A 72,089-nucleotide genomic window follows, 5' to 3' on the forward strand; every position below is an offset into this window, starting at 1 on the left:
CACCCACATGCAAGATTGCCTGCCAGTTATGTTCCTACATCTCCACTACCAATGATTTGTGTGCATAAGATTTTCACACACCACACAGAGACTATATGCGTACAAGTGTATGATATTCCTCACCTCTTTCGCAACTCTGGACTGCTCATGGCTATCCTGTCTTGCCATCTTCTCCTTGGCCTCTGCTTCATTTCGCCTCGCGAGGGCCTCCTTCAGCTCCTCCTGCAGCTTGCCGATGTTATTCCTCAGTTCAGACGTCTGTAAGAGGGGCCACAGGAAGATTTCAAATTTTACACGCAGCGCAATTATAGCATCATAGATCAAACTATCATTTCAAATTTCTACAATGCCAAACATTGAAACACTCTGATGATAAACAGCTGGAGGCTGGTCTATATTATAATAATATGGGTCCCAGACAAGTAACACATACGACAATTAGTTAACATGTATGCATTCCTGGAACTTAAGAAAAACTAAGAAGCAAGCGCTAAATCACTACAAATTTTGTTATCATATCCATGATTACAATCATAAACTGAATCATGCCTATCAATGCATGTCAGAATAAAGGTGAGGGTTGCACTTTTTCAGAGACAGACCCAATGAAAGTTTGGAAAAGGAAAAACAAAGACAAGGTTTTAATAAGTGCTGTCCATTGGTGGTCCATACTCCCAAACTCCTTAACTGTTCCCTGTATCAGTTATCATCATAATCACCACAACATCATCATCATCTCCAATTTCATCATTAATATCATCACTGTCATCATCACAGCTTTCATCATCCCCATTTGTATTATTAATATCATCACCACCATCCTCTCCATACTAATCACCATAGTGACATGGTAATTCTTGTCACTGATAGCTTCCTGTCATCCACATCACCATCTTATTCTCTATTATCACTTTCATCATCATCACCAGCATCAGCATCAGCACCATATTCATCACCCTCAAAAAAAATTGTCATTCATAATCATATTCTCTTCATTGCTACCTCATTCGTCATCATCACTTTCATCATTGTTATTATCACCTTCATCACCATCATCACCATCACCGCCATCACCGCCATCACCGCCATCACCGCCATCACCATCACCACCATCACCACCATCACCACCATCACCACCATCACCACCATCATCACCATCACCATCACCATCATCATCATCATCATCATCATCATCATCATTATCATCATCATCATCATCATCATCACCATCACCATCACCATCACCATCACCATCACCATCACCATCACCATCACCATCACCATCATCATCATCATCATCATCATCATCATCATCATCATCATCTTTCTGTTGGCTTCATTCATAACCCGTACCAGGACAATTACCAATTACGGATTGGGATTATAGTTAGAGTCAGGGGAAGGTACTGGGGTAATTGTCCTAGTACCTTCATTACCATCACAGTCATTATTATCGTTGGTACATCATTACTACTACCAGCATCTCATTACCTGGCTCTGGACGACTTCGTGAAGTTCCTTGTTCTCCGACTCTTTCTCCTCCCTTTCCTTCCTCAACTCGGTCACCTCCTTGTCCAGGGCATCACGCTCTGGAAACGGCAAAACAAGGAACAACACAGTCCTATGATATAATCTATGTCAGCCTACATCTACGACAAATACTGCAATGACATTGGTGAGGCACTAGGATGGCTAGCTTTAAAGAGAAGACAAAAGGGCACTTGGCACCAAATGCCATGCTGTTCTTGGATACAACTTCACATCATGTAATAGCAATGGTTGGAAACACACCCCATCCACACAAAATCCAACAGCCCTCCTCTTCCCATTCTTTACTATTGGTCTATTTGTTCTTCCAAGGGAAAATTAGGGAGCAAAGAAAGGAAATATCTGTCAAGATGCCTATCACATTTTTGTTGGCTTTGCATAGGTTTTCTTGTGCACTTAATCTGTAGCCTAAAAGCACCATTCTTCTACAGTTTGCCTCATTTTTCACTCGAAAATTATTGCACTACTATTCAAAGAAAAGCAGCTGATCAGAGTGTCATTAGGTGAATTACAGTAGTCAAAACTATGTATTATCACAATCCCACAGGTCTACAAACAGATCTCTTCCTATCAGAGGGAACAAGGGTAGAAACTTGTTCCTCTGACAAGTCTGAAGCATTTAATAGTCAACTTTATAGCATATTCAATAGCCCAAAATTTATCAAACTAAAGACCTGCCAGTGACTGAAACAAGACTACAGAGTGAGCAAACTTGCAGACTTGCCTTGTAGGGCCTCTTGGAGGCGCTTCTCCATTGTGGTCTTGAAGGTTTCACTGGCTGCATTCTGCTCCTTCATGCTCTGCTCCACAGACTTGCTGATGGACTGGTAGTGGGTCCTCTGCTCCTCAAGCTTCTTCAATTGCTCCCTCAGGACTAAATGTGATGGGAATGTCAGAGATATGATACCAGTCTCCCTTTCAGACCAACCGGTCTGCTTTTCTCTTTTCTTTCAATTTTATCAGCTTCGTAATCCACATGTATGTTTTGCATTCTTACAAAGGTTCTTACAACAATAAATTCTTCATTGATACCTGTTCCTTACTATCTCACAGTAGCTCCAGTGGCCTACACTGTCTGCCAGCATGATTCACACAATACATAGAGGAATATTAGTATACTAAATTACATTGGCACAGCTAAATTGAATTTGTCTTGTAGCATCACAACTATTACAGATTTTCTTTACTCACCTAGAAAAGGAATTAGCAAATACAACGTACTAAGTAACTAGGACTGATGGTGTAACTAGAAATGTCTCATTTCACACAATTACATAATTAAAAAGGAGCTCCCAATTATATTCATCTTATTATGTTTTCAAAATTTGGAAGGATATTCATTAGTTTCTACTAATGTGACTAGGAAACTTATCCTTCATACCACTATGTAATTGACCACCAACTCACTCTTTATCTGGCTCTCGGACATCCTGAGCTTGTTGCTGACCTCTTTCAGCTCGGTCTGGCTGACCGTCGTGGCACCTCCGTCCGTCTTCTCCAGAGCGGCCACAGCTAAGGGAAGCAACGGCAAAGGAGAGGAAAGTGTTTGTTTGTCCCTCGAGCAGACAGTCCAAATCATACATGTATTTGCAGAACAAAGTGGTTATCACAGTTACTGATATTAATCCTTCCTGTAAGAATATTCTACTTGGCAACCTCACCACTCCTGAGCAAGGGATAAAACTTGGGAGGTCAAAGACATCTACATGACAACACATTCATACAAAATGATCCCTTTTAGATGAACTGCGAGAATAACAGAGACCCTTTAACTGAACCATGAGGAAGTGAAAGGAAAATTCAAAAATACCTGTTATATTTGCATGAACAACAACAAAACCTATCATAGGTCAAATTTAACTTGTAAGACATCATATTCCCAAAATATAATACACCGATAGGATCAATCTAGGAATATTGTCTCTTGAGAAAGTCTTACACAAAACAGAATAAACAACTTTGTAGTTCCACTCTGCGCATGGGCAGACAAAGGTCATTTGTGGTAACGGGCAAGTTGATTTTTAAAGTCGCTGAGATAAGCATCTGTGATGTAATGGTAAATTCATGTAATCCTCATGAATGGCGCTTGCCAACACATCCACCTGACAACAACAAAGTCTTCATTAGAGCCTAGTATTTGGCAATAATGATGGAATCAGTTTGTTAATGCACTCAATGCAAAACAAATAGAATGGATGCTTCCCACAGTGATAATCATTCTAGTTACCTGAAGTACATAAGTTCTTCATTGTTCAAACATGAATTCCATAAATTGCTACGTTAGGCAAGCTAATGCATTCATGAGTGAAGTGCCTAACCAACTGAGAAAAATGAAAGGTTAATTGGGAAATGTGCCACATGACAATGAATAACGAACTTCTTCACCGTAAAATGAGGAATGTTCGCATGCATTTCAATATCTCGAATTTCGCATGACAAGATTTGCGAATCAAATCAAAATGCATGCGAAAGTTCTTGTCTACACTATATGCATTGAATGCAAGAGGCAATTCGCGAAAATGTCATGCTGCGAAAAATGCTGTCGGTTCTAATTATAGAAAATTGCCACAAAAACATCTTGCTTTACAGTATAAGGAAAAAAAATGCACATTAATGGTAGTACCTTCATTCTTCTCCTTAACAGCCGCCTCCAACTTGACTTGGGCCGCTGAGAGCTGGGCGTTGATGGTGGCGCTCTTCACACGAGCGTCCTGAAGCTCGTTCCGTGCCTTGGTCAGCTCGCTGCGGGTCTTCTGGTGGCCCTCGAGTTCGGAGTTCAGCTGGCGCTGGAGGTCGTGAACTTTGCCCTGTTTCAAGTGATGAATATGTGTATTATGTGATTTTTACTCGCAATATGTACTATTTGTAACAGGGCTCACTTGAAAAGCAGGCCCTTGGGCCCTGAGAACGTGACTACCCTGTTCTTTTTTTAAATAAAACTGAAATTCAAAAGACGTCTTAAAAGAGAATTTTCACAGCTGAAACCCTTATCGTGGTGAAATCAAAATGTTCACCGGTAAACCTATACAGAAAGCTTGAAACCAAAAATTTGGACTTCTCACAACTGTACAAGTCATGTATATTATTGGAACATCATGATGTATGAATAACTAGACTGATGTGACATAATGTGGTTGAATGGCCAATCACATGAAACTCTACATATCCAATATGAGTTGCAGCAGTTTTGCAATAAAAAACAAGCAGATAAGCAAACCAAAAAAACCCCTAATGCATTATCATAATTATGAAGATAGCTCTATCAGTATAAGAGCATAATTTAAATGTCTGGGCTCTGTTTCCTAGAAACCTCGCAGGAAATTCCTAAAAATGGAAGCAATCAATGTAACCTCAAGGTCAATCACAGTGTCCTTACCATCCAAGACCTTAGAGCCGTCTTGTGTTCCTCACTGTCCCCGTCCAGTCTTCGCCTGACCATGGTCAGTTCTCGCTGCAACGACTCCAACTGATTGGTCATTCTGGTCTTGGCCTCAAACTCGGTCCTCTCAAGGTTATTCTGGGAGCAGAATGGCAAAGGAGAAGTGAGAATGAGATGCACATCACTGGAGATGAAGTTGAGGCCTAAATCAAAATCATATGCACACTAAAATACCATTGCTAATCAGAAAAAGAAAATATTTGCTGGGGCAAAGTGAAGTGTTATCTGTAGCATTGATACCCCAGTGAACCATCAGACAACACAACTACCACCACTACCAAACCAATACCACCACTAATACCACTACCACCAACATCACCATCTCTCATCTAATCAATCAAATCAAAATTGCATCGATGATGTACTGTCTTGTACACAGAATGCTTTTTGTGCTGCTTTGTTCAAGTTGTTGGTTTTTTTAATTACACATGCGGAAATAAGTGAAAGTAAAAGAGAGTGACTCTTCCCAATGGTCTTCACCTGGATGGCCTGTAGGTTGGTCATGAGGAGATTCTCATTCTTGCACTTAGTGACCAGGGACTCCTTCTCCTGGTTCAACCTCATCTCCGCCTCCCTCAGCATCGTCTTCTCCGCCCGCAGGTTCTTGTTCTCCACCTCGGCCTTGTTCAGCCTCTCCCTCGTCGCCATCAGGTCCTGTGAGAGACAAACAGACACAGACACACACATACACGCAGACAGACAGAGAAAGAGAGAGAGAGGAAGAGTCATATTGGTGCAATGTAAGCTGGTAACAAGGCTCCCTTGTTGTGGGGAGGGGGAAAATTAGAGAGAGGCAGATTTGCAAAACAGGGAAACCCTGTTAAAGCAAGCTCGCTTACAATGAGGTACTACTTTTGAACAAGGTGTATTGGGAAGTCCTGGTATCACATTACCATATTTGGATTGTCTCTTTTTTAGTATGTTTACAAGGCGTCGGTCATCAACGAGGTAAGATCAGCATTCCTGATGACCTTGTCGTAATGGGTTTCCAATGTATTGGTAAGACATGTGACATATTTCTGGAAGAGTTTTCTGGAATTCTCTGTGGTGTCAATGCACTAGCAACACTGCAAAACTTGGCCCTTCCTTCCTTTTTTTCTGTCTCTAAATGGTTAGTTATCCCTTCTTCTCCTTCCTCTCCATTTAACTCCTTTTCTTTCTTTCCCTCTTATTTACTTTTCTTCAGCCAAAACTTCTTTCCTTCATCACTTCTTTTTGTGCCTTTTCTGCAGTCTTCCTTCTCCAGACTTCACTGTATTCCCCATGACATTGTTCATTCATTGTCTTCCTCTCCATGCTCACTTTCTTTCTTTCACACTCTTACTATTGTCCTTTTCTCCCCTTTCTTCCTTTTTTCTGTATGTCTTCTCATCTATCATTCTTTTCTTCCTCCTTTTTTTTCCTACCCGAGTTTCTACCCTGTATGTCTAGTCATCTATCAGTCTTCTTTTACCCTTTTTTTTTCCTACATACCCGAGTTTCTGCTCTGTATGTCTACTCATGTATTATTCTTTCTTTCCCCCTTTTCCCTTACAAACCTGAGTTTCTGCTCTGTATGTCTACTGTATCCATTTATTAATCTTTCTTTTACCCTTTTTCCCATCAAATCTGAGTTTCTACCCTGTATGTCTACTCATCTATCATTCTTTCTTTTACTCTTTTTTTCCCTTCAAACCTGAGTTACTGCCCTGTATGTCTACTCATCTATCATTCTTTCTTTTACGCTTTTTTTCCCCTTCAAACCTGAGTTACTGCCCTGTATGTCTACTCATCTACAACTCTTTCCTTTTCCATTTTTTTCCCTACAAACCTGAGTGAGAGAGCTTGTGGTCTGTTGGAGCGCCACAATCTGGCTGGAGAACTTCTGGTTCTTGTCTGTGAGGGCGGCGATCTCCTTCTTGTACCCCTCCACATTGGACTGCAGGGTCCTGTACCGCTCACTGGAGAAGTCAAGCTGTGTGACAGGGAGGAAAATCAGCTTAGTATACAATTATACTTCGCCTTGGAGAGTTTCTGGTGAAAACTATGGGCAGAGGTGACTCTGGTATTTCATCTTTATAAGCCAAAATATATTATAATAATACATATGCCCTGATATTCCTAAATTTGACACCAAATTGAATAAATTTTAGTGACTATCTTGGCAACATCACATTAAAGAAATATTCTAGATGACAGGGCACAAAAATGAATGGGTGAATAACCAAAAGAAAAAAAAAATTAAATAGCTTTTGAACAAAAGCATTCATTCGGATTTATCATTGGCACAAAAGTCAACTTATCAAGCATAAAAACTGATATCTCAAAGTTATATGCACTGTAACTTTGGTTGTTTGACAAATACTTTGAACAAAATAATCTGCAATTCCTCAACCTCTGAACTGATACCCCTTTCACGTTTAGCAAATTTCACCCAGAAGATCTTGTATTAAAGGTCTTTAATATGGGCAAAATACCAGATAAAATGCAGGGTGACTTTTTGGGAAAGTTACCCTCGAACCGTCCCCGTTAAACTCCGGGGGGGGGGGGGGGGGGGGCTCCTGGAAGCTCCCAGGAGAAGCTGTAGTGTGAGAGGCATTGCAGTTAACTCCCGGATGAAAAGCGACAAGCCAGCATGCCAACAAGAAATTTTGTGCATTTGCGCAATAGTGTCACTTCCACTGCAAAGGAGCAGACACAAGATATCCAAGTGGATTCTCCTTTGCTAGTTTCAGAGAAATTCTTCAAGGACGTTCCCTGTAGATTCCAAGTGAATCTCCAAGGAAACATCCCGAGTGGCTAGTGTGAAAGGGGCATGACACTGAAGACCAGTTTTCCTCACCTGTGAAGACAGCTTTGCATTCTGCAGCCGAAAATTTGACGTCTCGCTGCGAAGTCTCTCAAGTTGACTGTTCAATATTCTGTACAGAAAGGAATATTTGATTGAAATGGGAAGATTTTTTAAAACCTTCTGTAAACACATACATTTACATGTCATACAAATGCCAGCACACAATGAGACTTGCAGATAGGCAGCTTGACAATATGTTATGATTTGAATGGAATGAACCTTACGCAAGTTTTCACTCTAGATTTGTTGAGTACATATTTACATTCACATGCTTTTGTGGTCCAGATGTCAATAAAATACCAACCCCCCATGGCACACAATTTTCTGTTACAGGAAAAGAATATTACAGATAGATATGTATGATTTCAAATACAATGTATGTTTGTCTGTTTAAGCATATTTATATCACTCATATTTTTTTTTTTTCAATTTTACATCATCAAAAGCACTATAACTAAAAATAAGATTTAAAAATGACAGAATACTTTTATTAATGTAACTCACTGCTCATTTTCTGCCTTCTCCTTCCTGTACGTGTCAAACTCCGACTGCAGGGTTTCCATCGCTTTCTTGGCCTCCTGGTCGCCAGGCAACAGGATGCCTGGACTCTTCTGGCTGGCAGTGGTCACAAGAGGGCGCTTCTGACTCTGCTGAGGCGTTTTTGTCTCTGGTGAGCTGAATGATGTCGCCATGAGCTTGAAATTTGAAAGATTATTAAAATGGTATATTTATGTTTGTTTGTTTTTCGTGCATTTGTTTAACTGATGAGTTGCGCACAAATTTTACATTTTGTCACGCTACTGAATGAAATGCTAGTACAACACTTTTTGATGTAACCATGTTAGCTGAAATTTGAATTGACACATGCTAGTTAATGTATGCATTTAAAGTCAACCTTGCCTACGTGGAATCTATTTGGACTGAAGAAACAGCTTCCACTTAGATAAAATTTGACTTATGAGGGATTAAAATCAACAGAATATAAAGAGAAGAGGACTTGAAAAGACCTTTGACTTAGGCAATTATTTGACTTATGCGAGGTTGACTTAAGCAAGGTTGACTGTACCTTGACACAAAACTCAAGTGAAGTCTCTTCAGAACTTTAAGGGGACCTACAAAACCAGCAGGTATGGATGGATCAAGAAACACACCTGGGTTTCATGGCACAGAACATGCCCTGAACTGAATTAAAATCCACAGTAAAACAAACAAACAAACAAGCAAACTTTGAAAGGCATGTGGAAAGGACCATGACTGTTTTGAGGCTTGCACAATATGCTCCAACACTGGCACAGAGTACCGAAGTGTGATGTCATAGCCATTCATCACTATGGAAACTAGTTCCAAACAGTACTCACCAAGCCTGAGTGTCTATGTGCGCATATGGTTCCAACCCAAGCTATATAATAAAAGACAGTGATATCATGACTTCAGTACTCTATTCTGGGCATATGGAATGTTCCACTCACCGGCGAGGGGGAAGAGCCTGTCTGTGCTAGAAGCACCTTGTACATGTCCCTCTGCCGTGCAATGGACTCTACCATTTCTGTCTGCCGTGTCCTGGCTGACCTCATCTCCTCCAGCTCTGACATGGCTTCTGTCAACTGTTGCTTCAGCTCTGCTGTCCTGCATTGACAAGAAGGATCAACATACATACATACATACATTAATCCATACGTTGTATATACCATGGTGGTACATGAAAATGCATACACATAAAAGTATTCATACATGCATGCATTCATCCATGCAAATAATAATATACATTAGAACATTCATGCATGCATGTACATAGATACATACAAAATGCATGCATACACATATGCATACAAACAAACATATATATAGTACATTTGAACATTTATTCATACATACACAAATAGATATGAAATGCATACATACTTGTACATGTCCCCATTTATACATACATACACACATACATACACACATACCTGTAAATTTATAGATATGCAAACACACATACATACAAATCTAAGGCCATTATATATGCTTATCATCAGGTACATACAACTCTATGGCCATTATATATAATTATCAACAGGTTCCTGTTCCACATAGGACTTCCTTTGCCAGCAACCACCAATGACAAGAACAACTATTATCATTAACAGGCACAAATCAGGCAAACTACATGGCAGTACAAGTCTGATCTATATGTAAAGGCCCCCCGAGTGATCTTTTGTTGAAAGTACAACAAATATTACAGGGCAAAAATAATACACCATCATGAAAATATGTATGAGATGGTTTCTTTATTATAGGGCAGTATCTGTAATCAGTTCATCTTGATGAAGACGATTTTACATCATTCTAACACTAACAAGCACAATAAGCACACTCACTTGCTTTGCAGCGTTTCCGATTCTTCCTTCTCTTGCTTTTCGCTCAGATCACGCACGACACCAAGGAGGCGTTCATTCTGTTCCTGGAGTTCTTGAATAGATCTGTCAAAAGAGAAAGATGGTAGACATGTTATCAGTTCTCTATTGCTACAAGTAATTATGCAAAAACACATATGTAAGTATTGACACAGATTTAAAGAAAGAGTCATACATCTTGTTGTCTTCGATCTAAATCAACACCAAATTTTAGAAAGTAATGACAGGATGATACAAATTTCACTTAAGTTCTGATGGTAATAGCATATAAAGCCCCCCCCCCCCAACCAAATACCTCCACTGAAATCACAGTTATTCAAATGATATATGTATACATACACAAAAAGACAAAAACATACACATACACACATATAAACCTACACATACCCCTACAAACACACACACACACACATATACATACCTATAAACACACATAACACCTACGCCTAACCTACACCAAAACCTACACCTTCACAATAACATACACGTATCACCTAGATCTACACTAACAGACACCAACACACACATGCGCACGCAAACACAAAATACATCGTAACTAGGATAGTTTTATTATCAACTAACAATAACCTCTTTATCTCTTAGTTTACTGATACAGTGCACTCTCATTGTGACAAACACGGTCATAATGCAATTCTCGATACAACGATGCAAAAATTAAGGTCCCAAAATGATCACCTATATATCTCTATATACATGTAGGTGTACTTTACATTTCAGCTAAAACAAAATTTTGATGTGAAAAAAAAACTGCGGGTTCCAAAGACATTTTCATAATGGCAGTGCACTGTAGAACAAACTTTTAAACAGAAAAAAAGGGAAGAGCCAGAGCTCAATGAGCAAAAAATCTCACTTGAATGACACGAGCGTCTCCGAGATGACCTGAGATGAGCTGGAGACGCTGCTGGAGGAAATGTCCAGCTCAGCTGGAGCCTGGATGGGACCGCCTCGGGCCTCTGCCACCTCCTTCAGGAGCACACGTACCTGGAGGTCAAGGAGTGACCAGCACGACATGACTTCATTTGAGAACACACATCATCGCAGCAGGCATGAGAGTAAGGTGTTCCAAAATATCTCCTTTTTTTTACCATGATAAACTGCTGCAAGAATTAAGGAAAAATCTGCCATACAACTATAAAAAGAAAATAATCATATCAACAATATAGTGGTGGACCTGACTGCAGATGATAGTCGTAAATACCTTTTTTCGCCCATGAAAAAGAGCAAAGCTGTAAATATGATTGATTTCAGTGGGATGTTTTTTCACTTGATTGGTTTTATTCATTTTGTTCTTTATCTTTAAAACTATAAGTCCTAACTACACATAAGGCATACATAAGACATAATTACAATGGAAATATCCTCAAATCAAAATCACCAAACAACAATGTGTTCTAACTTACTTGCTGTCCCAGGTCTCCATTTTTCTGCTGCAGCCTGGCATTTTCCCGCCCAAGGTGGCTCACTCTCCTCTCCGCGTCATCAGCGACAATCCTCAGCTGTTCTCCTTCCTGTGCAGTGAAAGATCAATGTGGAGGGCATTCATGCACGAATATGCAAAAAGCTGAAAAGCATGTATAACAGGCACTCAGGGGCTCGATACACACTTACACAACATAAGGTGCGTGTGGTAGAGGCCTACATTAGGACCCCCTGCTACACACTGTAGCAGAGAAATATTAGGTCAATGTTGCCCAATTTGAAACACTTTCAAATCCAATCTAAATTGACATGTATTCAAACTAAGATATAGATAGATGATGCATTTGTTTCACCTTTTTGTTTTGTCTTTATTCCTCTACTATCGCAGTTTAGCAGTTATCTATCATTTCTTGTTTTGTAACTACATGTAAGGCTGGTATGATACTGAATAACACTTTGAGCACCTCAGTAAGGTGAATATACCACTTTACAAAAACTCACTGTAATCATCAAACAAAAAAAATTGAGATGACATAGATATGAAAAACAGATCTTAAATCAGCACAAAAAAGTTGCATCACAAAATCAATCTATGATGGAAGATTTAGATAAACAGAGCTACATTAATTTGAAATTTTTGACCTTTCAAATTGAAACAAAAATTTATGCCAAAACAGAAAATCCATAACCAAAGCCAATGGCATAATTGAAGAAGCAAACTCTTACCAGCATGGCTGCCTCCAGCTTGGAGGAGAGTTGGGAAACGGTTTCCAGGGCCTGCTCATAATCCTCCCGCTGCTTCTGAAGAACTGGAGCCTTCTCCTCAATCTCCTGCTCATACCAGAGAATACAAATCAATCACCATGACAACAAAGTGGGCTGCTGCTTCACACAGTTCAACACGGACCACAATCATATACCAGTAGTTCCAATGTGACACAAGTTGCCATATAAATGCAATCATTGAAATTCATAAGACTAACATTTTTCTTCTTCTTGTGGGTACCTTACGTAATCTGCCTGCTTCAATTCTGAAGACTGTAGCAGATATAAACCATTTGTGTGTGTGTGTGTGTGTGTGTGTGTGTGTGTGTGTGTGTTTGTCCACTTCACCAGAAGTCCACACTGCTCTTACAAATTACAAGAGAAAATCATAAGTATCCACCAAAACTTATTTCAACACAATCTACAGTGCTTGCTTCAGTATAATAAGCAAAGTAAGACAAGCAAAGTAAGACATTAATCAATTAATCATTAGTAATCTCGGTATTGCATGAAGGTTGCAGGGAGGATATCTAGGCTCTCAACCAATATTTCATATGTGTAATCTCCGAAGATGCAAAGATGTGTTCCCTGACAAGAGTTGTAACAAGCATCTAGACACAGTACTCTCATATATATCCCTAACAATACAAACTGCAAAAATACGACGTGCAATATCAAATTTACAAATATTTCTCTGATAAAAATACAACTATACTCATTGGGGTCGTCAGTGCCATTTCTTTATTGACAACGAAATGTTGTATTCTTAGCTCACCACCAGGATTTGGTCCATGTACATGTTGAGACGTTGATTCTCTTGTTTCTCCATCATCAACTCATCCGATGTCTTCACATACTGGCTGTAGATCTATGGCCAAACAGACAATGCACAATCAGTCATCTAGATGCATCACATCTTTAATCTCAAAATCTAGCTATTAAGAGAAAAAAAAATTGAAAATTATCGTGCAAGTGCTAAATTAAAGAGCATTTAAGAATCTAAAAAGTAGATATTCAGCTAATAAGAAGGCATGTATCACTCTACTGATGTATAAGTTGCAAGCACATTATGGGATAATTGCTTACTGAGTAGTGATATAGGTATCTAATAAATAATCCTCTATTATGTGATGCTGAATAAACATTAGATCTGAGTTCACATAGAAATACAAGTCATGCCCACCATTTGTGATCAAAAGACATTTGGTGAGAAATCTAGCGCTGCATTCATTCGACGTAAACAAACAGATTTGAGGAACTACATTGACCTCGTGTTTACGATGGTGTAGCAATAATGCCATTGTGCAATTACTTCTCACAGCTTTTCTTCCTCCAGTAGTAATAGGAGGCTAGGTCTTTCAACTTGGTCTCACCTCTGTTAGCGTCATGCCAGACTTGATGAAGGCGCTCGCTGCAGCCGCTGTGGGACAGAGCTCTGTGAGTTCTTCATCCGACATGGGAGCAGCACCTAGCCAAATAATCAAATTAACACATTCAAGGACAAGGAGAAAAAATAAAATAAACCAGATCCATATCTCACTAAACTTGGAATTATAAACACAAATGCACACAAGAACAAGACATTTAAAGAAAGAAAATTTGACATAAAATCAAAATAGGCTCCTTGGATAAGAGTTTGTTAACAAATGCCACATGAAATGCAAAAAAAAAAGAGAAATGTTCTTAGGTGCCACAAAGTGCCACTTGAAATACCTATTTTTCTCCAGAATGACACATCATTAAACCAGGACAACAGAATTAAGTCAGAACTTCTCATCATGTACCCGCTCAAAGGTGAAGCCTGAAACACAAAACAGAGAGACTCTGACTTAAGCTTCTTTTCCAAGGCATTCCTAATAAAGATTCATCACGTCAATTTCCAGTGATTTAAACTTTCATGATATAGCATCATATTCAGTGCCCAGTTCATACCTCTCTTTCTTGCAGCTGTCAAAAGGTCGTTGGCATCTTCCAGCTCTCTCTCCAGCTTGGCAATTTTCTCATCTAATGGAGGAAAAGAGTGCAAAATAAAAACAAACCACACATAAAAACTCTAATATTAAAGTGACTGTAAATGACTGCTTTCTCTTTTAGATACAGTGGAACCTTGTTATAAAAAGGTCAGTTAACCCATTGAGGACGAGTCTCGAGTATACTCTGGCAAGCGTCAATGAGAAATACTTGTTGTAGCAAAATCAAACCGTCCTCAACGGGTTAAAACAAACCCTTTTACTCAAAACAAGGCATTTTTGCAGGTGCCCACTCTTTATATTTCTCTGTTTTTGTACCTGAACTAGAAAGAAACCTGATGAATCAATAAAGTTTTTACTGTTTTAGGTCCTCATTATAACATTGAAACCTGGATCAGCACATTGCCCCATGTGTGACAAGATCCTGTATCTAAATTGGTATATATCTAAGAACCTCGGAACTCAATTTTGAATATTATTCAAACTTAAAGATACTGATTAAAGTTTACAAACAGTAAAATTACAAAGGTCATTCAAAACAATGTTTCTACATAATTTGACATCAGCATTCAAGTTATTTGCACAAAAAATAAAAAAATAAAAAAATGAAATAAGATACACAGTAAAAACGAGATTTCTTTGGATCTTCTCCTATTGAGGTGACAGAGATCTTGTTCAAACTCACTTAGCTCCTTCTGTGAGGCCTCATGACTCGTTTCCAGCTCTCCCACCTTGGTCTCCATCTCGGAGTGAGCCTCTGTGGCCTGTTTCAGGAGACCGCGCAGCTCTTCCACCGCCGTGATCAACTCCTCCACCCGCTTCTCGGCTTCTTCGGCAGACCGCTGGAAACAAGGCGACACAATTGGACAGGTTTTCGTATTATAACTGCATGACAACCGTTATCACAAATCACTGCTGTAGAACTTTAGAACAATCCTCTGTGTGTGTGTGTGTGTGTGTGTGTGTGTTGGGGGGGGGGGCGGGGGGTTAAGGGGTTATTTTGCAATGGATGTAAGTCCATCTCAATGTTAAGATCAATTTGTATTGATGGAATGCTGTGCGTGTCTTCAATGATATTCTAACTCGCGATTGAAAATAAAAATTTTTTAGATGTTTAGTTTTCTTGTGCAGCAATTGAATATCTGTGTTAAAATAAGTGACAAAGGCATTTTTCTACAAATTTTCTACGAAGAATTTGGAGTGGATTCTGAAAAAATTATATGAACTGCACAGGGAGGCCAGTGGCATACCACAACGATGAGTTAATCTTTGATTTTGTTATCTTAAATCCTTCATAAAAACATCCGTGTGCCAAGTGTGTACGTCCTTGGACAAGATGCTTTTACACATGATGTCCCTCTTGACCCAGGTGTATAAATTGGTACCTGGCAATACTGGGGGTTATAACAAGAGCAGGGCTCTCTGAAGAACAGTGTGCACACTGAAGAGGCTACCCATAGTAAATATTCATGTTATCATTATCAAACTCTCTCACAAATCTTTGTATCAATGAATTCTCAGAGAATTCAGCACCAGGGAATAATTTTACTTCTCAAATTTTATTAGCAGTTTTGATCAATGGGAAAATACTTTAAATAAAGTTCTGTATAGTACTATGTAAAAAGCTTGCTACACACAACAAATTTTGTACAGCAGTCATATCAAAAATGAAATAGTAAATTGTGATGCAATACCAAGAAAATTATTCCCTGAAGCACACACACACACACACACACACAAATTTGTACCTTGTACAGGTTGGAGAGTTTGCTCTGAGCCTGGAGCTCTGCCTGGAACTGCTCTTCATTTTTGGCAATTACATCAGCATTCTGAAACACATGAATGGAAACATGATAAATGATATTATCAATGACATCAGCATTCTGAAACACATCAATGGAAATGTAATCAATGACATTATCAATGCATCATGTTCAATGTCATTATTGTTGACATAATGAGCACAATATCAAAGATCTGGTAGAGTGGGGAAAAACAAATGGTCCAATTGAAAAGATCTTCATTCGCTGCCCAAAGGGGGGACATTCCAAAAACCAAGACCAGCCTGTGTCAGCCATGTGTCAGTAAATATGTGCATGAAAACATATACTCATCGGAAATGGTTGAGTCCTGTCCAGATTCTTCGGCTGTGTATGTAACTACATACAGATCAGTAATTAAACTGTGCACACTTCCAGAGACTCCAACCCCAAGCACCTTCTGATCTGGAGATTCTCCCGCCTGAAACCCCTAGCAAACGGGAGACTCCAACTTGATGTGTGCAAAGCGCAAAGTTCCTTGCGGCCAGGGTCCAGGGCCATTAAGCGGGCCCTGGAAGCTCTAGGGTTCCAGATGCTCTCTCGTGCTATCTAAGGTTTATTTTTCATCATACGATAACACTAAGTAAGAAATCATTTCAAGCGGGAGACACACAGCCAGGGCGGGAGAAATTCAATCTCCAGCGGGAGAACAGGAGATTTTGCAAAAATGGGCTTTCGGCGGGAGATCTCCCGTCGAAAGCGGGAGAGTTGGAGTCTCTGCTCTTCGTTACAGTGATTCCCAAATATATTTGAGCCGGGCCAACCTTCCCACTCCATGCTATCCCCATGCTACCAGGTCTTTTAAGAATCTTAGGCATACAATTGTACTCTCTTGAAAGGCATCAACCTTCATTTTCAATACATTTACCAGCACGTCTTCAATTCCTGTCAATCATAACAAAGCATGTCAATAGAGAACAGTGATACAGCATCATGCATGTAAGTGTAACAACACACACAGGGCATTATTAATCAACTTTCATCAATTCGTCCAGTTTTCTCTCACCTCCTTGACTTTTGCACCAAGCTCCTCGATTCTCTGCGTCTGGTCCTGGCTGGTGCGGCGGAGGTGCTCGGCTCTATCGAGGGCGTGCTTGCACTCGTCCGTCTTGTCGTTCAGTTGGCTCTGGAGCTGAAGAATCTGGTTCGACTGAGAACAGGAAACGAAGACCAACATACTGTAAAAGTGGAAATTTTCGCGGTGTTGAAATTTCTGTGCATTTCGTGCAACCCGAAACTAGCGCGAAAATAAAAGCACGCAAATATTTTTGCTTGCCATATGTATCAGTAGCTGATGTCTTGATTCCGCAGGATTAAAAACACGCAAAACTCTTCTTACCCAGCAGAGTGCGAAAAATTAGTCGCGCGAAAATATCCACTTTTACAGTGATATGAGGGGAGAGTCGGCATTACCATAATACAGATGGACTCAAGATACTGTAATGTCAGATACATCTGCAACACGTGACTTTTTGCGAACTGGAGGCAATGGCCTTTTTTGCAGCATAAAACTTTCTTGAATGGCAAACCAAGATGGTGTACAGTACCAGTATTGTACTGGTGCTCATTGCATTGTGTAGACAAAAACTCTCACGTGCATTTTACTTTCACAAATCTTACCTCCTTGCGAAATTAATGAAATTTTCATGCACATGAAAGTTTCTGCTTTTACAGTATATTGTTAACATCATTGTTCCCTTCATAAATATGATATGCATTGCTTTCACAGCATCATACACACAGTTTGATGCATTTACCACAGGTCAGCTGCAACAGACAGCTAAACCACATTAAACTGGTGAGCTCAGCATTGCAAGTTTGAAACAATGCATCTTGACATATTATCGGTCACAAGAGTTGCAATCCTGCATTCATATCAATGCAGTGTTCACTGAAAATGAATCAATGAAACTTTCACTGATATGTTTCATTAAAAAGAACCAATGTGTTGCCTCCAGCGAAAATAAATTGCTCCCTCTTTTCTGAAATAATGTCTTCCTTCAACAGTGCATCTTACATGCATACTTGAGGTTTACTTGACTACATGCACACAACTTGACAGTTGCCCTGCTCCTACCTTGTCTTTCCTGAGGTCAATGACCTCCCTAGTCTTCTTCTCAAGGTCTGTCTGCAGGAACTCGACCTGTGAAGAAAGCCCCTGTATCTCTTGCTGTAGACGCTTTTCTCGGAACTAGAGGGAGAAGATGACCATAGAAGAGTGATAGAAATGACAGAGCAAATATGGGATCTGCACTGAAATCATTCTTTGGCATAAGATCACACTGGCAGACCAGTTACTAATGACATTCTTTATAGTTGATTGCAAAGGGAGAAATAATCCTGTTCTTGCCTTGAAGTACTCTGCAAAGATGTAAGCTGTTGAGTCCAAATTAGCAAATACCTTGTTTTTAAGGGGTCACAGGTATGGATGATCTCATACATGCAGCACTGCAAGTCATCACTTGAGTAATATTTTCTGCAACTTTTTAGTTTTTACTTTTGTCCATGCCAACTTCTACCGTAAGGCGAAGTCTCCTGCCATTAACCCTTTGTGTGATTTGAGTGCCAATTGGCACAGAAAACCCACTGGGGTTGTACATACTGTCCTAAGTCCCTGGCACAGAGAGAGTTAAATCCAATTCCCCCTTCTATTATCATGAAAACTACATGTACGATGTCACATTCAAAAGTAGCTGAGGATGAATTTGCCAGAAAACGCATCACACAGTCCACTGGCATGTTGAGCCAAACCTAACTCAAAATTTAGCTCAGCAAAACTTGCTGAAACTTCTAATTCCAATTACTATCAGAACAGTTGCTCAATTGAGACAAAGGTCTTGCTCCTGATGGCAAACATTTCGCTAATTGTACTGCATTTCATTTTTCATCCTTGGATTTCAACATCAATTATCACAAATAACATCTCCCTATAGATAAAAGACATTGCATTCTTATGCACAGGCAAAATTCTGTTAGGGGCTTCTCTATGTTGTACTGACAGTGCATGTGTGTGCTCTGTTCCTAAGCCGTACAAACAGGTGACCAGTACACACAAAAGAATACTCACCTTCCACGAGACATCTTCATTCTGAAGTTCGTCCACCTGGCACTGCATGAGGGACTTTGCTGCATTGGCTTCAGCCAGCTTTTCCGACATAGTCTTCCATTCCTCTGTGGTCAAAGGTCACAATCACAATCACAAAATTCATTGGGGTGATGGATTGTGTCTTTTTTTTTTTGGGGGGGGGAGGGGTGGTTTTCTATCAACTACATGTTTTCCTTTTTGCCTGTGTTTCAAATTGGCATATATTTGTTACTAAACTTCTACTTGCAGGTCAGGGGCTTTTAATTGTCATATACTGTAGCATCTGCCATTTAAAACAGTGGATGCAATAAGTATCCAGTGCAGAAGACAGATATTCTCCTTCCCCAGAAAACTCCACTTCAAGTTCTTCACTCTCAAGCCATGGGACAAATGTATGTGTCTATCTCCCAAGAGACAGTTAAGGCACCATCAATACATAAACATGTGATGCATAACACATTGCATATATGCTAACAGATATCCTATAATTCTCACACTGACACACCAAAGAGCAGGGAATGTCCATTTTGTGCTTGTTTCAAACCGTGAATAAAGATTATATTACAGATTTTATTAGATCTACCTTTGTGAATTTGAACCAATAATTCTGCTGTAAAGACCTGACAGCTACATGTATTTATTTCTGTGTTACATTTCTTAGGTGCAGAAAAAGTAAATGTGTTCAATACCAATGCACGCCTGCATTTCCTTTACATTTCAATATGACAGGTGGTAGTAAAGTCAAGTCAACAGCAGCACAATAAGGCAGTTTGCAGTTTCAACTTGCCCATGAGCAGAAAAAGGGTCATTCGTACCGACAGGCATGTTGGTTTTTACATTCACTGGGATGAGCATCTGTGATGTAATCATTATTCATGTCATCCGTAAAAATGCTGCTTGCCAGCACATTCCCCTGACAGCAAGAGTGGTATTTGGCAATATCAATAGAAAGAGATTGTTAATAATTTCAGTGCACAATTATGAAACAGATGCTTTCCCAAAAGTGAACTGACGAATTATTCTGGTCATCTGGTCTACACAAGTTCATTCTTTGTTTGAACAGGACTGATGAATCCCATAAAATGTTACGTATTACATATCCATGCACTATATCGCTCTGAAAACAAGTGAAGTGCCCCTAACTGACTGAGAAAACTAGATATATCGCTATGGCGACTGATATGCCTCCGCCATAATGCATGGTTCTCCTAATAGGTGTATAGTACAATGTCTTGACAATGTGTGATGACAGTTTCACACAATTGGCAAAATATTAAAATGACAGGTTTGACACAAATGTGCTGAATGTTCACTTTCCTAGAACTAGGTTCAATTGGATGAATGATTAAAATGTCAGAGTGCAGGTATTTGGGGAACTGATGATTTTTACTTGACTTTTGACCCTTTTATAAGTTTATGCATTAAGTAATTTTCAAGGTATTGAGAAAAAGTATAATTTCAGTATCAAATGGGAAAATAGCATTATCTAAACCTTTCGTTTGACCTTTGACCTCACAGTTCCACAGAGAATCACTGTTAGGTAGAACATGTATAAATATGTAAGTTTCATGATGATACCTTGATCTACTTTCGAGATATGGAGGAAAAAGTGCAATTTAGCACTTTCACTTGACCTTTGACCTTTTGACCTTTGGGCAAGAAACTTCCCCAAAAATATATATTAGGTAATACATGCCATACATCAAGTTAAAAAAAAACACCCTTCAGGCATATTGCATTTTAAGGATAGTGATATTTTGAGGAGTTGACCTTGACCTTTGACCCCCTGACCTTTGACCCATGACCCCCAACTTCCCTAGATAATCACTGCCCATCGGTACAAGCATATATACTAAGTTCCATGAAGATACCTTGAACCATTTGCGAGATATGGAGAAAAACATGAAATTTCAATTTTTTTTCACAAAATGACCTGTGACCTTTGACCTTTGACCCTGTGACCCTAAAATCCACACAAAGTATTATCCCCCAAGGATATACCCTCATACCAAGTTTGATGTAAAACCACCACACGGTTCTTGAGATATCGACAAAAACAAAACGGGACGGACGGACGTACGGACGGACGTACGGACGGACGTACGGACGTACGGACGTACGGACGTACGGACGGACGGACGGACGGACGGACGACCCGAAAACATAATGCCTCCGGCCACTTTGTTGCGGAGGCATAAAAAGAAGGGTCATTTGTACCAATGTGCCCATGAGCTAACTCTGAACTGGCTTATTCCAGGGATGTCATATGACTACATAACACATTGGGGCTTCTACCACTGTGCTTCAATGAAGTGTACTTGTACAATGTACATACTGCTTGAGTAGGCCATACCTTGCATTCGCTCTAGCTGGAGGGTCTTGCGCTCCACCACACCCGTCAGATCCTGCTTCTCCGCCTCCAGCTGCTGGTTGGCACGGGTCAGCTCCTGGTGCGAGACCAAGCTGCCCTCGCTGCGACCCTTGAACTCTTCCAGCTCTGATCGAGCCGTTTGGAGCTGTTCATCTGAAAGACGCACCATTGTGAGACACATCAGTAGCAGCACATGCTAATTCCTCCATTGCGTTTAATTGTTGATGAAATAGATCTTCACAGAAACCTTTACCGGTAAATTTCCCTCCCTTTCTGTCTCTCTCTGGCAACACATGAATGAATAAATCAACTAGAAAAGTACTCAGAGCACAAACCGCCACCAAGCAGCTCATTTCCCACACATCAGTCATGCATGCTGAAAATCACTGAATTTCCCAATATAGAAGCGTTTTGTTTACATCACACAGCTTCCTGCATGCTGCACGGTGCCTTGAGCAGAGCAAGCGCTTTAGTGTGCATGAGCAAGCCTCAAATACGAGTAGCTTGAACTCCCAAGATCATTGACCCTATTTCGCCACATGATCAAAAATCCATCAAAAATAAATAAGAATTAACTTATCACTATCAAAATCTAATCATCTGTTCCTTTCATCATTATCAACTCTTCCTGCAAGTTTCATTAAAATCCGATCACAACTTTAAAATCATTTTGCAAACAGAGAAGCAAACAACGCAACACCGATGAACACATAATCTCTTTCCTTGGCGGAGGTAATGACTAAAAATAAACACCAGCTATATTATCAAATGAAAAGACAAACAAACGAAGAAGTATGAAATTACAAAATCAAAATTTTTATGAACAAACAATCAATATATCAACATAACTAACTTCTTTATCGTAAAATGAAGTATAAAAGAATTGTGCACAAAATCATGCCTCGGATAATACAACTGAGTCAAAATAATCTCTGAGTGTCCTTTTTTTGTCCTGTTAGCCACAGAACAAAAATTTGATTCAAACAAACAATGGGGACTGTAATAGTATATGCACATACAGTGGACTCTCATTATAACAAAGTCCTTGGGACCGACAGTTTTCTTTTGTTAATGTATATCGAAATTTTGTTATAACAGAACAGATAAACAATAAGAGAAATAATGCGGATAATGTATTGTTATGGCCTGAATTTTTTACTTCAGAGTATTAAACCAGAACTTTGTTATATTTAACAGTGTTTGTTATAACAGGAGTGCACTGTATTGCATTAGGATTGTGTTAGAATTTCACAATAAGGACAAATGTAACAAACTTCCTTTCCCAAGGACAGACCATGCAAAAAAAGAAACAGCACAAAACAAAAAGAAAACAAAAAGAGGCTAGAACAGCAACTCACTGAATTCATTCTTTTTCTTCAAGGCATCATTCAGCTGTTCAGTCTCTGTCTCCAGATGGTTGTGTGCTGCAATTAGCTGTTTCTCCAGCTCCTCATAACGTTGCTCTGTGGATGAGAACCAGCAATACCACATTATGTCAAGGTATAATGTAAAGTTGTAATGCAAGTCGGCCATTAAATTCAACCCCAACAGCATCTAAAATTTGACTGCCCGCTACATGCACAGTCAAACTTTGGTACAGACAATGATAATTCAGTAAATTTAAGCCATGAGAACCAAGTGGCATACCAAATCTCACTTCTACACTTCTTGTCCATTTACAGCCTTGGTGAAATTATTCTGTGAAATAATAATAAAAAAATAAAAAAATCTTATCCAGATTCGTCAGTCTGTTAGTGTTTATATCGTCTACACAGTTACCAATTTACTAGCCCCACCAGATGCCGTGCGAGCACTAAAAAGCATGCACTTGTGTACAGCAACAGGGCTGGGCTGTGTATACACTGTAGTTACCAATCTACGGGCAGTCACTACATGGACACACACACACACACACACACACAGGCCTCGTCCGCGCGGCTGTGGTTGGTTTGCGCGATTTGTGATGGGGCCGGATTGGGATGGATGAAAAAGGGATTAGTAGAGTGTTCAGACCTAGAGTCTAACTGTTGTGGCTAATCATTGCTAATAAGGAATAGGATGTTCAAAAGTGGAATCTTGTATCACAGACTTAAAATTTACTGCCAACTTTCTCACACTTTTCACCATGATCATGATGATCAGCTTTACACCATGGCAATTTTCTGCAATGCAACATACTAACGGTTGTAGACATAAGTTAATGTAAAGCTCGAAAATCCTGCCGTGGAGAGCAAAGGCAAGCGATATTGTGATCGCACACACAGTCTGATCTTGGTCTTCAATGTGTCAGCTACGCAGAAGCGCAGTGAGTGAGGCGGGCTTTAGTTTTAACGTTAGTGATTTTACCACTTGTCAAACGGCGTTCCATACACCAAGAGAAGCTGAAGCTAGCTAGCCAGCTGCTCAGCTCAGTGTGTGGTGGTTCATGGGATATCACCTTGGCGTATGGGGAATGAGGTACCGATAGAGCAGGGCTCGACACTAACTTTATTTTTCGGTGGCCCGAGAGAAAAATTTGGTGGCCCGAAAAAAAAAACATTGATAAAAGTCCATTTTTTTTTAATAAGTCGCACACTCACTGCATGCATTTATGCATTTCCGGCGCAAAAAGTTACAAATTTATTGACACACTTTTCAAAAAATTTTGGTGGCCCGAGGTGGGCCACCAAATTTGCCCTTTTCTGAAAGTGCCCTTTGGGGTAATCATGTAGAAATGCACACCATGCACACCTACCATTTCCTTCCTTAATTTGTCAATAAAAACTTGTCGTGGCTATCAGAAATTTCATAGCCAATTACAGAAGAAAAGTAGCTAATTTTGACTCAAAAGTACGCCGATCGACGGCTGTATCAGCGTAGCATGATTGATGATCGATTGTGTGTGTAGTGGTAAATTGGGTTCATCTTTTGGTTGTAGGGCTGAACACCCCTATTTAGTTAATGGGTCAGTCGGGGTGGGATTTATGCAAATTGGGGGGGCTGCCATCCTGCATCCCAATTGGTTGGTTAAGAGCTGACTGGATGACTGGAACTGTGCTGAATGCCTTGTGTAAAGTCCTCATCCAAATCGTCCGCCATCAGCTCCAATTGCGACGCAAGACCCTCAAGGTTACCGTAGGTGAGCGAAGCTGTAGTTATTGTAGTTATATAGTAATTCCTGGTATACAAGTAGTAGCGTGTAAGCAAGTAGTGTATTTTAGTAAGTTTATAAGTCGGTAAGTTGCAACCGCTTATTGCCTGGGCGGAGAAATCGGTACCCATGTTTCATTCCAGGTTGCGGTAAGCACGTATCGAACCGGAGACGCCACTTGGCCAGTCACCTACCGGACTGTTTCCGCTTCCCTGGGTATGAGGAGTGGGAACCCGATGTTTTGCACCAGGCTAGGTGTAATGCGCTCCGGTACCTGGCGGTGTGCATCGTTGGACGCGCCGATCTTGACGTCCTATTGGAGAAGGTGGCAAACGAATGGGAAGGACCCACGGAAGTGGCCTCAGGGGGTGTGATCAACGAGATGCTGGAGATGGCCCATCGCCATGGATGGGATGTCCCCGAGAAGTTCACAATAAGACCACCAAATTCTCGTGCATCATTGATCCACCGGAGGGTGATTTGGTTCCTTGCTACGACGGTGACCACCCGCCAATGGGGTGAGTTCCTTAGGCTGGGACAGCACCCATGAGAGCCCCGTGGCCATGTGGCCCCCATTCAAGCTGTGGGTTGGCCGGCCCAGCCAAGCACTAAGGCCACGGCCCCCGCAGTTCCTATTGTTGAAGACCATGTGGGCGGGATTGGTGAGATCCCCCCATTAGTGGATCTCAAGGTGGAGGAGACTCCCCAAGGGGAGTTGGATAAAGTTCCAGTGGAGCTTATCCCACCTCCACAGGAGTTCGCTGGTGGGGAGCGACCTCCATCCTCTCCCATTATGCCACAAGATCCTGGGTTGGAAGGTAACCCAGAAGACCAGGGCTCTCCATCTGTTCCAGTGGAGTGTGGGAGCGATGCGAGGGAGGGGGACAAACCTAGGGCTGAGGAGGAAGGGCCTGAGATGGCTCTGGGGCTGGAGCCAGCATTCGCTTGCACGCCAGCCACACAGACCCCTTGGGTTTCACACCTGACGGTCAAAGGGGTAGCCTCCCCTCTCTTTGTCATTGATTCCCATGCCTATCTGGACAGGATGGAGCGCTTCCTTAGGGTACAAGGATGGGATCCATTCTTGGGGAAGGTTGGAGGCAACCTACCCAAGGTGCATGGGAGTGTGGTTAGTGGAGTCCTAAGTTACTGTGACCCTGACCCATGCTCCAGCATTGTGTTACTAGAGGACGCCTGGTGGCAAGAAGTAGTGGACATCCCAGCCTATGCACGCTGGTATCGTCGCAGACTGGCAATCTTATCAGCTAAATCAGCTGTTTAAAGATGCACACGTCACGGGGATCAGCGGGCTGGGACTGGACTACTCCGTCCCCGATTCTCATGGGATCATCCAGTAGGGTGCCCTGGAAAGAATCCCGAGAGTTGGAGCCATGGGGAATGTGCTTGTATTGCATGCACGATACAGTCGGGAAGATCCCGAAGGGGAAGCTGTGCACCTGCAGTGCAGGGATCGTATGCAGAAGCACTGTCCACCGAACATATGGATCCACTTGTATCACTGCGCCAGTTTCACTGCTCAGGTTCGAAAATGGATGGAGGCATCCCGGAGTGCTATTTTGGGTATACCATGGCTATTGCCCAAATGGGATTCACGGCCCAGTAAGCACTGCGGATTCTTCCCCTCCAGCGGTTGCTTCTGGAGGCAGATGCCCCTCATTGGAACCCACCCTTGGTGATTCGCTGCAATTTGCCTTCTTACCTCGAGAGGGGAGTCAGAAGCAGTTGCGCTGACCTGAGGGGAGCCAGTGGAGCTGATTTGTTAGGCTGCCTGAGAATATATGCTCGCAGAGTAATAGAATGTGAGTAAGCTCTGGAGCAAGGCTTATTGTTTATTTTTTATGTTTTTGGTGTTTCCCTTGTCGCTTCCTTTTTCTGCACTCTCTCCTATCAGTTTTGAGTAGGAATACATTTTTGGGGGTTTTGCACCTGACAGTCATTTTCTTGGGTGCTTGGTTAGTTCTTTGTGTTCAATTTGGTGGGGCACATTTATTGTTGGAATACTGAAGGGTACTCCCAAGGGAGTATCACTTGTTATGGTGATAGTGGGGTGCAGAAGTTTGGGTTAATATTCTAGTGGTTTGGGGGGAAATTAATCAGTTGTAAGATAAGGGAACACATGGCGGGAGGCCTTCCACAAGGACTCGGAGTAGTTTTGCCCAGACTACCCGACCCCCTCAGGAGCCCCCGCAGATACACACATGTTAGGCACCTGGGGTGTTCTTATAAGTTGAGAACCGTGGGCTGTCTCTATTGGACTAAGTTTTCTACCGGAACCGTCGAGCGCCCTGGGAGCTCTTGGGAGAATTCCAAAGGGACCGCGAGTTCCACCAGAGAACCCACGTTAAAGATGAGACCCCCGAGCATCTCCTCTTTTATAGGACGGGGAGGAGTGTAGTGGTAAATTGGGTTCATCTTTTGGTTGTAGGGCTGAACACCCCTATTTATGGGTCAGTCGGGGTGGGATTTATGCAAATTGGGGGGGGGGGGGCTGCCATCCTGCATCCCGATTGGTTGGTTAAGAGCTGACTGGATGACTGGAACTGTGCTGAATGCCTTGTGTAAAGTCCTCATCCAAATCGTCCGCCATCAGCTCCAATTGCGACGCAAGACCCTCAAGGTTACCGTAGGTGAGCGAAGCTGTAGTTATTGTAGTTATATAGTAATTCCTGGTATAGTAATAGTATAGTAATAGTATAGTAAGCAAGTAGTGTATTTTAGTAAGTTTATAAGTCGGTAAGTTGCCACCGCTTATCCACGCCACTAGCGAGTCATCGCTAGTGCATATGTGCTTACTGACCCGTGCCTGGGGTAAGGTCGCGCGGTCAGTGAACACAACATGTGGAAAAGCGATATAATGATGATGATCGATCGTTGTAGTCTGTGACACAGCCGCTTGTTTGGTGTTTAACCACAATAATTACGTCGGCTTAACAGTAAAAAGTTGAAGAAAGAAAGTGATCTTGATGCGTCTGTTTTTTGTTGTTTTAGTTAATTTTCTACTGCGTGCTGCGTTTGATTGTATACAAACATTGTAATCTGTCAACATATTTTGCTGACCGAATGATGGTAGGATAATATGTGTGCAAAACAATAAAAGATAATAAAATGGACCTTACTACGAAACAAAAGCAAATATTGGGGTTGCAGTTCTTGTGTACATGATTAAGAAAATGAAATGGAAAAATGAATAGCGTTACTATCATAAAAACAATAATTTATACTATAAATTGAACTTATCAATTAAAAACATTAATTTAATGCCATTTACCATCACCACAAACAACAAATCCCCTTCGAATTCAACTTCCTCCCCATCTTCTTTTCTCTCTCTTTCTCTCTCTCCCTCCTTCTAATAGCCTTACTCTTTTCTTCCACTTTTCCTTCAACCTCATTCTTTTCCCTTCAACACTATTCAAATTAAATCATCAACTTTTGTCATGATAAAATCAATACTTGCCACAATTTCTAAAGAAAGGATGTCTAAATCCTGGTATGAATAATCTGTATCAATAATTTAAATAGTGATAATCATGATAGTGGCAATGAAAAGAATGAGAAAAAATACGAAAATGAAAGTAGATCTAGGGCCCACACGTATTGTATTGTACAAGTCGTGTTAATATTGTTAGTAAGCGGCTAATTAGAGACTACCAGAATCGATTATAATCGTTGACATCGTTCTCTGTGAAATCGATGCACTATTTGCTACGTCGGAACTACAGTATGATCGCGCCCGACGTACTTTTCAACTCCGATTTCTCATTTTTCTTCCCTTTTCGGCTTTCTAATTCTATGAAAATTCTCTGATATGGTTCAATTTAGCATCTCCAAGAGCTGCACGAAATTTGATTGACAAACGGCGAAGCGAACGGTAGGTGTGCATTTCTACATGATTACCCACTTTGGTGGCCCGACTTTCATTTTTGGTGGCCCCGGGCCACCGGGCCACCGTTAGTGTCGAGCCCTGTAGAGCCATAAAGTGCACAATTGCCAAATAAATAACAATGGAATTATTCTGCAGAAATGGAAAGGGAAGGCAACTATCGTTTGTCCAATTTTTCATGTTAAATTTATTTATTAAAATTAATGTCGTAGAAGGTGGGGATTTAGATCTATTGGGCCATTCTTAGTCACGTGTGTGACCAAAAATACAGCAAATTGGGAAAAGTATCTCATATAACTCTAAAGGCATTACAGGTATACTAGTTGTTTGTGTGTATTTGACTTATGTATGTCAAAATCTATCAGGTGACAATTTGAAATGTTTTGTACATTTTGTTGATTAAGGGTCAGAAGTCAAATAAGGTCGGTCACGTATGTGACCTCGCACGGAATTAGATTTTTCATGATCAAGACTTACAAATGTAACTTACAAACTCTGTGAATTCTAAAAAGCTAGAATGTTTATGATTCTAGCAGACATGCATTAGAGTTTTGTGAATAGGAAATGAGCCACAAATAGTATAAATCTATTACAGGTATTTGTTTAAATGTATTACTTTATGTGCTGAGTTTAATGGTCACGTGTGTGACATTTGGGTGGTCACGTGTGTGACATGATACTGACCAAGAAAATCCAAGAACATTGCATGGTGAAAACCTGTGCTAAATTAGATCTAATAATTCATAGTTTCAGCTATCAATGGTTTTATCTGATGTTGAAATTTAGTCTAGCTGATTTTAGAAATAAAGACACAAGAAGGGACCTGAAACATTTTTATTTTTTTAACTTCATTGAGTGGTATAAAAAAGCAGGCAGTTTCACATGAAGTTTATGTTTACTGCAGAAATATGTGTATGATACAATAATGAACATGCACATATAGGTTGATTTTATGTGTTATGTTGTCTTTTACAAACCTGACCATTTGTTATATATTTGATTGCATTGAAATATTGTGTGCATGTTCTAATATTATGCAAAAATCAACACCCCACGTACAAACATGCACAAAATCATTTTCTATCTCGATATTATGCCGTGTTTCATGCCAGTCACAAGCAACCAGAATTCTTGGATTATAAACTTATATGTATTGACACACAAATGACTACTTTTATCTGATGTATGATATCAGTCGACAGTGTAGTTTGATTATCAAAGTAAATTAGAAGTCGCAAGTGATCTCCCTTCCTTATCACTGTAATAAAGAAGAACTTTGTTCTTTCTCTCCTCACTCTTCTATCACATTTCTGATCAGACTCATATCAAACTGTTTGATTGACTTAATTATTTTAAACCTTGCTAATTCAATTTGCAATTATCCATCCTTTATTTTTTTAGAGATACTGATTTTTATTACTAAGCAAATCTTTATTGGTACCTTGATATCATTATGAATCAAGCATCAGGTACTGCCTCTTTTCCCCATTTCATTAGCAGTTTGTATCATTTTTAAATAATGATGCTCTTTTTCTCAAATATCTTCATCCATTCTTTAATTGTTGAAATCAATTTGCTTGCAAATATTTGGATAGATGAAGTGCAGCTTCCTATTTCTGGTATGTCTTCTAAAAGATGATCAAAGTTATAAAAAATGTCATTGCTTAGTTGCTCACACATTTTGTGTAGAGCATTATACATCACTGTACATGTCCATCAGATGAGCAGCATGCAAACATGACTACAAAATTCTGTGCAGTTTAACTTAACTTCAAATGACGATGTTTGAATATGTCAAATGAATTCAGGGTAGAATAACCTGATAATGCTATATAATGACATGTTTGCATACGTATCAATCCTAATTCTTTTCAGTGGCATGACTGCTAATAAATTAAAAAAAAAAACATGGAATACACATGCACCTACGAAACATACAAGATCATTTTATATATGGATATTGTAGATGGGACAACTCTTCATCAGATAAGTAATCACTATCATATGGTTTTACTGTGTAACAAGACATCAAATGTGAATATCTTTTGTTAGATAGTGACATATTGCATCACAATTGTCCAGCAGACTCCTCACCAGCTTGAATAGGAAGTTACAATAAACTTTGTGCATTCTGGTTAAAGTGTCAAACTTGAGACCAAGAGCTGGACACTGCACTTACATTGTATTACTCCTTTGTTTTAAGGGTATCATTCTTGAAATAACTGTGTAGAGTGTACCATTGAATATGGGTACATTCTTGTCATGAAAAAGGGCAACGATGTGCATTATCAAAGTGTACAAGGGCAAGTCCAAGATAAGGTCCCCTCAGAAGGCAAAATTTCATCTTTGCTCAATATTGACATGTTTGGTATCATTTTGAAGCTTATGAGTTGAAGTTTTGATTTCCATGGAGGAAAAAATGATATTATGTAAATTTATGCAAATTTCAAGGGCTTCATTTGCATAAATGTGAAACACAGCGTTACGTATGGGACATTTATAAAAATTCATATTAATTCAAAGGAAAGCAAATGATATTTGATTAATATGTGGACATAAGAAGTTCATCACATAGTTTAACTTGGTATGAAAATTTAGGGATTATGCAAATGATTATGCAAATTAGCTCGTGTCCTATCGCGAGATGTCCCATACGTAACAAAATGAGGTCATTTTTTTAGGTTTTTTCTGAAATTGCTAAGGTTATTTTAATGCCCTTTTGGAAAGTTCTAATTTAGTGTTTAGAGAAATTAAATACCAGAGAAAAAAGAAAAAAAAGTAAAAGAAACATTTTTTATTAGGCATTGAAATAATGTTACGTATGGGACAAATGCGTTACATATGGGACATTCTCATACATATTGCATGTGAATGCATGTAGCTAGCTGGGAAGGTCTCTCAGTACACAAATGGTCAATCATCCTGAAGAAAGCATCCCAACATTGCAGCTACTTTTTGAGTTATAGACACTTGAAACAATACATGAACTTGACTGAACAATTTTCAGAAAGGGGGAGGGGAAAATGGCAAAATACACAATGAAAAATCAGCATTAAAGGGATGGTATAGTTTTTTGTAGAAATGAGGATTCAGTTTTCAACATTTAATGAGATGATTGGAAACCAATTATATGAATTACTTAAGAGCATACAATCTTAAGACTAGAGGAATTCAAAGTTTATGTGATGGAGTTCCAATTTGAAATGGTTGTGATATATATATATATAAAAATAAAGTAAAATGATTTTTTATTTATTGCAAGTGATACACAAATTGTCCTTATTCAGTTTTCAATAGTAGCCACGACAAAATTCATGGGTATACATACTGAGGTGTGACTCGAATCAATGACCTGACTGCTAGACAGACATCTACTCGATCACTGGGGTTCCACGCAGCAGGTATTGCTTATTTATTAAACTTGATATTTCTTGTGTCAAGTTGTTTTTTATTGAAACTGAATGGCAAACTGCCCTTCATCAATGGAAGTAAACACTTAACTATTCAATTTTTCAGTAGTAACTATCCTGATGAAAATAGGGCATACAGTACATACTAAGGTTGGTCATAAAAAATATAGAATATGATTAAATGTGATTATGATGGTAAATATCTGGGGAATATTGTTTCCTTGTCAATGTAGATCAGTATTTGAGTAATTTCAACTGATTCCACCTCAATAATTATGCAAAAATTTGTTTATGGGTATTTTGCAAAATTATTTTGCAAAATACCCATAAACATGGTTCTCCACACACTAAACGAATGGGGGACAAAGGGCATGCATACCCAAGTTGGTCATAAATATATAAAAATATGATTGAATATGATTATGATGGTGAATATTTGGGGAATATTGTTTCCTTGACAATCTGGATCAGTATTTGAGTAGTTTCAACTGATTTTACTTCAATAATTATGCAAAATACCCATAAACATGGTTCTTTACACACTAAATGAATGGGGGACAAACTGTCCCATACGTAACTGTCCCATACGTAACGCGTCATGTCTGTCTTTAATTAGAACCTGTAATTAGAGCTTTTTGCCTAATTACATGAAACTTACCTGTGATAATCTTGAGTGTTGTGACTTTCATCACAGTGAGTTACAAGTTGTTGAATGATATACTTTCAGAGAGTTTTGAGGTTGAAAAAAATGTTCAAAAAAACAAAATTTTTCTGGTCCCATACGTAACGGCACATATTTTCTCTTCTAGAATATAATTGTCAAGGTCATTTTTCTCAGTTTTTAACATGATTATACTTCTCCTAGATATCAATCACCATGATGAAGTTCAATATGATCAAAGGCCATTAACACTATTTTTCAGGTCATAAAAGTCTCTGAATGTCCCATACGTAACGTGCGCGTTATCTTGGACTTGCCCACAAATGAATTGCTGGTCACACACGTGACCACACATAAGTCACACACATGACCAGTGGTCACGTGTGTGACCAATTAATTTGCTTGTTATTAATTAAGTCTGATACTGTAGGATGCTTAAATTCGGTGGAAAGTATAAGATACAATCAAACTAGCTTTTGACATGAAAAAGAAAGTTGATCATGGCTCAGGTTTTTAATTAGCATAAACTTTTTCTGTTTTTTGGTCACGTGTGTGACATTTAGAGATAATTAACTTTGTATGTTAATTAATTCCTTATGATTTAATTATGTCTATCATTCTTAGGCTAGATATGTTCAATTACGTGGGGACAAACATATTTTTACCATATCACAGAAAGGAAGTTAATAGACACATCTTTCCATCAGTCAAACAAAGGGCAAAAATGCTCAATATTCCCTGTATAATATATGCCTATGTAAATATATGCAAATTAGCACAATAAAGACCTCAATTTAAAAATAAAAATATAATTCATGCAACTTCAGACAGTGCTCTGTATGATTGATCAACTAAAAATGTCAGAGAACAAATTTCATTTTTTTGAAATTAGGTTCACTTTTCAAAGAATGGCCCTATTACTGATTAGATTAGGCTAATGAAAATGAACAGGGAAACCAGTGGCAAGCCATAATTTTCAGTCAACTCTAAATTAAGTTCAACTTCGTGAAAGGCCGCCCCCGGGATTTGTTTCTACGACTCCCAACCCGAGCTTACGAATAGGCTACAGCCTACACAGGCTACGACGAGTATAACGAGCCGTGGTGTGTGCAGTGGTTGATTCCAGCGCACACACGGTTACCAGTTTTTTTCTGGAAATCTTACCTGCATTTATCTTCAGCCGCTCGTTGCTTGTCTTCAAAGTGTCCAGAGAAGATGTTTTCGAAACAAGAACCCTCTCTAGTTTGGTTTTAATGTCCTCCGATATAGAACCAATGTCCTCGGAGGTCAGGACTGCGGAAAGTTCTTTGAAACTTTCGCCGTCACCCGCCATTTTGAAGCTTGGCGTATGTACGGTGTGTTCGCTGCATGCCGCATAAAACCGCTCCAATGTGTGAACGGCCCTAACAGCGCCTAAGCACCTGCTGCCTGCACCGACCGCCGTACAGTTAGGTCGTGTACGGACCGGGGAGCAAATGGGAAACGAGCAGATTGAATTTCCCCACACTCACATGTGTGTTTTTTGCATGCAGTCAAATTCGAGTGTAGAGGCTGAAGTTTGCATAGATCTTTTTCATGATTTTAAGAAATTTAATCAAGCATCATATCAGTCAAATAAATTATTAAATTCATTTAGCAAAAACAAAAGTTTCCATTGTAGATCAAAGTACACTGTACCATATTTATTTTGTGTAACTAATGTCAATACAACAGAACCTTTCTTGAAAGAGGTTACTAGCAAAACGATGGCTGGACAGCGAGGTGAAATCAAGGCGATTGCGTCATTTCTAAATGTTGGGAATGTCAAAGTGAACATCAATAGTGAGACTCAGGTATGCAAAATCTTGACAAATGTCACACTATGGTCATATTGCAACTAGTACGGTTGCACTGCTCGTGGTAGATGTGGCGTTTTGGCTCAAAGAATTCGCATATGTTGTCGTGACAGTAGGCGTGCGTCGAGATGGCATCGGCTCGTGACTGACTTTCGGCCCGGAACTCCCGGGCCAATGATCACTCGCAAAGGCCTGAGGGCCTAGTGCTGTGCGCCCATATACTATGATGTGAACATAGAATACCACAGTCATAATTATGTTATTGTTAGTACCCCTGGAGCTGCAGCAGCACCAGCAGAGCAGAGCTGCCAAAGTTTTCCTCCCCGATTGTCTGCACGAGGTATTACACAGCCCTGTCTAGCTGTTGCTGTAAAATTACACAGTCTCGAGTGTCGCAGCTTCGCGCACGGCGTCAAAGCGCGTCTGAGCTGCACGTCTCTGGTCCTCGACGGCGTCGCGCTATCCTTATTTGATTATGGCAGAAAAATGTGTTCTTATATCTTCAGACCCTTGATCTTGTGAGTATCAAAAGTCTCCCTGCTTTTTGGAATCACAACTGTCGAGCCGTCTGTTTGATTATGTCTATGTGTAAATGTATTGAATTTACAACCAACCAACATACCGTACTTTTTAACAAATTTTGTGTTGACAGCTGATCGACTTGCAAGTTGAAGGATTTTGAACCTGTGCGCATGTGCTAAAAGGCATTAAAAAAAAAAAAAAAAAAAAACGTGCACAGCTCACAGACCCAGCCTATCAATGCTAATACGCCAGGCAACATGTTTGTTTGATTTGTAGTAGAGACATGTTCAAGGGTTGTGCAGGTAACATGTATTATTTTATATACACATACACTGTACTTATAAAGTTAAACTGTTAATCTCTCTTTTTCCTCACACTGCTTTCATTCAAAAATATTTTTTTCATTTATTAAGCACTTCTTCTGCAATTCCTAGACCCTAACTAGTTCTATAACTCCGCTTTTATTTTTTGTGAGGGTTTAATTTTCGTGAATTTCGCAAATCACATTTGGATCGCAAATTTAACAACACACGAAAATAACACCATGTAAATTAATAGTGCATTTCAGCTTATGAAGGCCTCTGTGTCAATTCATAAAAAATGTCTGTACGCAAAAATAATAGCATATAAAGTATATGAAATGCAAAAAAAAAAACACGAAAATATCCACTTTTACAGTAGTACAGTCCACCAAATTAAAAGGTGTATCAATGCACTATTGTTTCGGCTGGCATGGTGTGGATACCTGTAGTGCCATTACAATACTACAAAAATACTAGGTGCAGTTACAAAAGCCCTTCATGTTGTGCTAGCAGAATTGGATTTCCTGCACCCTCTTTTGAAAAAGCTCAAGAGAGAGAGAGAGAGAGAGGTGCAACTGACGGCATTCTGTGCATGCCTATTCCACAATTGGATGGCATCTTGGAAGAATGACCTTTTGTATGTGGCCATGTCGCTTAAATTGTACCAAATGTGTTTTTGTGCACTGACCCTGTCATGTTCATTTCATGCAAGGTGTGCAATGTCATTGTGATTGACATTTCATTGTATAAGACAAAGTCATGTTATTCTTTTCTTGTGTGTGTGACGTAGACAGTTTCTGTGACTTCTGTTTTGTGCATGAAAGTGGAGTACTTGAATGGCATAAAAGAATATGTTACATGTATTGTAATTTTGTACATTGTTTCTGCAGACACCATGTGTGCAATGCAACGGAACATCAGTGTCTGGTCTCATGTCGATAGCTGCATACCTAGCAGCCTATGCAGGGAGGACAGAACTTGTTGGTCAAGATGCAAGGACGCAGGCACTGATTGGTCAGTGGCTTGAGTACAGGGTCACTGAGATTGACCGGTGCCAGGGAGAGAAAGATGAAGTGACCATTCTGAAGGTGAGGGCTATGGGATTCTCCCTATCTGCTCTCTTGTTTTAATTGTTTTGTACATAAATGATTCTTAGTGATTACTATGACCTAACAAATGAGCATCAAACCCATTAATATTGGACCCTTGTCATGTGGCTTTCCTTGTGCTGCCCTGTACATCAAGCTACAACTGTTCACATTTAGAACTCATTGTACACATACAAACATACACGTACAGCAGACACAAAGACGTTTTTTTCATGTGTGCAAGTTTACAGTATGAGATAACTTTCCATGAGTTTATTACAGGAAAAAAAAAATACTACGAGACTAACATTTCATCCCCCCCCCCCAAAAAAAAAAAAATAATAATAATAATAAAATGAATAAATACATAGATTATAGTTTAATAAATCATGCAAATATTTTTGATGTCTTCATCTGCAAAAGGAACTGAATGCATACCTTTCAACGCGGTCATACTTCGTTGGAAACTGTTTCAGTCTGGCTGATCTCTTACTGTACTATGGACTTCATAAAAAAGTTGTGAGTACACACCTGGACAGCTGTAATGCATGCTCTTGGTTACTACCCATCTTTTTCGGTTCCTTGTACAGCGCTGTATCTTGAAACTGAAGACAATGATAACCATTACAGTGTATGTATGTCTCTTCAGCGAAATTGTAACAGGCACATAAGTGTTTGTGTGATGTGTTCATTGTGTTTGTATTTATTCCTTTTATTGTACAAAGTGATTCAAAGAATCTTCTAAAGGACAAGTTCACCTTCATAGACATGTGGGTTGAGTGAATGCAGCAATATTAGTAGAACACATCAGTGAAACTTTGAGGAAAATCAGACAATCCGTTCAAAAGTTATGAATTTTTGAAGCTTTTGCTAAGTCAAGACTGGATGAGAAGACTACTATAGCTTGTGATGTCACATGTGTACAACAATATAAAGAAAGAATAAAGGAAATTCGACTTATTTTCCTTTTTCTCGCATAATGAATGAACACTGGACTTTTCTCTTTCAGAAGGCAGGGGGAATAATATTACCCGTAACATATGTCAGTAACAAGTTGAAGAAATGTGCACTTTATTCAATAAGTGAAGTTTTGTGAAATTCTCTTTTTATTTTCTTTATATCGTTGTATGCATATGACATCATACACTGTAGTAGTCTACTCATCCAGCAGTGACTACCCAGATACTTTAAAAATTCATAACTTTTGAACGGATTGTCCGATTTTCCCCAAACTTTTACTGATGTATTCTACTAATATTGCTGCATTCACTCAATCCACATGTATATGAAGGTGGACTTGTCCTTCAAGTGTTGTTTTCTGTGCAAGACAGCCCCTAAAGGGCAATCCTTTCTAATGGATTTCTAAAGATCTCCTTAAAACCATTACTGAGAGTTCACAGTCCAAAGATACAGTTTTACCAGAATCAATGTCAATTAACTTGATATAGTGTATGGAATATGAGATCTATAATGGTTAACTTAGCATCAAATGCAACCAAAAAAAAGGAGAAGTTTTTCCCAAATAGAATGCCATATTGATTTTAGGTTCTAAGCTATCAAGACTACATGTACCATGAAACCCCCTAAGTTTTAAATATAGACCACAACCTGCAAGTATATAACATAATGCTCAGCATACATTATTTTATGCTGAAATGTTCTCATGGATTTTGTCATGTGATTCATTGACAGAGCGCCCTCACATACCAAGAGAAAGAGAAGTACTTACACTTGTCAAGGTGGTTTGATAATGTGAGTATCCTGCAGTGATTTTGTTGTAAGTGTTACAATTTGGTGAGGGTTGGGGTTACTTAAAAAGTTCTTGATCATGGAGCTCACAAATAGATAAGTCAGTTCCTCATATTTGCTTCCCTTTTTTTTCCCAAAAAAATCATTTTGCTGTTTCCATGTTGACTTGTCACAAACAGAGAAGTCATGTAAAAGAACATGGATTGAATAGTTCTCACTGAAGTTGGATATCCCAAGTATTGAAGGATCAAGTTCTTGCCACTAGACCAAGTAGTTTCAATTTGCTGCATCAGCAAATGTTATAGAGTAAATAATGTCCACTATCAATCAACATCCAGCGATGCAGAACACATGTATGAATTACATCAAATACAGATAATGGTGTAATTAAATGAAAATATTTACAGTGCACTCCCAACGAAATGCTCGGGACCGGCAGTTTTCTTTCGTTATAACGAAATTTCGTTATAACCGAACAAATACAATATATAACGAAAACAAGAAAACCATGTATATATATCATATTCTGTTTGCTGAATACTCATCATACACTGGAAAGCTATGTGAAATGTGATGGGATAACTGTATCACAATAATAAACGCAAGTTCCCCTCAGAAACTGTGCGTGACACAAAGAGCAAACACACAGTGGTGTGAAGCGTTCACCCATGCAGAGAAGCTATAAATGCTTGTTCCGCTACGAATTTTCGAAAGCAATTCGCATTTCGTTATAACGGAGCACATTTCTTTTGTTTTTCTTTGTCTATGGCGCTCGGAAAAGACTTCGTTATAATGGAAATTTCGCTATAACTGTGTTCGTTATAAGCGAATCTTTTACCATACGCTTTTATGGTGACTATTTTGGGACCAGAAGATTTACTTCGTTATAACGAAATTTCGTTATAACCGTGTTCGTTATAACGGGAGTGCACTGTATTTGTGCATGGATGCCATAGACATAATACTGTATATTAGATATGTATATATCATCAGCAATGTAATAGATGGGTGATATTGGGGAAAAGAAACTTTGTATTGTGTTATGCAGTGACAGTCATCATCAGTTGATATTGTATTGAAAAATGTTGCAGTGCTTTTTGCCCTGATAGTGCTATTTGAAGACACCTTAAAAGCATTCCAGACATATGGGGAAATTTATCTTATTTTGGGTCTCTCACTTTCACAGTTATTGGCAATATTTTATGAGTTAGATTAAGCACATGTTTTTGCGATACCAAACTCCATAAGCAGGTGACCTGTGAAGTGAATGAAGAAGGCTGTTAGATGATAGCTGAATAAGTAAACAGAGATTTGAGTTTGTGTAGATAAGAGGTCAGAGCATAATTTTGTATGTCAGTAGTGAAAGTATCTGTATGTACTTGTGTGATACACAGTTCAAAAATTCTTTCATGGCCCTTCCTACATTTCACAGGTTCAGCGAATTCCAAACATCAAGCAACAGCTGGCAGAGGTTCCTTTCACACTCAACAGACTCTATCTAGGTTTTGTACCTCACTAATAGCAAGGAGAACCCAATCTTAAGAATGAAATGCTATTTTTGTTAAGAATACCATACTCAAATGATAGTAAAAAGTTGATCAGAATTGAGACTTCAAACCACATTAATGTCAGTGATGTGTCAACAATAGGATCCGTAAAAGTAGTCATAATCATTGTGCTATTGTTTAAAGGACAAGTCCACCTTCACATACATGTGGCTTGAGTGAATGCAGCAGTATTAGTAGAACACATCAGTGAAAGTTTGGGGAAAATCAGACAATCCGTTCAAAAGTTATAAATTTTTAAAGTATCTGCACAGTCACTGCTGGATGAGAAGACTACTACAGTGTATGATGTCACATGCGTACAACGATATAAGGAAAATATAATGAGAATTTCACAAATGTTACTTTTTGAAAAAAAGTGCACATTTCCTCAACTCGTCACTGACGTATGTTACAGGTAATATTATTCCTCCTTACCTTCTGAAAGAGGGAAGTCAAGTGTTCTTTCAGTGTGCGAGAAAAATGAAAATACACATGTATCTTGAATTTTCTTTATATGTTCTTTTATATCGTTGTACACATGTGACGTCGCAAGCTGTAGTAGTCTTCTCATCCAGCAGTGACTAAGCAGAAACTTCAAAAATTCATAACTTTTAAACGGATTCTCCGATTTTTCCTCAAGCTCTTGCTGATGTGTTCTACTAATACATGTATTGCTGCATTCACTCAATCTATGAAGGTGAACTTGTCCTTTTAACAATGAAATTCATTCAGGTGCATGTAAGGTAAGACACACTGATTGATGGGTAAAGATGAACAGATGTGGATAGATGGAGAGAAAGATAGGAAACTAAAAGAAAGAGATAAGATATATTTCAAAGCATATCTTCTTTCCAGCCAGATTTCACCAAGAGTGCAACAATGTCAGAATTTACATACAGTCCATGACAAATCTTAATCAGAGTGGAGAAGAGAGTCATGTACTTGGTTCTTGTTTTATAAAAGTTGGTTGATTTGTGCATCTAAATCTGTTTTAAGTTCAATCTTTTAGAGAAGTATTTTCATTTATCCTGTCAAATTATTAGACTTTGGTGTTAGTTATTTACCTACCTAGTGAACACATTTAATAACCATATTTTTTTCAGCCTCTGACACAGTGACACTGTGATTTATCCTATCTCACTCTATTCAGAGATACAGTTTGATCAGTGGTTCAATAAAGCTTTGACACTCGATATGTTTGTATTGGCAATCTGATCAATTGTTACAATGATTCATTATTTGAAATGCCCCATTTGTGCAACGCTCGTTTAGATCATATTCCTGGGCCTGGATAATTTTGTCGCCAGTTTTCTTATCATGTGAGTCACAAAGCTTGTTTTATATACTGGTTCTGTTACTTTATGATAGAAAAGGACCAATCTTTTCCTGTTATTTTTTTTTCCTTGTTATTTTTTTTCTTCAGATATGTGTATATGTGTGTTTATGCCAAGGATGATAAATTAAGTTTTGTAAAGAATGTGACATAATACATGTAGTAAATTATGTTACAACTTCACTGTGGGCATAACAGATTCCAGCATCCACAAGTTGTGCCTGATTTCTGTGCCAGCAGTATACAATGTACATCAAACAAATGTTATGCAAGAAGGTTCTGGACCCTTTGCATAGGAGGATTGTGGATTTTGTGAAATGTGGGATGGCAACAAAGTACATCTTAGTATAGATTTTGATCTGTTTGATAATTTTCATTTCTCATGTCATGTTGTAATTATCAGAAGAATGTCTGTGAATGTGGGACGAAAGTCAAATCATTGTGGAATAAATGTGTGTCCTGTATTTTACATTAAGAGCCACTCGAAGAGCAGGGAGCACAGGGTTTACCAAAGCAATGGATTGCTGTTGTTTGTTTGTTTGTTTGTTTGTTTGTGTGTTACGTTTTCACAAAATGTGTCTCCAACTAAAAGAGGATTCTTGAATTTTTTTACATTTTTGTGATGATTTTGTTTGCCTCAAACTAAAGAAAAACAGATCTTGAGTAGTTTTTTTCAAATAAAATTTGCATGATATTTCTGTCCACTTGTAAGTCATTTGTATATTATTTTTTTCATTATCCAGGAGTATTCATGTTTTGAGACTATAAATGTCAGTCCATGATTCTTACAGTTTAAGGGAGGGGGAAGGAGATGGATGGACACGACATTGCATGTACACTATAATATGTTCACTTGGCACTTCTGCCTGGTGTAGAAGTGATGTTGTTCAATCAAAATGAGATCATAGACAAGCAATAAAATCTACATGATTATATGTGGGTAGGCGGTAAAACTTTGAGTGAAATTATGATGCATATTTTTGTGTACAGGGGAAACTCGGTATAACGAACACTGCTATAACGAGATATCGGTTATAACGAGGAAATTTTCTCGGTCCCAAATTTCCTTCCACACAAGTCTATGTAAAATGCTACTCTTATAGCGAGATCGGCTATAACGAAATAACTGCTATAACGAGATAAATTTTGTGACTTCCAAACAAAGAAAAACATAGTAAATCAAACCTGCTATAGCGAGGTAAAGCAAAATGCCTTCGGTAAAGCTTTACTTCGCCTGTGCTATCATCTTCCGAGATTGTAAAGCTTGATGCGCCAAAAACTGTCTTGTACACACATAATCATTTTCTTCAGTGCACTCCAGCTAGCACTGCATGTTGTACGTGTGAAGTGTGTGTGTGCACGCACACTGATACATGCAGAAAATGTGATGGGACGGCCATATGTATACATGACATCATCATGACGTTTAGCAGGTGTGAGGCAATCGGATGCTGTGATTGGCCTTCTACTTAGGGAATTCCCCGTCTTCACACACACGCAGTCATAATGTACATACAGAATGTGTCACATACACACACAGCATTGTGCAGACCATATTCAAGCTTTCCACACAACACACACCCATACGATAACCACATACCAATCCACAGACGATCTTGATACGATCGCAAGCTATATAAATTTACAAATTCAAACGTCTACAATTAATAAGAAACACATTCTTGATATTGGATATCCTTGGCGAAAAACATCTTCTTACCCATAAAGGTGAGTAATTCCCTCGCACACAATATCAAGCTATCAGTATTGATGGAAATATGATGGGTAGTCCCACGTGTGCAAATTAATGTCTTTATTTTATGCCTTCTTTTATGCCTACTGATATAACGAGATATCGGCTATAACGAGGAAAATGACTCGGTCCCGACCATCTCGTTATATCGAGTTTCCACTGGTATTATCAGGAGTTGTTCTGTATGGTTGTGTGTCTTATGATGCAGTGTACAGTTGATTTGACACCCTATAGGGTCCACTCGAATCACTAATGTTATTACATGTACTACATTAATAATTTACATGAAAACATAAAAGATGCAAAGAAACTTCACTCTTTTAGACATTAAAAATTACTTTGTTATAATGAGGGTCTGTTACCTCCATGTTGGTTGTAAAGAGAATTTACTGATCTGTATTGGAACATTGGTAAATATTTTCCTCATAAACTGTATGACGCAAAAAAAGAAAGACTCATGGTCTTTATTTTCTAACAGAAGAGCAAATCATATGAGTGTGTGGTAGCGGTGATATTTTGCGTGCGTTTTCTTGCAAGGGGGCCTCGACACTGGTTATGTGCTTTGACATAAATAAGAAAAGGCATCCATATACAGTATGTACTGAAATTGTGCGTTGGGTATTAAAAGCTTGCTTTAAATATGCAAATACAGGGGGAACCTCGTTATGATAAGGACCTACAATTCATGAAGATGACCTTGTTATATCAGGTTTCTCACTAGTGTTTCGGGGTACAAAAACAAAAATGAAAAAATATATAAAGACTATTATGGGGTCTGCAAAATCACCTTGTTAGCAAGTGGGGTTTGTTACGGTCTCTTTATAACGAGGTTCCACTGTACTTGAAAAGTCGTAAAATACAAGATCAGGTCAGTTACAGCTTTGCTTGGTGCGGACACAATTAACAGTCGTCACCTAATTGAGTTTAAATTCTCAGTGTGTGAGTCATCACTTCATCCAATGTTGAAATACCTAATTTTCACGATGTATTCAAGTTTACGGAGGTTACAATGTTACTTTGTCTCTATACTCAATGCCGGTAGTTGAAAAAAAAATGAATAAAAGTTCAGGTCTATATAATATATGTTATTTATTGTCTTTTCGAGTTTTTGCTGTTGGTGCTTATGAACAGTACAATGTAATTCCAGCGTGCATTTGAAAACACTAGTACTCATGCCTAAATGTGAGCAAAGCTACGTACTGTATTTGCGAGAGATCTAAGATTGTAGGAAAAAGAAAAAAATGCAACCATTACCGAATCTTGTGAGATTCATTTTAACTCGACAAGTCCAAGAAATCGTGTTTCTGTGGCGGAAGGTTGTCTTTTGATGATGATTTTATAGCTATTAATATTTCACAAGGTTAGAGAAAGACAGAAAACAATCTTTCATGAGAACCCTTTAATTTCTTTTCCATATGGTCTACTGTTAATTCTAAATTTGTACACCTGTTCATTTATTTTCTGCAGCAACCTTACATGAAGGCTCACAAAAGAAGCTGAAAATTGAAATTGTGCTGATGGGAAGATATGTACAGTTAGCATGCACTGTGGGTGGTGGTGTCTGTTATTGCTGCTGCTGCTGCTGCTGTTGTTGTTGTTGTCGTCGTCGTCGTCGTTGTTGTTGTTGCGTGGTTTTGTTTTCTTCAGTTTTGTTTTTGGTGTGTGCATGTGTTTACCATAATGGGTAGAATTTATGTTTGGCTTAGCGTGCAGATATTTCATGGGAACAATCGTTATGAAGCATAATGTCGTGGAACCAATGTTTTCATATTTAGATGATAACATGCTAGAATGCAGAGCAGAAAGTTGGTCAAATGACAAATTACAGCGCTTGATGTGTATACAAAAACGGAAAAATGCAAAATGCAACTTTATTTTGTAATCAGAAAAAAAAGAAATGAATCTTGACCTTATATTCTTGACATCGTATTGGTCTCAGTTACATAAAAGTGTGATAAACTTAACTGACAAACTTGAACTTTTAACAATTAATTTTGAGTGATAGACATGTGTACATTCAACGCTGCTCAAGTCGAATGCATTTGAATCGGAGAACAAGCATTAACTCGGGAAAAAGTATTCTTACATGATCATATCATTATGCTCCTTAATATTTTGATCGACATCAGTTGTTTATGCCACTTCGAATCATGCAAAGCTGCCTGTTATCATTCAGATGTGTCTTTTTACAGAATTTCAAGAGAAAACTAAAAAACCAAAATGCAACATACATAACGAAAAGGAGAATCATGTTAATACGAGAGAGACCATCCATAATAATGGAATCTTGTTGGTGACGCATTCGAATTTCAAGAAGTAAGGACGACCGTACTGCATGCACACTACTTTATTACAACTTTCCAGAAACTTTGACCAGTTCACTCGGTTCCCCACCAGGTCAACGCTGCCTGCGGACCATTCCAGATGCACCATTCTGTGTATTATCTCTCGATACTTGTGCAAGTATACAAGGTGGCAACAACGTCACGGTCAATTTACAATATATATCCCAAATAAACACCGATTCCTATTAGTGTAACAATACGTGTATAAGACAAAACAAGGGGACATGTCAAATTGTCAAGTCATTTAAATCATATATAATGAAATAATCGAAAGTGAACACGCATCATTCCTCAACTGTATGCGTTTAAAGTTCCAGTTTCAAAAGAGGGAAGATGTGTAACGCGTCACGGGTAGCGCGGCTTTGTTTAGGCTCGTAATTTGTATCTAAAAGGACACGCCAAGCATCGCGTCTTTCAGAATATAATGCATGTTTGCAAGACATGTGTTATCATTCTACTTACGTTACATAGATATGTTGTTTCCTTTTAAAGAAATACTACGACTCAGTCGTGACAATGGAAGACTTGATTTACATAGTTACACATTTGGTCTACACCTGAAAGCCACCAAATACACGATGAAGAAAAATCTGGGTTACGTGCATGATAATGCCATTTGATAATATGCGTAATAACTTTGTACATGTATGATGTAATGTACATGTGATATTCCAATAACTCAGGAACTGCTACAAAGTATATGTATTACTTTCAAGAATTAATGCAAACAAAGGGAAACTGACCAGAAATATATATTCTCATTTTTCATTTATACTGCCGAGAACTGTTACACTGCCTCATTTTTCTGTATCATACACTGCTCTCTATCAGAGATCCGTGTTCTGTTATGTACACACGAAATAGGTTTAACTTCACCGTAGAGGGCGCAAGCTGGAAGAACAGGAAGCATTTTGGCGATTGGGACAGCACTGCAACAAAGTTCCACTGTGGTGTAGATTCAAGGCGCTAAACTTTCATTGTCATTATTTCGATTACATACAATTATTGCAGCGATATACATTGTGTTCATGATTGATCACAAGAGCTTATGATTATGATTGTCATAGTTTGATGACCCTGGTTATTATCAGACATCGTGAACAAAGCACAGTACCCTTATTTCGCTTGAATCGGGCTGTGTAAACATAAAGGATAATACGTCATGAGCTCCACTGTATAGGAAAACTAAAGAAACATACTGTGTATCCATGATGTCATCGCGGATTGCTACATAATATTGATATCATAACTAAACAGACATCATCCCGCCTGCAAGATGAAACGCATTGGCAGATATACTGTGCCATACCGTAAATAAATTTATATATAAAATTACATCATATCAACATCTTGGTTAGAACAAAATATTATTTGTAGTTTAAAAATGACTTAATTAAAAATGTCATCTCGTGATAATCCTTTCACCATCACCACCACCATGCATAAGGCTGTAATTATACACTCCTAAAAAAAATGCAGACATTGTATACTATCAACGGAACTTATGGTAGACGTAAAGTGTAGACCTGCAAACAGGTGAATGACATGGTGAAAGATAATAAATGAATCGGACCGTGACTGCGTTGTCTGATCAGAAGGCTAACATTACTCTCTTCAAAGCGCGAAATGCGGCCCCACTACTGCAGTGCTCCGCTTGTATGTATAAGTTTTGTAACGTGAAGTGACTTTGTATTATAGACTACGATGAGTACACTTAGCTGCCATGCCTGAATCAGTATAGATGTTATGTTCACTCTGTGTAAACTCATGTCACAAATATATACCGACAACTATACATGATTTCCAAAATACGTTATTTCCGAATTTAGTTTCAGGAGAAAGGGTAGTAATCATTATTTTACTTCTTATCCTCGCTAATTCAGTCTATATAAATCCAGCAGTGATATAATATTGTCGCAAAACGAGCTAACTCCATTCTTGAAAAGTTGAGATACAGTATTTGCGATTAAAGCTGCTAAAAAACAAAGAGAATAATAAGAACATACGGATTTTTTCATAAGAACTTCAAGAATATATCTTGTTATGCTACAAGTGAGGCATCACTTGAAAAGGTTTTATTTCGCTCTATTTTTGATAATGAACTTACGTGTACTGTCAAATATTTAAAAATGGCAATCAGCCCATTTTGCCATGAAACGCTTCACATGATCACTCCTGCCTCGGACCAGGCACTGATAACATTACTACTGAAAGATATAAAGAGTTTGATTACAAAACGGATTAAGTGCTATTTTGAAACATTTTAAGGTAAGGTCATTATCAGATGCAGCACAATAAAACCTTTTCAGTGATACCTCACTTGTAACATATTATCAAGGAATATAAGACCTAATTCTTGAAGCATATGATTAGATATATCCCATATTTTAAATCTCATTATTTGCTTTGTTTTCAGCAAGTTTAATTGCAGATGTCTCAAATTTACAAGAGTGGAGTTAACTCATTCTGCAATGAAACTCTTCACATAATTATTTCTGTTATTTTAGATTTGAGTATGATAAACATATCTTTCTCAATGCGCTAAAATGTTAGCTACAACCTTGAAGAGGAATTCAACTCTATGTTCAAACTGGCTTTGATACTATCATCAAACAAATAGATCAATGATATGGAAATTTAACCCCCCCCCCCCCTTACCACAAAAAATAGACTATTCAGAAGTCAAAGTGGGTATCAAAAAGAGTCGCCATTGTCGCTAGAGAGGAGGACAATTCTCCTTATGGCAGTATACCTCCAGATAAACTTGGGCCATTGTTATTGCTAATGTTGGGATGTTTTCCACGAGCACAATAACACTCATTCAGCAAAGCGTTCAGGCATGAATGAATGTACACCGTAACGACAGCTTTAAACACTGAAACATTGTTACAAAAATACATCATTGAAAACGGAGATTTTACACATCAAGTTGTACTAGTACTGCTGAAGATCATAGCAAGAGTTCGTAGAATGTACAGCAAAATTATCATTCGAGAAAGTATAACCATTTGTAAATCAAGCGATAAGAATAGAGAGATACAATATTTTTTGAAAGCCTTCGGTAGTCAAGATCACAAATATTTTGAAAGCTCAAATTTATGTAGAAGAAGAGACATCCGTATAAGGGTTTTCATGTACTAAAAGATACAAGAAATTCCATCATGTCTCATGCATGAAGCGGAACGCCATTCACCCATCACAATACCTTAGCCCTTGGAATGAAAAAATCCTGGACCACCTCACTGAATTTTGTATACATATATTAGACAACAAAATCTACTGACTTACTCTATTGTGTGCGTTTACCCAGCGACACGTGGGAAATCATTATGACGACTTGGAGCAAGGTCATAAGTGAGCAGTCGAACTAAAAAGAACATCACAAAACTATTTTGAATTGAAGCATAGATATACATTATTGTTAGGGTACAGTACTAAACTGGCAGTCGAGTAGTGAGCTGGAGCGTACTGTAAATTCAAAGAAATAGCCTTCGATATAAATCAAAGCAATCCTTTACCTACAACCTGCATTTTTTAACACGCATTTGATAGATGTATATATACCAATGTATTATTTTTTTTACAAAATATAAAAAACCTCGTCAATCATTAATTTGACAGATAAGCGCACTCTTGAATCTTTAAGTTGCATGATACCATAACGAATAGTATTGTCCTTTGTAACAAGGAGTCACGAGAGGGAGCCCTTTCTTCAGTCACGCCCACTCGCACATTTTAAAATAGTGTTCTCCGTGGTGTCACACTGTATTGTTCGGAAGTGTCAAAATGTCTATCTTTTGACTTTAGCGTAGAGGTCGTCGAAGTCCTCATTTCCTCGGGGTGTCTCGTCATCGACTTCCTTGCGCTCCACCGTCGCATAGTCGTCCTCGCCAATACTGTCGCCGCCGAGTTTGATGGCGGAGTAGGCGCTGTCGTCTGCTAGTGCCTCCTCGTGCGCGGTGAAGCTACCTGACGGGGGTGCTGAAGGACCCGACCGCGGAGTATCCCCCGTCGCTCTCGATCGTCGCCACGGTCACGATGCTGTTGATATTTGAGTTGTTATTGTTCTCCTTCTGCTCCTCATTCTTCTTCTTCTTGCTCTTCTTAGACATGTCTACCGATGCGTAAAGGTCGCCGTAATCTCGCGCTGTTTCTGGGCTCGCGTTGGCGTCGTTGGACATCGTCGGGCTGGCCGACTCGGGCATCGGAAGTGACATGTCCATCTTGTTGGTCCCCATGCTCGGGTGCGCCATGGACTTCACCGAGGAACCGATGTCCTTGATGTTCGTGAAGTTTGTGTTGCTGGCGCCGAACTCGATGTCGCCGACGTCGGGGTTGAGCTGGACGCCGCTGACCACGTTGGCGTTCACGTTGTCGGAGCGGCTGGAGCGTGAGGTACCCGAGGAGGCCTTTCGGCTCCGCGAGAGGATGGCGACCTCTGATTCTTGCTTCACGGAGCCCTTCAATTTGGGCGGGCTCCAGACAAAGCCTGCGGACAAGAGAGGCAAAGAAGTACAACTCATGTCATTACGTGTTTGCTTCCCAAACCAAATCTTGGAACTAGGACTCTCGCGTTCGCAACAAGGCCCAAAGTGTGTCACCAAGTGTGCTTAATTCATCGTTATTCGTAACAAAATGTTACAACGTGGTTTATTGTTTGTACGCAAAATACGTTATATTTTCTGTCAGAAATAAAAGGAAATCGTTACATTTTAGCCAATTTTGTCAATTTTTAAAGCAAGCGAAGAAAGTAGACGAATATATGTCTGAGAAAACTAAAGGTATTGTATCTGATATCAATTGGAATCGCATTTACATTATTTAGTTGTTTCGCAGTTGCCTGTCAAATTTGGATCATTTGAATTGTGTATTGTATGTGACATTTATTTTGTACCTGAATGTTTATATGAATAAAGTTTCTTTGTAAAAAACAAACAAACAAACAACATGTTCTTGGTAGCAATAAACTTTTTCTGTATATTTCATTGCAATTTATGGATGTTTCTCTTCCTGCATTCTAGTAACAAAGTATTTCATTCACCTGTTCCCTCACATTAAGGTCCATAGACTGGTATTCGCTTAGTTGGTGCTAAGTTGGGCAAGTCTCTAGCAAGCTTCATGTTTGTTAAGGACAACTTTTGTGAACAAAGCATGCATAAAACTTGAATGCATTACAAAATTGTTTTTTTTTCTTCCATATGACGACGATAAAATCAGTCTACCTGTACGCTACCCATTCCTTGTCAGCTTTTGGTACGTATGGCATACACCAGTGGCGGATCCAGAGGGGGCGCAACCGGCGCACGCCCCCTTTAATTTTCGTTAAAAACAAAGAAAATAAAAATAAAAAATGAAATGAAACCCGGAAGTGGCACCAGAAATATTAGTCACGCCCCCCCCCCCCCCTTTACAGAATTCCTGAATCGGCCCCTGTACACTCCCCTCTTCCTGTTAAACTTTCATAGATCACCGGCTTTTATCACCACGTGACTACTAAAACACAATCTTTCTTAACTCTGAAACGCATAAACTCTTTCTGGTTTATCGTCATTACCAAATATAATAAATATCGCAGTCTTGTTGACTCTTCAAGTACATTTAAAAACCCTTAGCTGTTTCTCTCGTTTTTTGAAATATTTTCTTTCGTCTTTTTCATCTGATCTGCTGCGTTGTTCTCGTCATCCTCACCGTTGGCGTGTCCATTGTTTCCTTCCCGGTTGATGACGCTACCGTTTCCATTCACCGGCGTCATCTCGATGTCTGTCATGCCTTCGTTCACGTGTCCGTTGCGAGTGGATCGCCGCTGTTCGAAGTGGCTGTCGACGTACGTGTTTTCGCGCGCCTTGCGTTTGATCTTCCTTGAGTCCGTCTCTTTCCTATTATAATATCAATTACCGTAATAAAGATGATGATGATGATAGTAGTAGTAGTAGTAGTAATAGTAGTAGTAGTATGTAGTAGTAGTAGTAGTAGTAGTAGTAGTAGTAGTCATGGTAGTAGTAGTAGTAGTAGTAGTAGTCATGGTAGTAGTAGTAGTAGTAGTAGTGGTAGTAGTAGTAGTAGCAGAAGTAGTAGTAGTAGTAGTAGCAGTAGTAGTAGTAGTAGAAGAAGTAGTAGTAGTAGTAGTAGTAACAATGATAATGATATTAACAACAAAAATAATGATAGGATTTCAAGATAACGCCATACCTCATTTTTACTCTGAAAAATAAAATATTTCTGGATTTGACATCTTGATTGTCAATCTTATCTGTTGTAAATTTTGCCTCTTTTACAACCAACGTCATAATTTTGATTCACCGAAACAAGGAGCGGGGATATCGAAACGCTATTATAGATGGTCTCAAAGCTTAGTGCATACGACTGGGTCTTGCCTACAATACATTCATGGTCACCGGTATATCCAAAATCCAGCATCCAAATACATCTTTGGCAAGATTATGGGTTCAATTACGGTTCCAAAATTAAACCTGTTCCCTGCCTAAGTCTCAAATCCCGACAGACTGTAACCCATGATCATCCAGCTTCCCACGTGCACTGGGTTAAAAACATCGTCATTTTGAAGCAAACAAAAGTGTGTTTTCAATCCCCAGACACAGGTGAAATGACCAACCCGTACTCGGTTTGAAAATGTGAACGTGTGCTGTTATTTCCGTGGTCTTACCTCCTCTTTACAAGCCACATGATTGCAACAGTGAACACGAAGAGGCCGACGAGGGCGACAATGCAGGCCACTACCAGAGAAACGACATCTTCGGAGAGCAAGAAAGGCAAGAACAATGAATACGAAAATGACCCATTCCCAAAATGGAAGAGGACGAATCACTGTACACGTATGACGAAGATATCAATCATGTCAATATTTCAGAATGACTCAGGGATTAGTCTAACCACATTCAACATACTCATCTTATTCAATGTTAGGTATAACCTAAAAAAATCACTCTACATTATCCCACTTCATTATTCTCCTCTTCGAAAAGTGACTATCATCAAAATACAATAATGATATTGCATAATTATTATCCGTTATCTGATAAAGTTTTGAATTGGTATAGCAAAACTACAGTCAACGTTGTCAAAGTCCTACCTATATTTCTTTCACCTGTCTGCCTCTGAACTACTCCAGGGGCCCATTTCATAAAACTTGCTATCAGTGACAACTGCCACATTTCTATGACAAATTTTCTCTCAGCCAATCAGATGCAAGGATTTCAGTAGCTTGTCACATCTATGACAACTTGTCACTGATGACAAGTTTTATGAAACGGGCCCCAGAATGACTAAATTCAAGGTCAAACGACTATCAGTTGAGTCAAAGTCGCATCTCCGTTGTCTGACAACTGCCTCCGATGACTCAGGAGTCCGAAACTTTTTGTGACTCAACTCAAAGATGAATCTGCAATCAGCGTAGTCAATTTTGTATTTTTGTCGTTCTTCTGACTCGCCCAGAATCATTAAAAGAGCCATTCAGTAGAATGAATGTCGCAGGGAGCGGCGGCACACCTTCTATTTTGTGTGTGTCTCCCCTGGGTTATATTCATTATCTCTTTTTGATGACGAGTCTTATGGCCCTAAGTCAATGTTCTCCACATCGACACAATGTAAGAGGCTGTAACATAACTGGCGAAGGTATCCCCTTTTCGTGATTCACCTCTCTATTTTCAAATAACCAGATCTTAATTACCTTGACCACCAGCCCCCCCCCCCCCCTTCACACACACACAAACACAACATAAAAACAAGAAAAACACACTTTTTGGTCAAAATGAAGATGCCGAGGTCCAAGAGCATTCAAATGTAGTTTGTGAATGACTCCGTCAGGTACAGTTCCGATTGTATCTTCGATACGATTTTTATGAAAACAAACAAAAGAGAAAAAGTAAAGGTCGGAGTGTCCAGTTTTGTACCTAAATTGCATTTGATGTCGTTGGGCTGCCAAGAGGCGGTGGTAGGATCGGACGTTGTCTGGATACATGTACTGATTGGATTCGCGTAGTTGAGCCGATAGCCGACGTCACAGTTGTAAGACAGTACATCGCCGGGCCGATAATAGTTATCGATTGTACCGTTGAATCGGGTTCCAGCGGCCGGAGCAGTCGCCTGACAGAACTGGGCGTCACCTACACACACAGAAAAACAAGTAAAAACGGGAGGTTGGAAGAGAACAAAGATATCACATTAAGTACTTGCTTCAATTAATTGATTTGTGTAATTCCTCTTGCCAATTTTTGCTTGCTGATACAAATCAAGACTAAACTTATGATATCATGATAATTGCATGATATTGCCCCAATCTATTATACAGTCTTTTTTGAGGGTGACTGAAAAGTCGTAACGTTTTTGTGCTGCAGAAGCCAGCTATATCTGCTTGGAGTATGATAATCTGTCAATCCAAATGTATTTCTAATATAGAATAACATTGAGACATGGAGGAAATGGTAAAATTCATGCCCTAATCAAAATATGGAAAAGAAAACATTGTTCCGAATCTATTCCTGCTGAATTGCAGAAAATTACAACGATATAGACAGAGCGCCCAAAGGTCACACGCTTTTACAGTGTTCAAATTTGGTATTTACCCTGTAAATCATAAATTCCAAAGTTTACGATTGAAATTTTGCCCAAATATGATGTATGGCGTTTGAAGTGAAGAGATGCGCATAGATCAGCAACACATAACCGTAAGTATTTTGCAGAGCATGCTGTATTATACCTCTGATGATATGTCACGAGTTTTCAATTGAAACTGTAATACTTGTGTCAATAATGATATAGTTCAGCGCCATTTCCAAATATTTTGATATAAGTTCACCATCAATGAAGGAACTTTGTTTCAAATGATTGCTCGCTTGTCGCTCGCATTTTCGTATCATTTTCTTTGTTCTTTGCAGGTTTGATCGCAAATTGAGAAGAATAGAGTCAATTTGTTTTGCGATGATACTCTTGAAATGAGTTCGCAAGGCAACGGAGAGGCTGCTGAAATTATCTGTGACGAGCTGGTTGTGGGTTGAAACAGTATTAGGCCTAAATACTCTTCTACTTTCGTGTAATGGCATGCAATGAAGTCTGGATCAATGATAATCGCATGCTTGTGTGAGAAAAATAGACTGAATTGTAAGAAAGCGCATGCAGCTACCGTCCTTAAAATAGATCGAGCGCAAACAAAGTTAAGATAATCCGTAAATACGCACCCTTTTATAGCTGAATTGACGCGAATTACGGATACTCGTTATCTAAAGCATCAGGCAAGTGAAAGGAGCTAGAATACTTTACATCAGACGCATTGAGGAGAATGTGTCCGGGTTTTATTATTTACCCATGTATTTAACATTCTTTGAAAAAGGCGCGGTTCTGGTGGGGTAAGAGACGCCAGCAACCCTGATATCACGTCTGCCGTTCTAAACGTTTCTCGCTGTCTACTGCTCTTCTTGTTTGAGACCAAAGTGGCGGACAAGCAGTCATGACTATTCCAGGTATCTTTCGGAACACTGGTTATATTATACACAAGCAAATGAGAACAATAATGCCAATCACAATCTGGAAGACACAATTGGCGCCTCATGAGCCATTCGGCCCTACTCAATGCATTTGACAGTTGTCTGATAAAACCAATTCCCCGATTTAGAATTCCTTGTTCAACAGTTCAACCCACATAACGACATGGAAGAGAACAATGAATACTGTACTCCTGGCACATCGCATACGTAACTTGGGGATGTGTGATTATCACATTGATTGGAAGTTGCTTCGTGGATTTTGTCGACTCGGATATTATGTTCGTAAAGAATTAGCCCTCACCCTCTCTTATAAATGAGACAAAATATATGGGGCAGACTCTTTTAGCGCTGTGTACGGTAAAGTCAGTTACAAAGTCCCAGAGGAAGAAAAGATAAGCAGACCAACCACGCTGAATAATTTTGACTTATCTCTCCATAAAGGAAATATTCATTCTACGCACTTACAGCGTGTACGCAATGTCAGTGACGTCAATTTTTGCATTTTACCTTCTATCACTGAGGCAAATACAAGGGCCTTATTGTGGTTATATCTTCAAAGAACTTGTTCAAAATGCAGACTCATGATTTATGGCAAAATACAACAATGCCTATACAATCTGACAATGCACATGTCAGGAATGGGTTGTTATGTATATTTTTTTTTCTTGTCAGGTTAAATGTTAGGACCTGCAATTTGCAGCAACCCATGACAAAGGAACCTCCGGTGTCTTGTGGGAAGTTTGGATTTAGCTTCGCCGGAGGGACGTTCGAAAAGTGCGAGGATATTGTGCCGTCCTTTCTTGAAGGGATTTAACGTGATGGGTTTCTTTTCTTTTCAGTCTTCATCGAGCATATACGTCAACATAGCTCAATGTGGTTCTTTTGTCGGACCTATTTTTATTAGAACGTGGTGTTTAAAAAAATGATAAAAAGTTAACTTTGACGCTCCCTCGTTGACAGTTTTGATGAGGCCGTATTGTGGTTTTAATATTAGGGGTGGGTAGGTCGCAAACGCCCTGAAATGAACATAACTGCAGCATTCTTTCTTATCTTGACAAAGGCTGGTATACAGGTAAATCAAATGCGTGTAAACACGGAACTCAACCGCAAATTATCATACCCCAGGTGAGAAGCGCTGTTTTCCCAGGAGGCTATTAATATCATATTTTTTTCTTAACTTATGAATAAACGATTCATTCAAGCAATACTATATACTGTTCTTTCTGTGCAAACTGACAATGTAACAAAAAAAGCATTCAGGCATAATTCTGAATTCAACATCATAAACTGAAGGTTAAATCGTATTAAGTTATTTTGAAGTGCAGACAGTTTCATGACATCGTACTCCAACACACATACACACACACAAAAAAAAAAAACAACAATCAAAAGAACTAACTTTCCCAGATAAATTTTCGTCTTGGCTATACAAACACCATCATTTCTGCGTTTGGTGACACAGTGTATATATGTTCAGTGGAAATTCATACCGCCACGAATTGCATGCGCGCTTTATAGGCCCTAACAGTAACACCGGGACAACTTGAAATCAGTCACACACGGACCAGCTATCAATAGTGCAGACGTTATGATCTCCTTTCTATTTCTTTTTTTTTTCAAAATGTACTGACGTTGCCAGGACTGTGACTTGACCGACTTTGTTTTCTCCTTGTCCCTGCCCTATAAAGAAAACACAGAGCACTATTTAGCAGATCGCCGCAAAATTGAGTCGCCGCGAAAAGTAATAATTGGAGAAGGGCGCAGGTGTGGACAATCATGTATACAACCCAATGAAAGGAGGAAGGCCTGTGGTTTGGTATAGTCAACGTATGTCTGAAAAGCTGCAGATAAAATCGTATAGTGCATTGTCTACACGTTTAGTCATGGGCCATTACAGAAAACGATAAAACTAGGTCACGGACAGCCTTTTAGAGTTTGTCCCCCTTTTCGGTGTTCGGCATATAAGAGATATCGCTTCTTTTTTCGTAGTTTACGAGATAAAAGAGTATAGTAGAAGTGCAGAAAAAAAAGCTTACTTGAAGTACATGTAGCAGTGATTTAGTCATGTTTATCAAAAGTTTTCTTCAAAAGGAGTAATATATATCAAAAGGTATTTTTTTGCAATAGATTCTCGATTGTAAATGAGGAAAATATAAATGAATCCCTATTAACTGCATTACTATATTTAGTTCGTGGACACAGCTAAATGAGACAGCGTGAAGTTGGAATAATACGAAAGAATGGGGGTGTGATTATACTTTTCGTGTTAAAAAGGTTTCCAAAATGGACATTGTTTGGAGTGTGACAAATAAACTCTTTTGTAGTGTTAAGACTGTCCTCATGCAAGCATCCATGCTCTTTATTACGTTGTATTATGTGAGCGTTGATAGCTGAACGAGCCCGAAATGTGATCTTACTTTTCTGGTGCCAATTCATTACAGACGTGATCGCAAATGAAGTGATTATATTAACCATACTGTAAGTTAAAAGAGGTTTTCAAGTCCATGGGATAAAGATATTTTGTTACAACGTAACAAGACGCACACTCGCTGATTTAAGGGTCACATTGCGACGACATTGAGCATTCGACGGACACACGATAAAGGAAATGTTTCGATTTGGCTCTGATCGTATCAGCATCGAGTAATTCGTGAGGGCTTTTAACTAGAGCATCGAAAAGCCATCGTAAAACCGTCGGTGGAGTTTCACAGGCTGCTAACAAAATATCGTACTTGCTTTGGCTATTGATCGGCTTTGAACCAACTTTGGGCTAACTTTACGGGAAATTAAACATTTCATATTCGTATAGTCATGCATCTTGTGTCAATTTCAGGACAGTGCATGATGACACAATCAGCTTCAAAGAAGCGAGTTAGAAAGCGGAGTCGCTTTTTGCTTTCTTCTGGCTTGGAACACACAATATGCCCATCCAGGAAATAAGCTACATACACACATAAAACACACACGCAAAGGATAACAACAAGCACCATTAACTGCCGTATCTCCATTGACTCCACACGCAGTGTGTGACATCGTGAAGATATCGACCAATATTTGAGGCTCGTCTTCAATATCTCGTCAACAGTGCAATCGCGCCCAGTGGCAAATTCGTGACCATGGATTTTACCCCCGTCGAACGACGGGTAGAAATTCAAATATGCTTGAACTTTCTGTGACCATGGGAAGTGACAATGCAATTCCACACCCACGCTTGCATAGTGCAATCAGAGATGGCACAAGGCAGAATGCCGGTGGGGGGGGGGGGGGGGGGAGTGGTATAGGGGAGAGTGAGTCGATTGCTTGTTTGTTTTCTGCCGTTTCGGGACTGTTCACCCGCCGAATCGGATCATGATCGTTTTGCAGATTACTCCAGGCTCTCAACTTGACTTCACGCGTTGTTTTTGCAGGCAAATAACTTAATCGTTGTTGTTTTTTTAATAGAAATGTTATGCACTCATCCACATTCAGTTACAAATAAATGACTTATTATATGATACATAAAACAAATAATACTATTTGACAAGCAGCTATATACAGTCGAAATAACATTAATACGATTTCAGTTAATATTCGATACAAAACCTTTAGGGTTTTTTTTTCCAGACATATAGTCATCTACTTTTTCGCTCGCTTTAAAAAATGGCAGAATTGGCAAAAATCTGATGATTTTTTGTTGTGTTTTTGTTTCTGGCAATAACTTATTTCATGGCGTCACACTCAGCGTTTATTCCAGATAGTTTAGATAAGAGACTTTACCTTTTTATATTCTTGTTCTTAAATTGTTCTTTTAGGGGGAAAAAAGTGATGAGATAGCACGAGTTGACCGTAATGCTATACCTAATACGACAACCCAGCTAAGAAACTCTGAAGATAGAGTAGTATAGAGTCTAAAACTATATCTTTGGCAATTCTTTAGGTCTGACAGAATGAGTTAGATAGTCTTTCTTCTCCTTCTCCTTGTCCTCTTCTTTTCCTCTTCCTTCTCTCCCTCCAATACTATAATACTATTTTCTTTAAATTCTCGATGCTGACGACGCATGCCATGATTATATTCAACATGATATCACACATGCATGTTCTTTCTCAGGTAAAGCTGTATGCCACATACATGCCACAAGCATGTACACGTATATCTTCAACCCAAACCCAAAATACCACAATGTGATGACTATGACTATGATAATTATGTCTACCACGACAGCGATAAACACTGCATGGCTCAAAATGGAACACTTTTTAAAGTTTTTTTGGTATGGGGAAAAGTTCATAGAAAAATCTCCCTACAAAGTGCAGTTAGATACGTTGTCATAAGTGTATTTTTAACGAATTTACACTTACATCCACTTTAAATTCAAAATAATTAGGAACGGAGTATTTGCTATAGTTCTGCATGCCTATGCAAAAACGTCCCGTGAATCTTAAGATGCCTTTGATGAAGACATTTTCATACTCTGTCCGATGTTTGTGAAACTGTCACTGTTCTGTTGGGATAGACTTTAATCTTATCCACAGAGCGTCTACCTGAAAATATGGAGTTTCAGTGAGAAGGTGCCAGTTCCGCATCAATGTGCGTAATTTACATAACAAAGCGAGATAAAGTAAGATTTAATGGTTAGTTAGATCTGAACCCTCTGCAAGGTCAAAGCAGTTGTTTTTTTACAGCTCTTTTGAAAAGAAGATTTTGATAAACGTTAATCTTTCAAGTGCGAAGGCAACTATACTTGAGACCCGTCCCCCAATAGTGAATGAGCCACCCTTTGTTTGGAGAAGGCCATTCTTTGGAGAAAGCCTTGTATCTGATTATACAAGAAAAAATAAAATAAAAAAGAAAGAGAAAAAAAAAACCTTTTACACAGCGATTGTTTCACACAAAGGAAAAGAGATTTTGGCACTCACCGTATATAATGGCCAAAAGTAAAGGATGGGGGATTTATTGTGTTCCCCTGTGTCAGTCACGCCAAATATGACGGCCATGAGGGTTTTTCCCCCTTTGTTGTGTTGTTGCTGTCTGGGGGGTTGAGGGGTGAAAACAGTAAGCTCCCCAGGGTTGACTCAAGTGCTTACTTCACAGACAAAAAAAAAATGTTCGTCAGTGACCATCGGAAAAGCTATACTGCATGCAGTGTGTGTGTGTGTGCGTGTATGTGTGTGTGTCAATCACTGACTTCCAATATCTAATTCTACTAAATATACTATTATTATTCTACTATAAAATAGGACACAGAGATAGTATTACTTAAAAACGGACAGTAATGCTGTTTTAAATGACTGTCTGATATAGGTAGGACATGGGCATATCATTTAGATGGAATTGAAACGGTATTACAAAAAAAGTGTTTGTGTCTGTATGATAATTATGTGTATGTGTGCTTGTGCGTGTGCGTGTGTGTGTGTATGTGTGTGTGTGTGCGCGCGCGCAAAACTGCTGATGGCTGTCATAATCTGTAATGTGTTAATTAGCAGAATGACATTTCATTATCCGTATCAAGTCTCGACCAGTAATCGCGTTTGGAACTGACATTATACTGCTGCTATGCTCAACCTGGCATGGCATGTCGATACCTGAACCTTGTCCCAAACATGAAATATTTGCACAGTACAGGCAGAAAGAATAATGAAAAGGGAGCAGCCGCCGTCTTCCCACAAGCAACGGACGATTTTAAAGTCATGCTGTATTCATCTTCATTGGATAAGAGTGTCCGAAGCCGATTGTCGGTAAATCTATCGATGTGTGATATTATGAGCGTTCGGTGTACGTGTATACGCGGGGGTCGCGTTTAGTTGTTGTCTGCAATTCAATAAATCGGAGGTCCGGCTCTTCGGAGGTTCCTCGTGCATGCCTCGAGTGCCTGTGTCATTTCCGGTCTACACGAACCATGTCGCGGGCAGGTCATTGGAAGGTTATATAGAAGACAATTTGGAAACAGCAACGCCCTTTACCGCAATATGAAAACGTTATTCTAGCTTTCATAAGCAGATAAGAAGGATCTTGCATGATTTAGCACTCCAACGTCCATGTGAAATGACGTTTTGAGTGTAGTTCATAATTTGGCGGTGGCATAATGTTTTCCAAGATATTACCCCACCGCAAAGTGCAATGATGATGTTATGATCCAGAGCCAACACATGCACTCTATATACTCGTGTGTACATTAGAATATTTCATTAATATTAAAAGCAATAATAATCAATTCTTCTTTATCATATCAAATCAATGTTAAAAGAACCATCTGAGAGTCAAAGGCTAATCATTTGCCCTCATCTTGGAAGGTCTGTTTGGGACTGCGGTATAAGTGTGGTTCAAAAAAAGAATGGTATACATTACATTGTATTGGTATAATATACTTCGCAAGCGTCAGAGCGTTAGGGAAAGAATCACACTTTATAGACTAAATGCCATCAGTGCCTGTGATATATACACAAGACCAAATACTCGGATCACCTGAAAATACGGGATTTCCAAAGAGTTTTTTCAAGCAATGGCCAAAACTATGTATTTATCCAGACACATACCACGGCTTTGTAGACACTATACGCCTGCTCTTAGAATACCAGCCATTGTATTCTTCAGTAAAGTCAGACCGAATGTTTATCCCCTTACTAAACACAATTCCACTCCCTTTGGTTAAAGATGACAGATGCCAACAAAAGGATATGTAGATTTCACAATACCAGCGCGCAAATATTGACGGTTTTGTCACGAAAACGGGCGGGGATAGTGGTTTTAGAATAGTGTATTACTGCATGTCACGTGATTGCTGGGGAATGCCAGTTTGATGTGCGTTTTATGTACAATGCGAAGGGGTCTTGTTTGAGAACCACTGCATGATAAACGTGTACTTCAAGAGAGTGGAAAGTATAACACAGTGTGCAAGAAGAGAAAACACCTGACGCATGTATACCAATGTTGTATAGCTATAGTCCCCGCCCTCAATATGTAATGCACGATGTATTTTAATAAGACTATTTGACACCAAAGTCCATTGAAATAAAATTACTTTTAAAAACCTCTACAAATTAATGAATACTTGTCCATTTGAAAGCTATATTGTTATCATTGCCCTTATAATTAATGATAGTATTATTACTAACTTAAAGATCGATGTTGTAATCATTATCAGTTTCAATATCTTTATCATTATTACAATAGATCATCACCATTATCTCAACATCATGCACTTTCATCATTATTCTTATTTGATGGGGCCCTGTTTTATGAAGAGTTATGATTTATTATGTAGTTTATTTCTATGGTAAGTGTATGGCAGCCCAGCCTGTGTGGTAAGTTTCAAATTTTAAGGAAATTTATAATCGATTATATCTTTTGATAAGACGGGGCCTATATCTGGTGCGGTGATGGTGGGAGGACCTTATTGTGTATGAGTATATTACAACAGTCATACAATAATTAGTTGATTAGCAATTTAGTATCGGAAGAAATCCAGTGTCATAGCCGGATACCGTGTCAACATGGATTGGCAAATATACAAGTAGGGCACTCCTCAAATTCCAAAAACCGATTTGGATTGACATAGAAGCATGACATTCAAGATAAATTGGGATTGGAAATGAATTATCTTCTAAATTACGGCGCACAAAAACACACTAAGCTCATCGATGTGCATTGTATCTATATCAAAATGGCGTCAATGTACGCCTTTTCTCAGCTGTATTCGAATATATCTAACCCAACGGAAGAATACACGCGCATATACAATGTTGTGTCGCCTAATATTTCAACAAGATAGCTTACGTGCGATAACACAAGCCATTGAACAGATAATTTCGAGTGTAAACGCAACTGTCAGTACCAAATGTGTCTACAGAAAGTGTGATACTGAAAGAGGAAAACGAACAACAGGTTCTATTCTAATTATTTTCGTTTGACGTCAAGAAGCTGTTCAGAATTATGTGAGTCAAATAACATGATATGTTTGCTTGAAGCTTATCCTATTTATATATCACACATCGCAAGTATGTTGGGCAAATAATACATATTATGTAGCATTTCGCACCGGTATAATGGGATCGATTCAAGTTGCCGGGGCGAACATGTCAGGCCTCGTTAAATTATACGTCTCGCAATACTGACCAGCAAATTACCCGTCATGATATTACCAGTATACAGTATACGTCAGCTATTATTAGGGCCTGCCATAATTCGCAAATATCAATAACTCGTAAAAGGAAAATTAGTATCATAATATATGCATAGAAAACTTGAAACAACTATGTCGTGCATGCTTGCAAGGTGCACATGGTTTTGGTATTATATACTTCAGATAGCAATATACATGATAGAGACCACTTAGACAGTCTATGTAGATATATATTCATTTTTGTTCATATATATTATATTATATTAGATTATATTATATTATATTACATAATATTATATAATATTATATTATATTATATTGTATTATATTATATTATATTATATTATATTATATTATATTATAGTATATTATAGTATATTATAGTATAGTATAGTATAGTATATTATATCATATTCATTTATTTATTCATTTACCTGGCTGGTTGCGAATAGTCAATAATAATATCCGACTTTCCCGATGTTATCCATGAGAGATGGTTTCGGGACATGTATTGGCGATATCTAACAAGATCAGTCATATTTTTTGAGCTTGTGAAAATGCATTTTTAACATAATCAAGGATGTGCAATGATAAAGACAGAAATAGACTTGCACGAGGCATTTCCTTTTGTGCTGTCATTGACTACAAATTCCTTCAAAAAAGGGGGACAACGTTTCATCAAATTTCATGGTCACCACATCATTCGTGCCAAAAAAATGCGGTCAGTTTCACTCGGATACTGCACGGCAAAACTTTCAGCTGATGTACGTATACGTGGTAGACAGACAAGTTCGTTGAGCTTCATATAGTGTCAAAAATGTGTGATAGGAAAAAGACTGGGTGGTTTCACTGTCTCTGTATTTCTGTCACACGGGTATGAGTTGTCACAGTTTTCAATGACTTTTAACAGCTCTCTCACGAACGCTCCCCAAGATTGGTTTGCACGCATAGTTTCATCGTACCTTACCTAAGGTAAAGTCTAGATTGCATCAAAGAATGAATACTAGCCAGTTATTGCAAAGCTTATATATATATATATTTTAAATGTCACATGCTGTAACATTCAAGGCTTTTTTATTATCTAACATTATCTGAAGCCAAAATGTCTTTCGAGGATATTAAAAAAAAAATCTGGATTTGTCAGATTTCGTTAACAATAAATTTTGGTATGAGAAAGGGTATTGGTTAAGCTTCGTGAAGAATGCGAGCTGAAATGCAAAACTTCCAACGAAAGAGTGAAAAAAAAATCTTGAGCCCATTTGTATGCATTTGTATGTCTGTTTGTCTGTGCATGTTTTGACGCAAGGTTGTTGGTCACGTGTATCTGTTGCTGACAGCGCAATGTAAAATACAATTTCGTTTTTCTGTCTGCCGGAAAGCGTGAAGCAAACCCCTTTATCAATGTTTATACTAACTAGCTAAGAAACCATGGTAACAGTCATATTTTTCTCAAAACATAACTTAATCTGCATATGATTTGTCTTGCCAAACAAAAACAAGTGACAAATTATATTAAAGTTCTTTAAAAAAATGAACAAAGTGTATTTGTCATCAAATGTATGTGTGGTGTGTGTACACTGTATGTGTGTGTGTGTGCGTGTGTGTATGTATGGGTGTCTGTGCGTCTTTTATGTTGAATGACATCAAAGATTACGAAAATGTGTGTTTACGTGTGTTTGTGCATGGGGGTGGGTGGGGTGCCTCAAAAGGACGTGTATGAGGGAGTTGTTGATTCATGTTGCGCGGCAGGTAATGGGGAAGTATGCAGAATACGCTCGAGTTGATTTGAAATAAGGGGATGGTCCCTGAAGCGTGTTTTGCAATAATACTTGAACGAAGAAGAAAATCCGGCGATGGAAAAAAAAAGAGATAGAATAATTATAACAGTCAACACGAACAATCTGCTCTTATATACAAATAAACAAGGAAGAAGAAAAGTGTCAGAGAGAGAGAGAGAAACGAATATTGTAAATACAAACTAAAATCTGTATAAGCACGGGCAAAAAAAAAGTACGTTGACGTGACATGATAACTATTTTCTTCAAGGTACATTGGTCATGCATTTAGGTACTTTTCCAGAAACATTTTCATATCACATTTCACAGGACTGCGAATTACGACCCTTTTGCTATGAATGAGTACAAGATCAGAATTTACACCCCGAGCATGAAGTTTGATGGTTGGTAGGCCTACATCAATATTGGCGATAATATTTCATATACACTATTAAATGTGAAAAGAAAGTTTTTCGAATTTACCAACATTATCAACTCACGAGATAACAGATGAAGACACACACATGAATGTGCAAGCATTACTAATACGTGCACATTACATACGTGTACATGTGCACTGAAATTACCAAAGTTCGATGCTGTGGACATTTCGGTCTCTCTTAATTTTTACTTCTCTTTTTCTTCGCATTTCAGTCATCTACGGCATTCATTTTGTCACTGCATAACCTTACAAGTCACATCTTTACCCCTGCCAAGCTTATCACTGTACACGTAATCTGCATCGACTCTCCACCACTGGTATTCCTATACAGTATTTGATCATAATCATCGTTGTGTTATAATAGCACACAAAATAGCCGGCGTTTCATATTGCGTTTCAAGTTTTCACACGGACTAAGAACGACATCAAAAATCCCTCATCAATGATATGCAGCTTATCAAACATTGTGTTTGTCTAGCAACATTTTACAAACGAGCATAGAAAAAAGAATCAGACATGGGATATGATAATAGATTCACAAAATGGCTGTAATCAGGGGTAATGCACATGACTCCGATCACATAAGGAAGTATCCATTAATCAAAATATGACGATACAGGGAAATCCCTCATTAAGATCGTGATGTCATATCGAGTTAAATCTGATAAAGGTCTATCGCACTTTCGACAGTGGACGGATTCTCGAGTGCGCATCATCTGCAGTAGACAACGTCTGACCACAAGACCCTCACAGTTAAACGGATTGTGTTCGGCCTAAATCGTACAATTCAAAATGGTACCAAGACCACTAAATTCAACCTTCAGACGGGTCCAGGTCCGCATGTATAACAAGAAGCACTTCAAATCAATGTGGAAGTGACGATCAATTGTCCAGATCAATCAGGTCTATACAATCATGTGTTACACAATCTCTCGCTCATGTCGTCTCCAGTAACCGTGGGAAGGGAATGTTGGTGATGAGACTTACAAAATGGCAACCCGGTGTTTTCTTCTTGAGATCACCTGCCAGCTACGACATTGTTCAGCTGTCAGTCCTACTGCTTAACACTTTAGGAGGAAACTTGCAGGAGTGCAGTTAAGATGAAAGTAGTTACACAGTCTGTTTATTCAAACCTAGCGGATTCAACATGCATTGTCATGTTTCCTTTTATTTCGGGGTCACCAAAATTTTGAAATCTAAGCTTTATTAGTGGCCCAAACGGGCCACCAGGAGACAAAATTAGTGTCGAGTCTTGCATGTAGCTAATTTTCTTTTTTCATGTACATCACTTTTATCTGTTGGTTGCGGAATACAGACATGCACTCAGCACCGCAAAAACCAGGGAGGTGATGGTCCTCCTCCAAACCGTCAATGGTGCGACAATATTTTATGCTCATGGCTGCCCATAAAATGAGAAACAAGAGGAAGGGGACAAGAAGCGGAAACCACTTCAAACTGCCTTCCAAAAACTCGTATCTTTGCTGTTATTCCCTACATTCGCTAATAAGTTAAGAATCTCCATATATTATCGTAATACATATTATATACCAGATCATAACATCACAGGCTGTACACCGTATACTATTACAGAATCCCCATTACGCAATTTTAAACTTTTGCTCCATTTTCCCGTCGAAACTTACCCCACAAATCATTTCTAGTCACAAAAAAAATATTTGTTTTCTTTTTTCCAAGGACGGACTTGCCTAATTTTTTAACGCAACTGATGTATATAAATTTAGCTTTAAACCAATAAGGAAATACAATTGTACAAGGCCGATCACATTGTATCTGGGCAACAAACATCAAAGTCACTTGATTCCTTTAAGCTTGTTTAATGAGCAAGAAGAACTATCGTGTTGAAGTATTAGAGCGGTGTCAAGATAAAAAAAGTTCAGAATCATTTTTTGTGACGTTATCGAGCCAGAATTTTTCTCCATTATCATACCAACACGATTTGGAATACCATGTGTTTCCGCAAAATATTGGTGCTTTTTGACACTGATTCAATGAAGAAGGGAAAAAAAGTTTATAACACAATCGCACAAGGCAAGGGGGTGACAACATTCCATTTGGGATTGTACGATGATCTTGAGTGTCAAACAAACAAAACTTTGAAAAGGCCCTCATCTTTTAGTGTCAAAGAAAACTTTGAAAAGGCCCTCATCTTTTTTCTTTCAGGTTTATATAGATTGTTTCCTTTCGAGAAATGCAGTGCTGTCGGTGTATAAATCTTAGACGCATTCCAATCTACAAAACGAAACACTCCCCTTTTCAGTAACATATTTTCCATTATTATATGTTCCAGATGAATGCACATGCTTAAATGAAGCCGTGACAGAAATACTCACAGAGGTCACCTCAAAGAAGTAGAGAATGCAATATTCAATATCATTTTTTTTCTTTTCTCACAATCCTCATTGCACCTTCCATCCACCAAACGTATCTTTATTCAAATAACGAGGGCAAACACACACACATAAACACAGACACACACACACACATTCGTCATGCACTGAAGCAGGTAAAGGCTAGACTTTTGAAAATCTTCCAACGTAATCTAGTGCATGGATTTGTCTACTATGATTGTTTCAACCTCTATGTAAAAAAAAAAAAAAAAATACGACAGCTTTTAGGAGGGCAACATATTATAAAGCAAATAAATGTCTCGGGGACAGGGTAGTACTTCACGATCGACTGCGTAACACAGCTGCGCAATTATTATGTCTGGAGTGTATTCCAAAACAATTCTCAGAATCACAACCGTGTTTGTGATCATTACTTGTTGCATAATATCGCTAAGACGGTGATTGGCCCGATGGGAGTGGGATAGTAACTCGACGTGATGAAAGTGGTGATGCTAAAATCACGAGCGGAAATTAAGGGGAAAATATGTCAAGACAACTTGCGAGATCCTGTTATGTAGCTACATGGTTTATATCAATGATGAAGCGATGTTCAGTTCAGATTGGTCAGATTTGGTTTGATATTGATGGTGTGCAAATACCAATGTTCTGACGACTAGGGAAAAATCGTGAAGAAGTAACTCAAAATAAAACGGACGTGTAGATATCGATTGAACATTGTATATTCACTCTTTGCCTTTAACCTCAAACAATCTTACCTCCAAAAGTGTTTTCTTTCCCCCTCAAAAGTTATATATCAGTTATTTGCTCGAAATGTGCACTAGTTGCAAATTGAAATTTAATTCCGTCTAATTGATGTAAAAGATACAAAGTTGGTTTCTTACAGCAATGTTTTCGGTCCTCATCTCAATATTATACCTCAAGACAAAATTGATTGACTTTACTTTTAAACTCTTCTGATCACGACAGATCAGAAAATGTAGAGTACGCATAAGATCGTCTTTTGCTGGAGACTTGCGTGCAATCATAGAATATTGATCATGGTACATTATTTGATGGTTTGTCAAGAACAGAATCATGTACAAAAACAGTAAAAAGTAAAATAATATGTTTTAATGGACACAGATTTGATGTAGGTGTATTACAGTCAATGCATTCTGACGAAATTAAGTCCTACCATTGGTCCTACTGCATGGTATAATTATGTACATCGGGATGGTGATATTACTCAAAGAAGAATCTGTGTGAAGATGGTCGCCTTGCATGAAAAGAATTCTCCTCGTATTGTTTTGTGGGGTTTTGTCTTTTAACAGCGACCAAGCGTACATCCACTAATCAATAAACCCTCTTCATTGTTATGGTTGTGTTTGGAATCTCATGTCAATATGAAAATACCGCTTCAAGCGTGCTCCCCATTCATCAACATCATAACATGTCATAATGAATAGAGGCTCCATATGACTTACTCAATTAACGCAGCGTGTTGCGCGTGCATGATGAAGGTGCGCGCATTTCTGCAGGTGTGTTCGTATGATATTCGAGTACCAGACGTAATTTAGCTTGAACGAGTAACTACATAAGTTATTAACTCATTCAGTCCGTCAGCATATTCTTTTTTTTTAATATATACGTGTATATGAAGTCACAAAGATTTTGGACTGGTGGTCCAGAAAGAGTTGACTTCATTTATTCCATTTTATGTCTCGGAGTACCATGCCTTACAAGCCATGATATCGTATCCAGTAGATATTTTGTAGATGGTTTCCGTACACCCTGGCCTGTAAAATAATTCGAAACCAAACTAAACGTTTTACCAATTGTTACAGCAGCAACGCACAGTGAAGTTTTCATTTTCAATTCCGCAAGTGCCACACATCGTAAATCCGCCCTAAGATCACTATAGATATTTACCCTCGATTTTGCGGCAACATTAACACGCATGACTTATGATTGTTTTTCATCACATATCTCATTAATGTGATACAAATTGAAAAAAAAAAAATGTGTGAACAATAAGACGAGCCCACACGTTGTTAAAATGTTTTCAAAGTCGCTGAAAAAGGATGTACCCTTTTGTTCGACTTTAAAAGATTTGCAACATCAAATGCGAATGAGAGCTCTCATGCTTGACAAATTTAGGGAATTATGATTATTCATTTTTCTGTATAGTTGCAGACAATTATTAATTAAAATTGATGATTGTTTGAGCATGAGCACACCTTGATAATCAACAGATAATCAAAAGCGAATTAGAGTTTTCATCCTTGACAATTAGGTGCAACATATTCATCTTTCAATATACTAGTCGCAAGTAATCTTATTAATTACAATTAATGATGATGGGAGCATGAGATAACATTGACAGTCAACAGAGCGAGGAAATACTTTGGTACTCCCATCCCACCCCACCAACAACCCCCCCCCCCCCAAAAAAAAAAAAAAAAAAAAAAAAAAAGATGCGAGGGAGTGTTTGCGAGCAGTATCGATGCGCTCATGAAGAAGACAGCGCGAAGGCGGCGGAGTTTGGCCGTGTTAGGAGGAAGTGTCATGTGTGAGGCACAGGTCGGGTTTATGGGATTTAACACGAACGAATGGCTTGTAAGTAGAGTGCAAATTACCAGGATATCTCAAGAAAGCCCGAAATACCAGATTTAATGCAAAAAATGTCTCGTGCACCACTGATCCCTGATGTCTCTATGCGAAGCAGGGAGAATGGGAATCCCCGAACAGACAAGGTATTATTATCTTGGACAGTATAAGAGGGAACATGTGTGTCGTCATTCACTTTTTTCCTCCTTGCTTTTCATTCAACTGTTATGTAAACTAATTCCTTTCGTCGGTTCTTGAATTATTTATGCAGGACAAAGTTATACCAAGGAATCAGCTAATCTTCAAGGGATTTAAACTTAGAAGGGAGTTCACTCTCCAGTCTCGTGTCCTTTACGGCTTTGTCTATAACTCGCCCATTATAGCGATGTAAAATTGTATCATTGTGTCTAAGCCATTCCTGCAGCGTGTTTAAGGTTCAAGGTCACGAAGATTTTGGACTCTGGTCCAGAAAGAGTTGACTTTTCATATGTTCTAATTTTTTGTACCTCTTATCATGCCTTAAAAGCCATGAAATCATATCCATATTTTGGAGATGGTTTTTATATACACCCAGGCCTGTAAAATAATTCGAAACCAAACTGCGGGGATCTTTATTTTTAGTTCCCAAGGGCTACGCGTCGTAAATCTGCCTTATAATTAGGTATCATTTACCCTCAATTTTGGAACAATTAACACGCATGACTTATTGAATATCTCATTAATGTCATACAAATTGAAAAAAGATTGTGTGAACGATAAGAGAAGTCCACACATTATGAAAATGTTTTTTTAAAGTCGCTGAAAAAAAAATGTACCCTTTTATTCGACTTTAAAAGATTCGCAACATCAAATACGAATGAGAGCTCTCATCCTTGAAAAAAGATAGGGAATCATGATTATCAATTTTCTGTATTATTTATTATTGATTTAAATTAATAATTGTTGAGCATGAGTGCAGCCAATTGTTACAGCAGCAATGTATGGGAAATTTCCGCAAGTGCTACAATGTACACATCGTCAATCCGCCCTGAGATTAAATTAATAATCTTGCGACCAAATTAACACGCATGACTTATCACATATCTCATCAATGCGATTCAAAATAAAAGAAAGATTGTTTTGACAATAAGAAGAGTCCACACGTTGTGAAGAAACGTTTTTAATGTTCCTTTGTTCGACTTTGACATTAAATACGAATGAGAGCTCCCATCCTTGACAAATTTAGGGCAGTATGATTATTAATTTTTCTGTATAGTTGCAGACAATTATTAATTAAGATTTTTATAGAATCCAATTGAACTAAAAAAATGAAATATTGTTTAAAATTTGCGACAATGTTAAAACGCATGATTTATCACATATCTCATTAACGTGACACAAGTTGAAAGTCATTGTGTTGACAATAAGAAGAGCCCACGTGTTGTGAAAAATGCTTTTAATGTCGCCGAAAAAGATGTACCCTTTTGTTCAACTTAATAAGATTCGCAACATCAAATGCGATTGAGATCTTTCATCCTTGACAGATGTTTCGGAGAATGATTATTCATGTTTCTGTTTATAGTTTCAGACAATTGTTAATTAAGATTAATGATTGTTTGAGCATGAGCGCACCTTGATAATCAACAGAGCGAGGAAATACTTTGGTGCTTTTGAAGGAAGAAGATTATTTCCATCTTGGATGACCCTTTGGCTGAACGAGTACTTTCTGATATTAACTCTCATCATGTTACTTCTGAATTTTGAGTATACAGGCGAAAGCTAATAAGGAATCAAGAGGTTCACTCTGTAGTATTCTGTAAGAAACAACTTTCTCTGTAACTCCTCCAATTTTCTCTATAACTCGCCCGTCATAGCAATGTAAAATTCTGTGATGATGTATAAACCATTCCTGCATCGTGTTTAGCAAAAACTTGTATACGATACCACTAAAAATACATGCCGTTTATGTAAAAACTCTGAATTCATTATGGTCATTAATATTTGCAACACTGGTATATCATAATTTATGTTTGAGCTCGGATTTTTCTTGCTATATTCGGAAACATCATTTACGCCTCATTTCAAATAGGGGC

The 72,089-nt window shown here is 38.7% G+C and overlaps 2 protein-coding genes and 1 pseudogene across 2 annotated transcripts; 1 reads left to right on the forward strand and 2 right to left on the reverse strand.

Annotated features, from left to right (window-relative positions):
• Window positions 1-123: 123 nt before the first annotated feature.
• LOC139713398 (nucleoprotein TPR-like) lies at window positions 124-34,113 on the reverse strand (the record flags this gene model as incomplete). The annotated part of the gene is made up of 26 exons (XM_071625132.1): window positions 33,937-34,113; window positions 23,026-23,130; window positions 21,650-21,820; window positions 19,279-19,382; window positions 18,289-18,402; window positions 17,218-17,361; window positions 16,140-16,220; window positions 15,077-15,233; window positions 14,354-14,425; window positions 13,795-13,889; window positions 13,197-13,289; window positions 12,383-12,487; window positions 11,638-11,745; window positions 11,088-11,218; window positions 10,181-10,282; window positions 9,287-9,443; window positions 8,322-8,512; window positions 7,809-7,887; window positions 6,798-6,941; window positions 5,468-5,641; window positions 4,925-5,065; window positions 4,172-4,355; window positions 2,956-3,060; window positions 2,273-2,422; window positions 1,492-1,589; window positions 124-258 (listed from the first exon to the last, which is right to left on the reverse strand). Coding segments are annotated over exons 1-26 (3,309 nt in total), but the record flags the coding sequence as incomplete, so codon positions are not given.
• A 404-nt stretch (window positions 34,114-34,517) lies between these two features.
• On the forward strand, window positions 34,518-39,998 carry LOC139713400 (eukaryotic translation elongation factor 1 epsilon-1-like). The gene is made up of 5 exons (XM_071625135.1): window positions 34,518-34,604; window positions 36,322-36,519; window positions 36,943-37,038; window positions 38,212-38,271; window positions 39,701-39,998. Exons 1-5 carry the CDS (start codon window positions 34,518-34,520, stop codon window positions 39,785-39,787), a joined length of 528 nt encoding a protein of 175 aa, XP_071481236.1. The 3' UTR covers window positions 39,788-39,998.
• Window positions 39,999-48,899: 8,901 nt separating this feature from the next.
• The window catches only part of LOC139713401 (uncharacterized), a 24,018-nt pseudogene continuing 828 nt past the window's right edge, over window positions 48,900-72,089 (reverse strand).

This window comes from Diadema antillarum, unplaced genomic scaffold, assembly GCF_040938485.1.
Source record: "Diadema antillarum isolate AM-2024a unplaced genomic scaffold, OU_Dant_1.0 seq00001957_RagTag, whole genome shotgun sequence".
Taxonomy (NCBI): Eukaryota; Metazoa; Echinodermata; class Echinoidea; order Diadematoida; family Diadematidae; genus Diadema; species Diadema antillarum.

Coding starts and splice junctions, on each gene's coding strand:
- LOC139713400 (XM_071625135.1), top strand. CDS start 34,518: ATGGCTGGACAGCGAGGTGAAATCAAGGCGATTGCGTCATTTCTAAAT. Junction 36,520..36,942: donor ATGAAGTGACCATTCTGAAG/GTGAGGGCTATG, acceptor CATCTGCAAAAG/GAACTGAATGCATACCTTTC. Junction 37,039..38,211: donor ATGGACTTCATAAAAAAGTT/GTGAGTACACAC, acceptor ATTCATTGACAG/AGCGCCCTCACATACCAAGA.